Below are 72,089 nucleotides of genomic sequence, written 5' to 3'. Positions count from 1 at the left end.
CCTTTTCTTGTGACTGGAATTACTTATCAATTCATAAACAAAAGAATATATATGTCACATCCCTTAAAAAGAGCATTTCCGAGTTTACTCATCAATATTGTCCAGGATATCAGTGTTGAGACAACCTAACTCATTTCAATGCAGCATTTTAAATTTCAGTTTACTTGTAGATTCATTTACATGAAATGTAAATATCAGAAAAAAATAAAAATAATTATCATCGAAGTAACAATTTTAGTTATGACTAATTCATTTACCTGAAATAATAGTCTGTAGCCAACTTTCCCTTGGGGTAACACTTTGAATTTGAGATTACATATATAATTAACAACACAATTGTTAACAATGCCATACTCGTTTTAAATTAATATTTCCAATTTGGAACCTTCAGCTGCCAAACAGCGTCTTGAAATATCCTGAGATAACATGGCAATAATCCTCTCGATAAAGGTACCCAACAGTACTGCTTACAATATTAACTCTTAATTTATGTGTAACATTTAGCAAGATGCAATATTATCATGGTAAAGTCTGTACAAATTCATGAGATTGTTTAATCACTTGATAGCTGAAGGTAGGTTTTCGTTTATCAATAAAACTGAAATTCAACTGACGAATCAAATTCTGAAATATCTGAAAACAAAAAGTAAACGTATACGTAACTACTTGAGGTTATATGTCTTTCTGTATTAACAAAACTTTTACTTGACGTAAGTTTTGAAATAAAAGTACCAACGTTTACGTCATGTTACACTGACTCAAGGCCTATAGAACCTATCAAAAAATCTAATTTTAAATTACCTCTGATATAAATCGTTAACTGATACAAACTATGGATTTTAGGGTTGAATTGAAGTGTACGATTAGATTAAACTTCGAGGCAAAGTCGTATTGCAAATGTTAAACAATATCTACAAAAACTCAGAGAGAGAAACTGTCTGGTATCACTTCTATTTTAGTTCACTTTACGGTGAGTATACAAGACTTAATTTCAAGGCACTACCGTATTGGGAAAGTGAATTTAATAATATCTATAAGGCTTATAGAGGAAAACTACCAGTTATCAATGTAACTTTAGCCAAAACTAACATAGATTCTCAGGAGGTAATAACCCCCCCTCAAGTCCTATTCCACAAAAATATTCCTGGTTAAAGGACAGTAGCTACTCCTTCCTAGGCCTACCTAAATTCTAAGTTCCTCTTTTTCATGTGATTAGTGTGGTATTCCGCTCACTCCTTTCTTGCACCAATATTCTTCTTGGTATCTAGGCATTTTCTTCATTAGCAGCAGTAATTTTTCAAGTCTTCTGTCAGTGATTTTTCTAGGGTTGTAGGCCTAGTACTTCTCTTTTCTGAGAAATGCCATGAGTAGGAACTCGTCTTCTGCCTGCTTTGTACACCATCCTTAATACCTCGAAAGCTTATATTTTCTTAATCTCAGAAATTGCTGTAATACTACAAACCTGCAAAGGTAAAACCTCTATAAAGTAAGAGAACCTTACTTAGATAATAGGAGTATAGCCTATACTTTCTCTAAATGACGTGACCAAGAGATAGCTCCAAGACCTGACCTTGTACAGTGCAGTATGAAATATGATATCAATACCTAGCCTATTGAAAGAGGCATAGATAAAACATAAATAATAATGATAATATACGCGTTTCTTACCATTCAGCAATAATTGGTTGCAACGTGATTTTGTCGTCTTAACATACAGGAGCCGTCTTGAGACACAGGAGTCGTCTTGACATACATGGGATCATCTTGACATACAGAGGGGTCGTCTTGACATACAGGGGGGTCGTCTTGACACACATGTGGGTCGTCTTGACATACAGGGGGTCGTCTTGACACACAGGGGGTTCGTCTTGACATACAAGGGGGTCGTCTTGACATACAGGAGTCGTTTCGATACATCTTTTAAGTCTATTTGATAAGCCTAAAAGTCGTCCTAACAATTAATAATTTCTTACAAGTAGAATGAAATTTACTTAGTTCGGGTATCTTGTACATTCTATACCTATCTTGGTAATAATGTTAGTTTTTTACTTATTTTAAATTCAACACAACTTATTTATTTTACGATTCTAAATTACTTATACTTTAAGTAACTTGACCCCTTTATTTTTAAGCTTTCATTACAGAAATATGTAATATCAGGCTTGCTTTAATTGCTAATAAACACTTTGATGAAAAAAAATTTTGCCACTGATTATCTCAAGACAATACATTTGCAAAAGCCGACCGCATTTTTACTTCGTTGAGAGGCGTATTGGAGAGAGAGAGAGAGAGAGAGAGAGAGAGAGGAGAGAGAGAGAGCTCACACCAGGTAGTGTCAATACTAAAACCCATCAAGTATTTCTCCTGATTCAGTGAGAGCAACTCATGACTATGCCTATCTATAGATTTCTCCTGATTTAGTGAAATATAGCAACTCATGACTATACTCTGTTTTTTTTTTTTATCTGTCCATCCGCCTGTGGTGTTTTTGTATGGTAACACTGCGTCCCGGGCTTTAGATAGTTACATTCAACGATTATAATAATATCCTGTTTCGAATATTACAGTGTAATTCGCATACAGTAAATTATCAAAACACTTTTCAGCTGCAAATGTACACCCAGATATCCTTTTATTTACCTAAAACTTATATATAGCGTAACTATCTAAAGCCCGGGACGCAGTGTTACCATACAAAAACACCACAGGCGGATGGACAGATAAAAAAAAAACAGAGTATAGGCCTATCTATAGATTCCTGCTGTTTAGTGAGATATAGCAACTCATGACTAGGCCTACATGTCTATAGATTTCTCCTGATTTAATGATATAGCAACTCATGACTAGGCCTACCTATAGATTTCTCCCGATTTAGTAATTTATAGCAACTCATGACTAGGCCTATCTATAGATACCTCCTGTTTAGTGAGATATAGCAACTCATGACTAGGCCTACATATCTATAGATTCCTCCTGATTTAATGATATAGCAGCTCGTGACTAGGCCTACCTATAGATTTCTCCCGATTTAGTGAGATATAGCAACTTGTGACTAGGCCTATCTATAGATTTTCCTGATCCAGTGCGATATAGCAACTCATGACTAGGCCTATCTATAGAAAACCTACTGTCTTTAAGGATGTATTGAAACGACTGTTTAACGTGAAACGACCTCCGTAGGTCTTGAAGTGAAGCCTTGTCTGTAAACGAGAAATAAAACATTAATTACGTACTTGCATAAAATATTCTATATAAAGGTTATATATAGTACTGTAAAGTTCCGTAGGTTATGTAGCTACTGTGAAATTATGACAATCACCCATTCTTGTTTGTTAAACTACGATAAGAGCAGAGTTATTATTCAGTTTTCTATTAAAAAAAAACAGACACACAAATGCTATGTCTCCCATTCACAAACACATTAACCTCAGCACTATAGGGCTAATTTTCTCATGAAAATGGTTTTGAACAAGTTATATATATCCCATACAACCAGCCATAATAATCCTTGTTACCAATTGCAAATTTTAAACAATCTTGACTTCGTCCAGCAGTTCAGGATTATAGCAGGCTTACCATTAACCAAATTCTCGTGCAATGGTGGTCAGCACATTAATTCCTAAACAAAAATACTTTTGAAGGGCATTTTTTAACATCCAGTGTCAAGATTTAACCAACCTTTTTTCAGCTATTTAATGTAATGAAATGAAATATAGTGTATTTCATATTCAAATACTTATACCTATATTTTGCTGAGGCATTCAGTAAGAAAATCAAATGTTTTTCTCTGGATTGTGTTATGATAAGCAACCGTCTTTTCCTTCTGGTAATCCTTAGAACGAGTTTATATAATCTATTACTACTGCATGTCTTCGTGCAATGTGTAATTCGTCATATTTGCTTATTTCATAACCTACCAGAGAGAGTATATAAAAGTTTAAATAACACTTGTCATGCATTATGATGACATGTACAGGGAAGTTTGCCTGTTGGGTCGGCTAAGTACTGTTTGCTAATTTGACTCTCGCTGCATTTGTTAATGAAGCCGGAATTTTGAATACGGAGTTGGGAGCTCGTCAGCAAGAAAATGGGTGCTCTGCTTTGAGGAGTAGTGGGGCAGTGTAAGGACGTGGTCCGGTAGGACTTGCGTAAACTGGAAGAATCCCCAAGGAGTGGACAGCATATACCGTAATACGTCTTGGTAGTGATCACCCTTTGTTACGTGTGCTTTATCTCTCCATGGGTTTTCTTGAAGGTGTTGACCGCAAGTCACGCACCGACTATTTTGTCCTGGTCTTTTTAATTGCTTTATACGTCGCTGTGTGTTAATTTATTAGTTACGATTGTTTATTAGTTTGGATTTAATTGTTAGTTACTTTTTTTAGTAGCTATTATTTTGGTAAATGTTCAGTCTGTTTTTTTTTTTTAATAAATATATTTTTTAAAAGAAAATTGTTTCCTTTCTGCATTGTTAACCATTGTCTTGTGTATGAACCTTTTATGAAGGGAACCGTCTCCTTTACCCTAGTGAATTAAGCCATAACAAGCTTTAACTATAATATTCACGTGACAATTTGGCGCCCGAACAGGGACCGTTCATTCATTAACAAGGCTGTATGGTGTATTACAGATAAGGTCTGTAAAGCATTTTGATATGAGTACTTTAAAGAATAATTAGTTTTTTGGGGTGGAGAAATGGGTATGAGTAATGATTTGAGGGATTTTTTCGAAAAGGAAAGACTTTTTCAAGAAAGGGCAAAGGAAATGGAGAGAGAAGAAAGGGCAGTAGAAAGGGAAGTGGAAAGCAGCAATTAGAAGTCGAACGATTAAAGTTACAGATGCAGGGAAATGAAAAGAAAAGTAATACTGGTTTGTGAAAACCCTCATTACCTAAACTGCCTATTTTTAATGATGTTACTGATAGTATTGATGCCTATATTTTAAGATTTGAACGCTTAGCCGTTAGTGCTGGCTGGAGCAAAGACGTGTGGGCTGTTAGTTTAGCGTCATTATTACAAGGGAAAGCTCTGGAAACTTATCAGCACCTTTCACCTGTCGAGGCTAAGGATTTTGATTGTGTTGAAGAGGCATTATTGCGTTGTTTTCAGTGCACTTCGGAAGGATATAGGTTGCGATTTCGTAACTGTAAATTCTTTAAGAACGAGACCGCTCAGCAATTTGGGAATAGATTGAAAAATAACCTTAAGAGGTGAGTGGAATTAGCTGATTGTGAAGAAACATTCGATGACTTGACTTAATTTTAATAGAACAATTTTTAAATGCTTGTGACAGAAATATGGTTGTATTTTTGAAGGAGCATGAAGTGAAAACTTTTGATAAAGTTGTAAAGTATGCCGAGATGTATATGGAGGCCCATTTAAATTATGGCAAGAAGGGTTTCAGTGAGAGTCATGAAAAGCAGGGTGCCTCTGCGAGTAAAGTTATGATTGGGGATAGTAAAGGGCAAACGGGTGTCGATAGTGATAGGAAAGTTACGACACGAAATTGTTACGTATGTGGTCGTGGTAATCACCTTACTAAGGATTGTTTCGAAAGGTTTGGGGGTCCAAAACGTAAGGCGTGAGTAAGGGTGCGACCGAGAAAGCAGCTGTTGTTGGTCATAGGGGTAGGTTAATGGTGGATAAAGGTACCGTGGAACGGGTGGAGGATAATGCATTTCGTGATCCCAATTGTACTACGGTGTTAGTTAAAGGGACTTTAGTCCCGAAACGTAAGTTTACTGGTAAGCATGTTGACCTTAAAATGGCTAATAACCAAGTTTTTAGATATCCTGAGGCAACTGTTGATATTGTCTCGCCATATTTTACAGGCGAAACACTAGCTGTCTGCATGCTTGATCCTATTTATGATTTAGTGATTGGAACAATTGATGGTTCGACTGACGGGTTGAGTACTGAGGTTAGTGCTGTTACCACCCGACTGCAGAGTGAAATGCAAGAGAAAAAGTTAAAGGGATCATCAAAGCTTAAGGTCAAGAAAGTTATAAATTTAATGCAGAAAGAGAATATAGGTAAATCACAGGAAGAAGGTGGGACGTTAAAAAAGGTTTTTGAGCATGCGAAGTCAAATAGGGTCTTTGTGAAGAATGAAAATAAATCTCATTGTTTTGTTATTAAGAAAGGTATTTATTATAGTGTAGAGTGCAAAATGAAGGTAATGTAAACGATCAGTTAGTTGTTCCTGATAAATTTCGTCATGCAGTAATAGAATTGGCTCATGATTCTTTAATGAGTGGACATTTGGGAATACAGTAAACCACAGCATGTATACAAAGTAATTTTTATTGGCCAGGTATGTCGGCGCAGATAACGAGATTTTGCAGGTCATGTGATGCTTGTCAACGTACGGTTGATAAGGGAAGAGTTCCCCTGATTCAAGAACCATTCCAGCGCGTTGCAGTGGACATAGTAGGTCCGACTGAACCCCGTGCCAGTGACGGATCAAGAAATATTCTCACCATTGTTGACTATGCTACGCGTTACCCTGAGGCAGTGGCGTTGAAGAATATAGTTTCGGTTACTGTGGCTGAGGCTTTGCTCTGTCTTCAGTCGAGTGGGAATTCCAAAGGAGGTATTATCTGACACGGGAACACAGTTCACCTCTGAGGTAATGCGTGAATTTAATCGCTTATTGTCTATTAAGAGTATTACTACTACCCCATATCATGCTATGTGCAATGGTTTAGTAGAAAAGTTTAATGGAGTGTTACAGAAAATACTCAGACGTATGTGTACAGAGCAACCCAAGATGTGGCCAAGGTACATTGGTCCTTTATTATTTGCATATCGTGAAGTTCCGCAGTCTAGTACAAAATTCTCTCCATTTGAGTTAGTATATGGTCATACTGTAAGGGGACCACTTAGTTTATTGAGTGAGCTGTGGGAAAATGAAGATACTGCAATTGAGAAAAGTACGGAACCACGTATGAGTATGTAGTCGACATGAGAGAAAGGTTGCAGGATACATGTAGGCTGGCTCAAGAAGAGTTAGAGAGGGCTAGAGATAAGTATCAATATTACTATGATAAAAATGCTTGTAAGAGGGAAATAAATGAAGGGGATAAGGTCTTGTTACTGTTGCCCACAAGTAATAATAAGCTACTAGTGCTGTGGCAAGGTCCATTCGATGTGGTTAAGAAAGTTAATAGGTATGATTTTATTCTTGATATTAATGGAGTTGAGCGCAAATACCACATTAACATGCTTGCGTTGTACCATGACAGGATAAGCAAAGGCAATAACTTGAAGGGTAAGTCTCAGGTTACTGAGGCAGAGGGTAGTAAGGATTCAAATCTGATTCTGTACTTTTCACAGATGATCAGGAGAGAGATGATCTTGCAAGTGTAGCAGTGATTAGTGAGGATAGTGATGAATGTGAGGTACCAGTTGTGGCCAAGGGATATTCAGAGTGAAGATGTGTCTAATGTTAAAATTAATCGGGAATTATCTGATGATCAAAAGGAGGAGGTGGCTAGGATTCTACGAGAATACAAGAATGTGTTTACTGATGTACCAGGGAGAACTGATGTAATAGAACATGTGATAAACCTGTCCAGTAAGGGTCCTATAAGGTCTAGACGCTATTCTGTACCTTATGCTCTGCAGCAAGATATGGATAGGATAAGGAGATTGAAAGGATGCTCGAATTAGGAGTGATCGAGTGCTCAAATTCTCCATATGCAACACCTTTGATAGCGGTGAAGAAAAAAGATGGCAGTAATCGGATGTGCTTAGATTTTCGGAAGATCAATAAGCTTACGGTATTAGATTCAGAACCCATGCCAGATCAGAACTTAATTATGACAAGCATAGGTAAGAGCAGGTATTTTACAAAAATTGACCTTTCTAAAGGATATTGGCAAATACCTTTAGAAAAACAGAGCAGAGAAGTAACCGCTTTTCAAACTAACAGAGGACTCTTACAGTTTGTTACTATGCCATTTGGTTTGGTAAACGCTGGTGCGACTTTTAACCGCATGATGAGGAAATTTTTTTAATGATGTGAAAAAGGTAGCTCTGTTTGTTGATGACATTTTGATTCATTCACAGTGTTGGGAACAGCACAAGGAAACTCTGCAGTTGGTATTGGATATTTTAAGAAAGGCGTCGCTCACAGCTAAGCCTTCCAAAACTGAAATTGCTTATTTTTCAGTTGATCGGTAATGGAATAGCTCGGACAACTGAAGACAAAGTAAGTAAGATATTAAATGTGGAGGCACCGACGACGAAAAAGGAGGTAAAATCTTTTCTTGGTTTGACTGGATCCTATCGCCATTATATTCCTGATTATGCTACTATTGCTGCACCATTAACGGATCTTGTAAAGAAATCTCAAACCAATGTAGTAAACTGGAGCCTGTGTCACCAAGAATCTTTTGATAAGTTAAAGAACCTTTTAAGCACACATCCAATAGTTAGGTTGCCTGATTTAACCAAAGATTTTGTGTTGCAGGTAGATGCATCTAATGTGGGTTTAGGGGCAATCCTTATGCAAATGTGTTAATGGAGAACGTTGGCCAGTGCAATATGCTAGCAGAAAACTCAAAGGTGCAGAGCAGAATTACTCTATAATCGAGAAGGAATGCCTCGCTGTAGTGTGGGCTGTAAAGAAGTTCTGCCAGTATCTGTTCGGGAGGGCATTTGTCATAGAATCCGACCACCAACCTTTGGAGTACTCGAACTCTGCTTGTTACATTAACAGTAGACTAATGCGCTGGGTCATGTATTTACAGCAGTTTGAATATGCCATACATAATATTCCTGGGAAAGAAAATGTTGGTCCAGAACTGCATGAGTAGGTTGTAACGACTTTTGTTTCCTTTCGAAAAATTATGAAATTGTGTAACTTTTGCTGTTTGGGTCATGTTTTTAATGATTTGGAATGTATTTACCTTCTATATATGTTATAATGCTTAAGTAATTTCTGTATGATGAAGTTACTCTACAGATATGATTGTATTAGTGATATTTTCTTTTTTGTTAATATGTATTGGGTTGTAAGAAATGTTGCAATTTCTTAAATCATCAGGGAGATATTGTCATGCATTATGATGACATGTATATATAGGGAAGTTTGCCTGTTGGGTCGGCAAAGTACTGTTTGCCAATTTGACTCTCGCTGCATTTGTTAATGAAGCGACAACGTAGCCGGAATTTTGAATACGGAGTTGGGAGCTCGTCAGCAAGCAAAGAGGTGCTCTGCTTTGAGGAGTAGTGGGGCAGTGTAAGGACGTGGTCCGGTAGCCCTTGCGTAAACTGGAAGAATCCCCGAGGAGTGGACAGCATATACCGTAATACGTCTTGGTAGTGATCACCCTTTGTTACGTGTGCTGTATCTCTCCATGGGTTTTCTTTTAGGTGTTGACCGCAAGTCACGCACCGACTATTTTGTCCTGGTCTTTTTAATTGCTTTATACGTTGCTGTGTGTTAATGTATTAGATACGAATGTTTATTAGTTTGCATTTAATTGTCAGTTAGCTATTATATTGGTAAATGTTCAGTCTGTTTTTTGTAATAAATATTTTTTAAAAGAAAATAGTTTCCTTTCTGCAATATTTACCATTGTCTTGTGTATGAACCTTTTATGAAGGGAACCGTCTCCTTTACCCTAGTGAATTAAGCCATACCAAGCTTTAATTATAAAATTCACGTGACAAACACATACACAGATACATATTTCCAGAACTAACTATACGCCTGCACCTAATCACGAAACCAACAGTTCACATTTTACCAATTGAATTTAAACGCCAGGTAACATTACAAGGTTAAATTTCCTTCACAACATATTAAGTATTCATCGAGTTAAGAAGTAATACCTGTCACTATTAGCACAGGTAACCATAATGATTATTTATCACACAGGAACCTAATTAGCACCAGTGGTTACTCCCGTGTTTGAACGTAACACTACAAATAACACTATTGCAAAGGCTCCCAGGGCAAAATGTAATATGCGATAAACAGCAGATACCTTTGGTGTCCATAAGCACTGATGATGATGTGAATAATGCCATATTTGACAGATTTATTTCTAGCAATATTCAGAGGATTTCGATCGCAAACACTCATATACTTTCTAGCAGTCTGGTGTCTTGCTGTTTACTGACTTGATTTGTCTTCTTCCTGCTTACTGTTTACCTGCTAAGTCATTACGGAACTACGATGGTTAAACTGCTGGTAGCAGAGTTTACGTTCATTAACTTCAAGAGGACTTTTGCTATAATATATAAAGAGCAGAATAGAATAACATAAGAATTCATACAATGGCAAATATCGTTTATTGAAGAAACGTTTAATATGTTAACATTTTAAATCTTAAAACATTAAAAGCTCCACTCAAGAGTGAAGAGAAAATGGATAAAATTAGAATCTCGTGAGAGAGAGAGAGAGAGAGAGACATTAGACTATACAATGAAATGATTGGTGGGAGTGGATGCATTTGAACTTTCAAATCGTCTTAAATGTTTTTTATTCGTGAACTTTAGTACGCGCGTGTGTGAGTAGGCCTACATTATGCATATTGATGAATCGTGGAGCCTGTGTAATGGGAAAAATATTCCTTTAATTATTAGTGATTTATTTAGGAATTGATTCATCATCATCCTCTAATATCTTTGCACAACTGTTGTAAGTGATTGGAACTGTGAGATGTTTTCATTTTTGTTGTGGACACGAGTGTGGCAGTGTAGCCAGTCCCTAGTTTTGTTTTTCTCTCACTCTGAGTATGGGAATGCTGCCCTGAATCTTTCGTCTGTATTTTGGTAACACTAGCAACACATGTGAGAATCACGAATGCTCTCGAGTGTGAGGACGTCAAATGGTCCACCCTTTCATTTGTTGGCTATTTTAAAGTTATTAATACAAATGATTATCTATCCCTTGCCAGGGATCTAGTCCAGGGATCTAGTCCAGAAATCTAGTTCAGGAGTTCTGAAGACTAGGTAAATTAATCAAGTCCAGGAGACTAGGCCTGGGAGAAATTTGGCATGATGTAATGAGTAATAAAGAAACAAGCTGAGTACCAGGAATTTTCTTTAATACCCCTAAAATGGAAATCAGCACTTCAACTGCCTCCCAGTGGGAAGACATCACCTGGCCTCATCAGTAGTAAGACCCATACACACAAGGAATATCATGTAATAGCAGGTAGGACAGGCCTACCCTATTTTCCAGGCAGCGTAAAGGTCATTAGTCTTCATACCCACCGTGTCAAGTATGACACAGTACCATTCTCCGACCCCTGTCTCCAGGCAAGAAGACTGACAACAGTGCATATGTACAATAGTATTATTACCTTTGTATATGTATGCTAATGTTATTCTTATTCTCGTATCTTAATGTCATGGTGAGGGAAAATCCGCCCGTGACACCTGACTCGTATTTTCCCGTAGATATATTTGCAATATTACTTGAAACTCCTAAAAATAACTAATATTTTATATAAATACACATAGATTCACTTTTACTCTCTCGTGCGAGAAAAAGGTAACTTTTCGCATATCATTGTTCAGCCTACAAAAATATTTGGAACAGATCTATTTCCATGCAGTAGCTAACCAACTAATAAATATCTCCCCTAGAGAGGAAAGTGAAAATACGAGGGAACTTGCGTCAAAATATGCTATCATAGAGAATATACATATCTTTTGTACCTAGATAGAAAATTGAAAATATGAGAGAATTTGCGTAAAAAATATGTTATCATAGATTATATACATCTTTTAATCTAGATTCATATAGAGATCAAATTAAGAATATGAAGGAATTTACCTAAGAATACCTTACTTACTTACTTTACTTTATCTTCCCGCCACTGGCCAGTGGCATAAGGCTGATACAGTTCCTCTCCATCTGTCTCTATCCCGAGCCGTTTCCCTCGCTTCCTCTAGGTTATGGATTTCATCCTTCAAGATCCCTGACAATTATGTCTATCCACCTCGTTCTTGGTCTACCCAGCGGTCTTCTTCCTATTTGTGCTGCTCTCAGTGCTCTCCTGGGGTCTCTATTCCCATCCATCCTCTCAACATGTCCAAACCATTTCAGCCTTCCCCTCTTCAGCCTGATACTGACTGGCCTTTGCCTCAATCCCATCCTGATGTCTTCATTTCTAACATAATCATCCCATTTAATGCCAAGTATCCTTCTCAGCAGCTTCATCTCAAATGCATCCAACCTTCTCTCCTCTGTTCTGGACAGTGCCCAGGTGGACGAGCCATACATCAGGACTGGTTGTACTACTGCATTGAATATTCTCATCTTAGCTTTCAAGCTGATCTCACGCCTTGACCAAACGTTTTTTCTCAGAACCTCAAAAGCTCTTGCTGCTCCTAGTTTTCTTCTTTGTATATCTTCAATTTGCCTCCCGTCTGCTGTTACCACACCTCCCAAGTATACAAACTTCTCAACTTGCTTGAGTTCCTGTCCTCTGATTGTCATATCCTCCATGTGCACCCAATCGTCATCCTTACTCAAAACCATGATCTCGCTCCTCTTTGTGCTGATGTTCAAGCCAAAATTCTGTGCCTCTGTTTCCATCCTCATTACCATACCTACCAACACCAGCCACGTACCAGCAACCAATGCAACATCATCAGCAAAGTCCAAATCCATAAAAACTTCTCCACCAATACTAGCCCCTCTGTTTTCATTCTCCATCACTCTTCTCATTATATGGTCAATATATACATTAAACAAGGTGGGTGACATTACACATCCCTGTCTTAGCCCACTTCCAACTGGGAACCAGTCACTTTGCTGTCCATCCAGCTGTACACAGCTGCACACACCTTGATACCAGTTCTTTAGGATCCTTATCACTTTCAGTGGTATACCATAGTGTTCTGCCGCTCTCCACATTCCATCTCTCCATACTGAATCATACGCTTTCTCCAAGTCTATAAAAGCACAGAATATTGGCTTTGCATACTCCCATTTCTTCTCAATTATCAGTCTTAAGGTGAAAATTTGATCCATTGTTGACCTTCCACTTCTAAAACCACACTGCTGTTCTCTAAGTTTCTCTTCTACTATAGGTCTTATTCTGTTAAGTATTACTCTCATGAATATCTTCCCTGGGACTAACAGTAAACTTATGCCCCGATAGTTACCACACTCCCTTTTGCTTCCCTTATTTTTATATATTGGTATCATAATTGCCTTTTTCCAATCACTCGGTATCACCTCTGTTTTCCAAACTATGCTAAAAACAACTCTTAATGCCTCTATCATTCTTCGTCCTCCTGCTTTTAGCATCTCTGCAGTTATCCCACACACACCAGCAGTTTTTCCATTTTTAACAGATTTTAAGGCATCTTTCACCTCTTCTGCACTAATATCTTGTTCTTGTACCTCCAGTGCCTCGTATAAATCTGCAATGCACTCATCCCTACCGGTAGTCTCAACATTTAGGAGTCTTTCAAAATACCGCGCAAACAGATTCCTTTTCTCCATTTCGTCTGTGACCAAGTTCATCCAACATGCCGTCACTCCCTCCAAACTTTTTCTGGCTTGCGTTCCTCAAGAAGCTGCAAACATAGCCCTGCTCTCGCCAATTTCCATAGCTACTTCAACTTCAGTAGCTCTTTATTTCCAAAACATGTTTTGATCATGCTTCATCCTATCTCTTAGTTCTCTCAGCTTTCTATTTCTTCGTCTTTTTAGTTGTTGTTTCTTCTCTAGGTCCTGTTCATCGTCCAATTGACCTCTCAACCTTTGTTGCTCTTCACTTAAAACTTTTGCTTCATCACTGAACCAAGGTTTGCTGTTACTTCTCTTATAACCTAACACCTTTGTTGCTACGTCCTTAGTATCTGAACTTAATATTGCCCAGAATTCCTCTGAATCCATATCCATATTTTCCATGCCAATTAATGCCGCAAATTTGCCTCCTACCTTCACCTCATACTGTTGTTTAACTCTTTCATTTCTCAACTTATCTACATCAAAATTTATAGTAAATATAAAAAATTAACTTGAACATGCACAATTAAAATAAATTTTAAAAAGAGCGGGGAGCCGTTGCATCACTGTAAGTCTCCAATTACTACTACAATTTTATTTGTGTCCTATGTATCAAAGCTTTCCCCGTTTCTTATGGCTTCTTTATCTTACTAATTGAGTGAGTAATATAATTGCATGTTATTTAGAATTAATTTTGTTGATATTTAATCGCATTGTGATTGATAGAAGTGATTAAAATAAACTGATTGTCTCTCAGTGTGAGTCCGAGTTAGTGATGCAGGCTCTGGCTCTGAGTCTCTCTAGTAAGCTAGATATTCTAATTAAATAACTTCGTATGAGTAAGTTACTTTTGTAAACAGTTAAATAATTATAATTATCGATTTTAAATGCATTTTTTATAGGGTTAGTAGATTTGGGAAACTATCCGACCCCAAAAACGGGCCAAAGCTAATCTTTCTTTGTGTCGTGTCCTGACTAACCAGACCATACCTTCCTAATCGGACTTTGGGCGCTGTGCCCTGTCCTGGCTGGGAGTAGGGGAGGGGCCGGCTTTCACCCCACCTGGACCCTCCCAAGTAACATGCCAGAAACAGATCAGTGATAGGGTAAACAATCGCATGGACTGGCCCAACACACCGACGGTCACGGATGGCCACCCTCCAAAAAAGTACTTAGCCTATAACGCGTCCTGACACCGGAGATGTTCATCAGTCGTGACTTGCTGTTGGTGAGAGACGCAGCTAAAGTTAGAAATCAAGGCCAAATTTAAAGCTTTAAACAGAGGGTAGTGAAAAGGATGGCCAATGCAGTGCTAATTTCACCAAAACGCTTTCAAAATTTTTTACTTACGCTTAAATAACTTAGAAGATTGACGCCATTTCCATGTTTGCGGAGTCGCTTGTGTCAACAAACTTCCCATTTCCTGTGATAAATCCGCACACCACTTGTACCCATAGACCCTGGGGCACTTTCATCACAACAATCGGAACACGGTCCCTGGCCACGACGTTATTAAGGAAACTACTGTTTTAGTAGAAGAAGATGATGAAGCATGCACTAAATAATTATTTAAATAAATAGTAAAAATCAATATTTTACATATTTACCTGGGGCCTTTCACACACAATCGAACACGGTCCCTGGCCACGAACGTTTTTAAAAAGGAAACTACTGTTTGAGTAGAGAAGACGATGAAGCATGCACTAAATAATTATTTAAATAAATAGTAAAAATCAATATTTTACATATTTATGATGATTAATTTGAAAATATTCATTATTGAAAAAGTAACTTGATTCTGACTCAAATTTAAGTAATTATTTTTCGGAATTAGAACATTCTTTTAAGTCTTGTATTATGACGTCACGACATCTTGACTTTCGTACCTATTGTAAATGAATTGCTATACTCAACTTTCTTGCAGAACAGTTTACCAGTTATTCATGCAGGTTGTTATCAGCTATTCATGTAATTGTTATAATCGTAATGCACATATTTATCTTTATTATTTACTTTTTGGATATATGAAGATGTTTTACTGCCGGATTACCGCCGTAGTGTGACGCAATCACTTTCGCTCCCTGGGCCTCTGTCTGTTATCGCACCATAAGAAATTAATGTGGCCGAATTTGCAATGACCAGAAAGTCGTTAAAAAGAGGAAAGTTAGCATTGAGGAGCATATTATTTTGATTGAGAAAAATACAAATTTATACAATAGCTAGCTTGTAAAAAATACTTGATTACAAAAAACTTGATTGACAACTAAGCAGCATATCTACTATGGGTTTCAGACAGTGCAAGCACGTTTTTTGGCAATATTTCTGTAACGAACACTCGTATCAGAACGAGATTTTGCTATAGTGTATTACACCCAGTGCCATAATTTATAAGGGTATCATGGATCACTAATCGTAAAGAATAACGACACTTGTCCTTGTACCAAGAGACAAAAACTCCATTATCCAGAAATGTATACGAACACGCATAAAAAAACTCCACCTACCCTCTTCCCCCCCCCCCACCTCCACCGCCACCCCTGTCCTTCTTCCTTCCTTCACCTTCCTTTCTCTCTCTGTTGCCAATTGGTATGTGTTCACCTTCCAAACTGGGTATAAGACTTACACAAAATGTGGAAATTGGTGAAATTAGCCTATGTATTGAAAGTATATATACATAAATATTAAAGCAATTTTAACATTATAGCATTACTATGACAACTAGAATTCATGAAAACAGTTTATGATAATGCATCAGCAGCGTATGTGTGAAGCTCCACTAATGTGGCAACGATGATTTTGCCATTCTTAGCATGCAAACATTAAAGGTTACATTTATTTCTGGCATACAGTTATTAAAAAAATCAAAATACTAATATAGACTTAAATCAATGGAAAGTGCTAGAAAAAAAAATATATACTATATATATATATAATCCACTAATCGTCGTCTGCTTCGCGATGGTTTTTGGCAGCCAGATGTACGACAAGGTTAGAAACATTGGATTGTATCTACTTTAGAAATATCTGTAATTTTTTGGGGTAATTTGGTTGCAAAAAAGGGATAATAGACATGAATTAAATAAACATTTTGAAATAACAAAGTAAAGTTAAACTAAATAATGAGTAAAGTAAACAATTAAGGGAATAAAGCTTTGCACATCATAAACAGTGTCGTGGTCTGCTGCTCGTAACTGTGTTTATGGAGTGAGTGCTTAGGAACCAGGAACAGCAACGTGGTTCAAGTGCAATGTGGAGTGAATTAAGACCAAAATGTGTATAATTACAATCAAATAAGCACTGTGGAGTTTCAGTTGTGATGGCAGTAAGGATAAAACCACCGATTACAAGGTAAAAATTAATTCAGTTCAAACCATGACCCCGGGAATAACAAGTTTCATACTTTCACTAATATAGGCAACAAAATGTTGTTTTATTGTGCTGATTACTACTGCAATCTTGAGTAAGATCAATAAACGTTACATATATACGCTAACATTGTTCAAATGAGTGCTGGGAAGGCTGGGAAAGATGGTGGACAGTTCGTGATTAGACTGGCCAGCCACACGATAGCTGCCAAATTGGATTTCAAAACTGCCTTGAAAACATATTTTACGAAGAGCATCACATGCTTATTTTAGTTTGTATGGGGCTTTCATATATCACATTATGTTGACAAAACTTCAATCTTTTGAATGGTATGCTTAGAGTTGTAATTGTATTCATGTTTCACCAATTAAATATAGAGTGAATAAGACCCGGCCAGCGTGATGATGGTGGATCGTCCGTGATTGTTCACCCTAGTAAATTCCCAATCAGACATGTGTCGAGAATCTTGCCCTAACCTAACCAGAACTTTCCTTCCTGATGGGTTCTTTGCCCTGACTTGGGCTGAGGGAGCTTTGCCCCACCTGGACTCCCCCGCTCGCCCCCCCAGCCACAACATAACACCTTATTAAGCACATGGATCAGATTACCAATGCCTAATCTTTTCTACCTACTCTATTCTACCCGGCTAGGCTAGGCTTTTTCGTTCCACAGAAATACACACTTTCTGTGACAGCCTTAACTAAACCAGCTTTTGAAATATCATAAAGATTTATATGTTCTCTTCCTTTTCAAAGTGATACTTAGTCCGTCTTTCTAGAAGTGAGAATACACTGACTGGTCCTTTTCTAACTTACATTGCACCATTAGAACTTACACAATGACTGTAGCACATATTGCATTAGGAACACCTCTAAAACTAACCTTGAACTAGTGCACCATGCCCTTACCTGGCAAGGGAGCTTTGCCCTCACCAGAGGCCCCCTCCCCACCACCCACCCCCACCCCACCCCCACCCCCACCCCACCCCCCACCCACCCAAAAAAAAAATGTTATAGTGTGCAAAGAAGAAGTTCCTGTATTCAAATTATTTTGGTTCCGAGATACCCAATATATTAAATTTCCTTTAATTCACATGAATTACCCCTTGAAATACCTCTTTGTTGATAAATTGCTGAGTGGGGCCTGCCAGATGGGCATTGAATAAATTTAATTTTGATGGCATTACAAATACAGTACAATGATCACTTTAACCTTTCTATAAAATATGTACTTCAATTGTTTATATTTGTAGGTTGTTTCTTATATAAATAAAGTATGCAATTTACATTAAAAATACTTCAAGTTGTCCTTCTGAATAGTTAGAATAGATAGAAACAAATGCTTTATGTTGGAACCTAAGAAGAGTATTTTATTGTTTTTCTTTTGTTTCTTTAAAATGACAGATCCCGTGGCAACCACAGTAAGTGCTGTGGAAATTTGTCTACATTTGTCAGCACAGTACTGAAGAGCTGATGCAAAGATGGACCCAATTAAGGACAAATTCCATTTCATAGAACTAGAAGAGGGGGACAATGGGGAGTGCATTTTAATTCTTAAAAATGACGGCAATAAAGAACTTCAGTATATGGATTCGTGTTACAATGATGACTATGCAGAAGAGATCATCAACATCACCAATGACAAAACGTGTCAGGAGTGCCAGACTGACAGCTGGGATTGCAGTATTAGTACTGTCCTGTTTGTGAACATACCTGTCCTCTTTTGCTCACAGCCAGCTCCATGTGTTGCCTCTACACAATGTAACATTCCCTACAAAGTTGATGCATGTGTCGGAACTAGTGGCAGTGATTCCTACTGTACTCCAAAGTTTCAAGAAGGAGACCAAAATTATGATAAAGATATTGCAAAAGCACTTGATGGTAAATGTGAAAAGGCCATTCTGAAGAAGGGTACACTTCTGCCGACTGACCGTACAAGAGATCCTGGTGAGTAATCAAAAGGGGTGAGATCTCTGCTTCCAAGAAGTAAAGTGTACTATATTCAGTTCTGTTTCTCCTAATTCATCTTACTTTTATAAATAATCTTACTTTTATAAATAATATTGATATAATAGTTGCAGTAATGTAACTAAAAAATTACGGTTTCTTTTTTATATTCTTCGTGCTTGATGTCAGGCAATGGTTTTTCATTTGTGGTTGCTTATTGCTATTAATAAAATATTTTACTTATATGATGTGATGACAATATGCTTACAGTGGGAAGTGAAAACAAGTTTTCCAGTTACATTTTTCCTTTTTGAATTTTTGCAGTAACTGAAGTATCCTATCTTGAAACTGAGCTTCAGCTTCATGCAAAGCCTACTTATAATATCGCAACAAAGAAGTTAACACTTAAAAAATTCATTTGACTTTTTAATTTTCTAGTTTTGAATTATTAACTATAAAAGGTTTTCTGTTTTTTCAGATACTGCAGTTCCAAGAAGGGGCAGACCAAGAAAACTCATTCAGAAAGGAGTGACTTTTAAATACAAGCGAAAGGTGAGAAGAATTCCTCCGAAAACCAGAAAGGATGTTGGTGTTGAATCTTCTATGATTTCAGAGAAGACTCCTTCAAAATTTAGAGAGGGAAGAAGAAGAATCAAGAAAAAGGATGCTGACTTTGAGTATGATTTTGGAGATAGTGAAGAGGAGCTGGAAATCAAACTGGAAGTGGATGATGATAATGACAAGGACTGGAAAGAAGGTAGTGAAGGTGAAGAGGAAGAAGCAGATGATAAAGACATGAAAGAACTAGGAAGTATGGAAACCAGAGTTGGAGAGGAATTTAGAGAGGAAGATGATGAAAATTTAGACCAGCTATGGAGGTCTAAAGATGATGGCAATCAGCTTGACTTTTTCAGTGGCCAGAAAGATTCAGGTCAGGATCCGGGCAGTGTTATCAAGAAAGGAGAACTAGACGAAGACATTGATTATAAAAGTTTTATTGATGCTGTTGTTTGGAAACCGGAGATGACAGGTGACACTGAGTTGTACAGCAATGCAGAAGAAGCTGGTTTACTTGATGGTAAACAGATTCAGACAGTTGGTGTTGATGAATTAGATTGTGAAAAGAGTGAAAAGTTATCAGAACGAATCAAGAAGTATGTGGAAAATTCTCGAAAAAAATATCATCAAGAGAGGGTAATAAATAGTGATGGGAAGAAAGTATTTAAGTGTTTGAAGTGTAACAAAGAATTTGCTAAACGTTTATTGTTAACAGAGCACAGGAAAGTACATTCAAGAAAATTTCGGATATATAATTGTAATCATTGTGGAAAAGTTTTTCACGAGGCACGAAAGTATTTTTCACATTTGTCATTCCATGAGCGTATGTTTGAATGTAGTTCATGTGGAAGAAAGTTTTCATTATTAGCTAATTTAAAAAAGCATATAGTAACACACCATGATGCAAAGGGAAAAGTATGTGAAGTCTGTGGCATGCAGTTTGCATCAGAAGATGAATTAAGAGGGCACCACCATTTCCAACATGGCGAAGATAATGTCAGCACCTACATTGCAAAATGCGAACACTGCAACAGAGAATATAGACGAGAAGAGGCATATGTGCAGCATATGAGCTGTGCACCTTATAATTGTCCAACTTGCAATAAGTCATGTGGTTGTGAATTTGAGCTCAAGAAGCATATTCGTTACGAGCATGGTCATTGTGTCTGTGAATTTTGTGGAAAGTCTTTCAAAAACAATTCGATATTAAACCACATAAAGGTCATGCATAAGGAAGCTCCAGTGCAGTGTTTACACTGTCCAAAGAAATTTGTTTACCGGTCAAGAATGTTGGCTCACATTGACTCTTGTCACAATGCAGAAAAGAAGTACAAATGTAATCAGTGTTCGTATTCGGCAAAAACAGCCAACTCGCTGAATCTTCACAGAAGAAGGTGTCACTTGGATCCCAAAAAACTAAAATGGTACGAGTGTGACATATGCAATAGGAAGTTTTATTTGCCCTCTAAACTTACTGTCCATTACAGAGCTCATACTGGGGAAAAACCATTTTCCTGTCAGACATGTGGTAAAACTTTTGCTTGCAAATACAATAAAAAAGAACACGAGAGGGCCGTTCACGGTGAAAGAATAGAGGTGAAAAACCCTGATGGGAGCACACTTGTACAAATGGTGAAACACCGAAGAGCACCAAGGGCTACAGGAAGGCGATGCGATTTATGCGCCATTGATTTTCCTTCGACCACAGCTGTCGTTGAGCACATGAAAAAAGTTCACACGCCGCAGTCAACTGAGTCTATCGAGGAGACTTCAGAAGTGAAAGTTAGTGTTAAGTATGAACCTCAGGAAGGAGCTGCAGACAAGTGCCTTGAATACGAAGTAATCGGAAATGCCGGAGATGTAATTCTGTCCGACTCCTCGAGCATGATGAACATTCGTGCTGATGAAATTCCAGAAAATGCAACTTTGGTTGAAATTGATGGCGTTGAGTATCAGGTTGTACGACAGTAGCATCTGTACTCGAGATTTTACCAAATTACTGCTATATGCTACTTGGTTCTTGAACTGGAGACTTACAGGCAGTAGTATAAGTATTTGTAAACAATAATAAATATTTTGTAAGATTTTTGGGTTTATAATCCTTTGTACACATTTCTGCTTTCAGGTCTGTTCAGCAGTTGCATTCTCTTTTATGACATGTCAATTAGCAATCTTCTATTAGTAGGGGTAAATCATCAGGCTGTTCATCCGCTTCTTCAATACATTCTAAATGAGGAGCGGCAGGCCTTATACCCTCTGATAGTAAGGGTGGAAGAGACAGAGATATAGAAGGGGTAGAAGGAGAGGTTGTAATTCTGGGTTTGTCAATTTGAAATTGCTTCTTCTGCCATTTCAATCATTTTCAAGGCATTTATCAATGATGGGTCATCTTGTATAACATCTATTTGGGTTATCTCCATCAAGTCACTTTCTGTTAACTGCTTACGTACTGTATTGGGCTGTTACCCATTAAATCTTGAGTTTCTTTGCAATATCCACAAGTTTTTTCATAATTCTTGATAGTCTTTGTGATAAATTTGGTGAAGTCCTTGACACATTCTGGCCAAAGATTTTTCCAGCACAAATTCATCGTCCCAGGCTTGATAGCATTCCAGACTCTAGATGATATTTGTGACATCAGTAAATGCATACAGTTTCCACATCTTTAATATGTTTTCCCTAGTGGGATATCACAACATGGCCTGAGTGATTGAATCTCTTTGAAGAGTTGACTGTAAAGGGTCTTACACGTCCTTATTATCCCCTGATCTAGAGGTTGGATTACAAAAGGTTATGTTAGGGACATGTAGACAACTTTTACAGTTAACTCAAGCCAATTATTTCTTAGAAAACTGGCAATGAAAATTCTTTAGCCCTAATACAACTGAATACCCTCTCATATCACACACAATACAAAAAACTAATAAGAATTTAAATGGATTAACAAAATGCAAAAAACAAATCAGGAGGAAAAGTTAACAATACAATAAAGTAAATGCAAAAATGTAAGAGAAAAAAATATGAGGAAATAGGATTAACAAAAAAAAAAATATATTACTAAAGCAATGATCACTAGATTGGTATTTTACCGTAAAAAAAAATAAAAGTGATTTGGGCAGATCGAGTGTAAGTGAACCGAACAAGCTTTTTTTTTTCTTTTTTCTTTTTTACCGTGTTGCATTTGTTTTCATGTTTTATCATTGTTAAATTTATTGTGAAATATAATTTTTTATGTAAATTGGTACTGCATTTACGTACATATTATAGTAAAGATTTTACTGTCTCTTCTTCTCTCCTCAACAATACCACGACGCACGATAACTTAAAATCATTCATTCATTATTCCTAAAAATTATAAACGCTACCTCCCTCTACATCAAGTTAGCTGTGAATCACCGCAATGACGAATGATTTTGTTAATCATTTGTGCTAAGTTTTATTGTGAAAAGCTTTGTTCTTTCATTTACTATTTTGTTAATATTGTAACTCAAGGTCCAAAGATGGTCTTGTCAGCGCTGACCCAAAATAAGCTTCTGCCAGGTAGAGCGTGTGACGTCACCTCAACTTCGCCTTAGGCTACCACGAGGAAGGTTCTTTATTAATCCAATGGACAACAGCAAATACTATACGTGTTTGCGGATGCTCAACATCTAGTTAAGCTTTTTAGAAATAATTCTTTTGACCATGGATTCATATTGCCGGATGGTACAGTTGCCTCAAAGTGTTCCTTTACCCCATCCCCTTCTGTTTCATGATAATGGTCTGGTAACACAGCAATGAAGCCTGCTTGCCTTGTATCGACGGATGTGAATGGTCGAGCTATTGGATGGCAATGTTCATATTTTCTAATCACTACAGTAGACAATATGTTAATGATATACGAATAATAGTTCACATTACCAGTGAACTGAGTCGTTGTTAAACAAACAGAAAAGTAGTATAGTAACAGAGCAATAAAAATAGCAATGGTAAAAATCATATTCAGTCCTCATTAACCATAATCGTCAACTTTGTTCCATTCAGGTGTGGCTGTGCAGGCGCTTGTTGGGATCCTACTTTTGTTCATGGTAGATCATTATTAGGTGTCAATTTCAGAACGTTATATGGATGGAAATACGCTTTGGATTTGCACAATCCATCTATTTGTAAAGTAATGAAATTATAAACTGCAAATACCAAGACCTATATATATAATTTCATAAAGGCAACTATGATAGGCATTTACAGGTTACGATATGAAAGGCTTTTGGGGGAAAATTATAGACCACCAGATGTATAAAGGAACTAATGTATCCAGTGAGTTGTCACTCATACTTGTTTTTTATTCGAGCCACTTCTCACCAGAGTAGCCTAGATGGAAATTTCTCTGGCCAGTATTTAACTCGAGTCATCCGAGTAACAACACATCTTAACCACCCTGATGGTCCTTATATACTAACCCAGGAGTGGATAAAAAGGAATAGTTTGCAGTCCATAGGAGTTTTCATTTCAGTCGTCTCGTGGGATTCGTGACTGGATTTCTTGTCGCTTCAGTCTCGAATTTGTCGACTATTTATAATCCCTTGGATTTGTCAGTTCAATGAATTCAAGATACATTTTGCTATTTTTGCGTCCTTGTCCATTAATTTTATTATTTTTAATAAAATTATAATTGAAACTGAATTTGATTAGTTTTTTTTTGTTTGTGAAAATGAGCACCAAACTAATCTTGAAGGGAACACGCAGTTCATTTGGCTACATCCACTATAATTGTTATTCATTCTGTTTCATGTTTAACAATCATTGTTCCTGATTCCAGTAATTGCAGCTTTGTATTATCCTGATCCTTCCCTGTCGTTAGGATCATATTAAATGAGAGTCCGTTCAACCAACGGCTCCCCCACCCCCATTACTGATTCTCCAGCCGCCACCCCAACCCCTCCCCCCCCCCTGTCCCTTACCGATCCTCCCTCCATCCTCAGGTAGCCCTGCAACCTCCCAGGTCACTCCTCACGAGATGTGGTGTGGAAAAATCAGTAATCCTAAAATTTCAAAGGTCACATGACCATTCTTTCCCCTCTTTTACAAAGCTCTCGAATGCAGTCTAATAAGTTCTGTTTGCCTTTGCCTTATGGTCAAACCTTCATATTCTAATATCCTTGGTTATCTTGTTCATGATTTTTTTGGTAGGGGTTTTTTGGTTGGTCTAGCACCTAACTCATTCATTCTCATGATTAGAAAGCAGCAGTACTTAATTCTAACAGAATTTATTGTTGCCCTTGATGTGGTAGCCAAAAGGTTTCTACAAATGATTGCTTATTTAATTTTTCTGATAAATTTGATTTGACTGGCTTTTCACCAAGCTTCATTTTCCTTTCGAAGCACGAAAATCCATTACAAACTATTATATGTTTATAAGGCGGGATGTAGATGGACTTACTTGAATTAATATTGAGGAGGGACAGAATTGAAGTCTCTTTTGACCTGGAGACTTCAATGCTGCCTCACTGGTTAGTTATCTGTGTTCCTGGACTTCAATGCTGCCCTCCATAGGTAGTTATCTGTGTTCCTGGAGACTCAATGCTGCTCCACTAGGTAGTTATCTGTGTTTCCTGGAGACTTCAATGCGCCTACCAAGTAAGTTAGGTTTCTGAACCTGTTAGACCCTCAATGCGGCCTCCAGTAAGTAGTTATCTGTGTTTCCTGGAGACTTCATGCTGCTACCAGTAAGTATTCTGTGACTGGAGACTTCAAATGCTGAACTCAGTAAGTATTTAATCTGTGTCCTGGAGACTTCACTGCCTCCCCCAGTAAGTTTAGTTATCTGTTACCTGGAGACTTCAATGCTGCCCTCCACTAGTAAGTTATCTGTGCCCTGGAGACTTCAATGCTGCCTGCCAGTAAGTAGTTATCTGTGTTTCCTGGAGACCTCAAATGCTGCCCCTCCAGTAAGTATTTATTCTGTGACTGGAGACTCCAATTGCCTGCCTGCATCCGTAGTCGTTATCTTGTGACTTGGAGCTTCAATGCTCCCCATAACTAAGTATTTATCTTTGTGTTCCATCTGTGTTCCTGGAGACTTTATCCAATGCTGCCTCCTTACTAAGTATTTATCTGTGTTCCTGGAACTTCATGCTGCCTCCATAAGTATTATCTGTGACCTGGAGACTTCAATGCTGCCTCCATGTAAGTAGTTATCCTGGTGTTCCTGGAGACTTCAATGCTGCCTCCAGGAAGAGTAATCCTGTGACCCTGGAGACTTCAATCCTGCCCCCCTAAGTAGGTTATCTGACCTGGAGACTTCAATGCGGCCTCCACTAGTAGTTTCCTCCTGGGACCTGGAGACTCCAATGCTGCCTCCTAAGTAGTTTTATCTGACCTGGAACTTCAATGCTGCCTCCACTAAGTAGTTATCTGTGACCTGGAGATTCATGCTTCCTCCGTAAATTAGTATCAATGTTCTGGAGAACCTTCAATTTCTCCCTATAAGTAGTAAAGTTTCTGTGTTCCTGGAGACTTTCAATGCTGCCTCCACTAAATAGTTATCTGTGCCCTGGAGACTTCCAATGCTCCCCTAGTATAGTTTTTATCTTTGTCCTGGAGACTTCATGCTGCCTCCAGTTAAGTAGTTATCTGACCTGAGACTTCAATGCTGCCTCCACTAAGTAGTTATCTGTGACCTGGAGACTTCAATGCTGCCTCCAGTAAGTAGTTATCTGTGACCTGGGAGACTTCAATGCTGCCTCCACTAAGTGTTATCTTGGACCCTGGAGACTTCAAATGCGGCCTAGAAGTAGTTTATCTGTTTCCCGAGACTTCAATGCTGGCCTCCAGTAAGTACTTATCTGTGCCTGGAACTTCAAATCTGCCTCCCACTAAGTATTATCTGTGTTCCTGGAGACTCCAGCTGCCCTTCACTAAGTAGTTATCTGGTGACTGAGACTCCAATTGCTGCCTCCACTAAGTAGTATTGTGGACCTGGAGATTCAATGCCTGCCATCCACTAAGTAGTTATTCGTGTTCTTGAGACTCCACTTGCCTCCCTATAGTAAGTAGTTATCTGTGTTCCTGGAGACTTCAATGCCTTGCCTCCAGTAAGTAGTTATCTGTGACCTAGAGACTTCAAATGCTGCCTCCAGTAAGTAGTTATCTGTGACCAAGGAGACTTCCAATGCCTGCCTCCTAGTTAGTTATTTCTGTGTTCTTGGAGAACCTCCAATGCTGCCTCCAGTAAGTAGTTATACTGTTGACCTAAGAGACTTCAATGCTGCTCCAGTTCAAGGTAGTATTCTGTGTCCATCTGTGTTCCTGGGAACTTCAATGCTGCTCCAGTAGTCGTTATCCTGTGTTCCTGAGGACTCAAGCTGCCTCCAACTTAAGTAGTTAATCTGTTGTCCCTTGGAGACTCCAATGCTGCCTCCAGTAAGTTAGTATTCTGTGTTCCTAAGAGACTTCATGCTTGCAATCCATTTAAGTAGTTAATCCTGTTCCTGGAGATTCAATGCCTGCTCCAGTTAAGTAGTTAATCTGTTGACCTTAAGAGACTTCAATTGATGCCTCCAGTAAGTTTTTTTTTTAGTTACTGTGACCGGGAGACTTCAATGCTGCCTCCACTAAGTAGTTATCTGTGTTCCTGTAGACTTCAATGCTGCCTCCAGTAAGTAGTTATCTGTGTTCCTGGAGACTTCAATGCTGCCTCCACTAAGTAGTTATCTGTGACCTGGAGACTTCAATGCTGCCTCTAGTAAGTAGTTATCTCTGTTCCTGGAGACTTCAATGCTGTCTCCAGTAAGCAATTATCTCTGTTCCTGGAGACTCCAATGCTGCCTCCAGTAAGTAGTTAACTGTGACCTGGAGACTTCAATGCTGCCTCCACTAAGTAGTTATCTGTGACCTTGGAGAATGCTGCCTCTAGTAAGTAGTTATCTGTGTTCCTGGAGACTTCAATGCTGCCTCCAGTAAGTAGTTATCTGTGTTCCTGGAGACTTCAATGCTGCCTCTAGTAAGTAGTTATCTGTGACCTGGAGACTTCAATGCTGCCTCCACTAAGTAGTTATCTGTGTTCCTGGAGACTTCAATGCTGCCTCCAGTAAGTAGTTATCTGTGACCTGGAGACTTCAATGCTGCCTCCACTAAGTAGTTATCTGTGTTCCTGGAGACTTCAATGCTGCCTCCAGTAAGTAGTTATCTGTGACCTGGAGACTTCAATGCTGCCTCCACTAAGTAGTTATCTGTGTTCCTAGAGACTTCAATGCTGCCTCCAGTAAGTAGTTATCTGTGTTCCTGGAGACTTCAATGCTGCATCCATTAAGTAGTTATCTCTGTTCCTGGAGACTTCAATGCTGCATCCATTAAGTAGTTATCTCTGTTCCTGGAGACTTCAATGCTGCCTCCAGTAAGTAGTTATCTGTGTTCCTGTAGACTTCAATGCTGCCTCCAGTAAGTAGTTATCTGTGTTCCTGGAGATTTCAATGCTGCCTCCAGTAAGTAGTTATCTGTGTTCCTGGAGACTTCAATGCTGCCTCCAGTAAGTAGTTCTGTTGACCTGGTAGACTTCAATGCTGCCTCCAGTAAGTAGTTATCTGTGTTCCTGGAGACTTCAATGCTGCCTCCAGTAAAGTAGTAGTTAAGCTGTACGACTGGAGACTTCAATGCTGCCTCTAGTAAGTAGTTATCTCTGTTCCTGGAGACTTCAATGCTGTCTCCAGTAAGCAATTATCTCTGTTCCTGGAGACTCCAATGCTGCCTCCAGTAAGTAGTTATCTGTGACCTCGAGACTTCAATGCTGCCTCCAGTAAGTAGTTATCTGTGACCTGGAGACTCCAATGCTGCCTCTAGTAAGTAGTTATCTGTGACCTGGAGACTCCAATGCTGCCTCCACTAAGTTGTTATCTCTGTTCCTGGAGACTTCAATGGTGGCTCTAGTAAGTAGTTATCTGTGACCTGGAGACTTCAATGCTGCCTCCACTAAGTAGTTATCTGTGACCTGGAGACTTCATTGCTGCCTCCACTAAGTAGTTATCTGTGTTCCTGGAGACTTCAATGCTGCCTCTAGTAAGTAGTTATCTCTGTTCCTAGATACTTCAATGCTGCCTCCAGTAAGTAGTGATCTATATTGCTGGAGACTTCAATGCTGCCTCCAGTAAGTAGTTATCTGTGTTCCTGGAGACTTTGATGCTGCCTCTTAGTAAGTAGTTATCTCTGTTCCTGGATACTTCAATGCTGCCTCCAGTAAGTAGGTGATCTACTAATCCCAATGGAGACTTTTCAACGGCTGCCTCCAGTAAGTTAGTTATCTGGTTGTTAATGGGAGGACTTTCAACACTGGCTCCAGTAAGTAGTTTATCCATATCCCTAAGACTTCAATGCTGCCTTTCAGTAAAGTAGTGGATCTTATAGTTCCTGGAGACTTCCAATGCTGCCTCCAGTTAAGAGTAGTGATCTACATTGATGGAGGTTTTCAATCGCCTCCAGTAAGTAGCTATCCGTATTTCTGTAGACTTCAATGGTGCCTCCAGTAAGTAGTTATTTACATTCGTGTAGGCTTTAATTTTTCTCTCTAGTAAGGTGTTATCCATATTCCTTGAGAATGGGCCACAATTAAAGCCTGAAAGTACTTAAGTTTTAGTAAAATACTATATTAATATTCACAAGTAAACAATTTATACTCAGTAATCTTGTGGGTTTCTTTTTTCAATGTAAGGAATTTTACAAGAATGGAAATTTGAAAAAAAAGGACATATAGCTTCAATCTGTCTGTATTTCTTGAGTCCTATAACAAAGGCTAATATGAAATTATGGTTGTGAAAAAACTGAACATGACAATTGTGCATTACTACATAGTTTTTAGATAGGTGCTATAAATTCTTTTATGAAACCAGCCGATTTTAATAAAGAAAACTCATAAATATATAATTACAAAAAGCTTGGGTGTTTTACTTTTTAGCAATGATTATGACCAAGGACTAGCTCAAATGAGGGGAGAAATTTAGCCATTCAAGTTAAATGTAAAGAAATAAAATCAAAACCTGACGAATACTGAAAGGAAAAGCAATTCAATCCAGCTCTTATTTCTATGTATCTACCCATTTAAGGTGCATCTGGTTGCAAGGTCAAATTGCTAACTTATATTCAGTATTAAAAGTGAAATACCTTACAAAGCACTTAATTACATTTCACACGATAATTCCATTGTAATTCCATTGTCAAGTGGGTCTTTAACAACCGATGAATTCTCGAACTACCACCATAGTTATCATGAACTCATATGAACCTCACTATTATGCGAATGATCATCATGGAGTTTACTTTCATAAAAATGAAAATACAATTGATGTTTTCTTCTTGATGTTTTGTTAGGTCACATGTGGAGGGAAATTTTGAATATTGAATGAGATATTTGTAACAGTTAGTTTGACTTCAATAACTTGTTTCACACCCTCACTAATATCGCTGTGTCGCCGTCCACAAAGAGACAGTAATATTGTGAGGGTATGAAATTGACACTAAATAATGATCTCCCAGGAACAAAAGTATGATCCCGGCAAACGCCTACAGCAGCCACACCTGAATGGAACAAAGGTTGACGATTATGGTTAGTAAGGACTGAATATGATTTTCACCATTGCTATTTTTATTATTCTGTTATTATACGATTTTTCTATATATTTAACAACTTAATTCACTAGTAATGTAAACTATTATTCTTATATCATTAATATCATTAACACATTACCTACTGTAGTGATTAGAAAATATGAGCCTTGGCATCCAATAGCTCGACCATTCACATCCATCGTTACAAGACAAACAGGCTTCATTGGTGTGTTACCAGACCATTTTCATGAAACATAAGAGGATGGGGTAAAGGAACACTTTAAGGCAACTGTATGTAGTATATATGCTCATAATGGTCCAGTTAGAGAGTTAATAAAGAGGAATGAAGTGATCTTTGGACAGCTTATATAAACTTTCTGAAAAACATATCAATGTTATTATAGATATGCAACGAATGAAAGTTAAACTGCTGTCTAAAAGTAGCTACTTGTAAATCTTTTGATCACTTCGACAACCAAGGATATTTGAAGAGAAGGGCTGGAAAATTACTAGCCATTTCATTCGGCTTGCTGATAGATAGTTTTATTTGTTTTATTCTCGACTGCCAACAGATAGAAAATCATAAAGAAATGCTTGCGTGACTAAACCTGTAAATGCAAGACAAAATCTTTCAAGACATGAATAGAACCGCTAGAGAAATGAAAGTGAAGAAAAGTACAATACTCTATCCTTTGTCTAACTTGCTGAAAATGGCAAAATAAAAACTTGGCATGACGTATACTCTAAATTACAGACTAAATCAGGTTGGGTTGGGGCACTTTTTTGGTTGCAAAAGTCAAATGGGAGCGTACAATCAGCACCCATCTCTCAGTTGCATTTAAACATCGTCTCAGAGGCCACCTTTTAGAAAAAGACAACTCACTTGTAAGCTCAAAGAGCAACGTTTAAAGCTGCAACAGTGAACATGTAACATCCGCCTCATTTTCCCACGGCTCTGACAAGCAAGACGCATCATTCGAAGACGAAAGAAATTCCCTTCAGGAAGAACCCAGTATATCAGCAATTTTATTTTGCTTACCAGTATTTAATAGGGATGATCAAAGTGATGACTTCAAAGACCAGGAAGTTGAAGAACAAACATAGGAAGATGCCATATGTTGGCGGGTTCGTTGCTCGCAAGTTTCCACAACTGGAACATTTAGGAGCAAAAATAACAAAGGAAGATGACACAAAGATTGGTGCCATAAGCTTTAGTGAAGGGAAACTAATGAAAGCTGGTGTTTCTTGATCATTTGAAATGTATGGATAGGATGTTTGATTCTCACCATGGGAGGAAAATGTTTTAACAGCCTTAAAAGGAGCGATAATTAAATTAGTGGATATAATTAGCAGTTACATCCAAATAACTTCAGAAGTCGAAATATTTTGTTCCATGCCATACAGTTTTTAGAATTCGAAATTTGAACAGACACATTAGTAGTTCCAGAAAAGCGGTGCATATATTGAAAAATTTAGCGACATAGCTATATTTGTGCAAAATGTGATTTTATGGAGATCTGTTAAATGTGTAATTTAGACATATATTTATATTATTGTTTAGAATGTTCTTTAGAACTCGCTCATGATTATTTAAAATATTAAGATATAGTTTTCATTCTGATGATTATTTTCCTCCTAATAACGGAAAAAAGAAGAAAGCAAAGGTAGGTTTTCTATAATTTCAATGATATTTGGCAAAAATGTTCTAATGATCTCTTATTATGATTATTCTTCTTAACATAGTAGTATTTAGAAAAATAAAAAAAGAAAGTAAAGGCAGGATTGCTATAGGTTAAGGGGCCTGACTGCGGTTATTGTGACGTCACGCACCTAGCCGTTTAATCCTGTGCCCCAGTTAAAGCTGCACATGACAAGACCTTATATTCTCTAGACCTTTGCATCAACTAGACCCACTCGGCACACCAAGCACTGGCTCAATTAAGACTTTTATTTTTTTTTTCCTTTTTTCTGTATTGTATTTGATTGTTTTCATATTTTATCATTACGTTCAATTTATTGTGAAATAAAATTCTATTTTTTATGTGAATTGGTACTGCTTTTACGTTCATATTATAGTAAAGATTTTACTGCCTCTTCTTCTCTCCTCAACAATACCACAATGCACGATAACTTAAAATCATTCACTCATTATTCCTAAAAAATATAAATGCTACCTCCCTCTACCTCAAGTTAGCTGTGTATCACCGCAATGACGAATGATTTTGTTAATCATTTGTGCTAAATTTTACTGTGAAAAGCTTTGTTCTTTCTTTTACTATTTTGTTAATATTGTTCAACTAGACCGTCTCACTCGGCGTTAAATTTATTGAGAAATTTCCTTTTTATTTGAATTGTTATTGCTTTTAATACATACAGTAATATTTTAACACTCTCTCCTCTCCTCAACATATCAACGCTCCCTCGTTCAGTCTCAAGTCAGCTGGGCGTGACGTCACCGCGGTTACGTACGATTTTATACATCTTTTATGCTAAATGTTATATTGAAAGCTAAATTTTATATTAAATGCTTTATACTTTAATGTATTTTGTCGAATATTGTTATCATTAAACTATATATTGTAAATGAAAAAATAAATTAATACAGTTTAACTTGTAAGACCCAGTAGGCCGTCGAATACAAGTATAAACTAGATAATCAATCTGTTCGAAGTACGAGCATTTGTTCGCAAACGATACAAAATTTTCTCGAAAATTTTGTTCGAAAAACGGAAAGTTCGACAAACGAGGTACCACTGTACTCGCCATAATCTCTATCCAGTATATGCTATAAGTTACCAGTAATTCCCCTTTTGCTTTTAGTTTGATGTTATTTGTCATCAACGTCTAAGCTATTAGGTCCAAAGAACATAACCCTGTGCTGTCACTATGTCCATCATTGCTTTCCTACAGAGTACTGAATTCCTCTTCAGAAGACATAATTTAACACATTCTCCAACTTAGCAGCTGCACCACACTTTTGCGCAATACCCTAGGCAGACATTTTTTAAATATTTACAACAGCATACTTGAATGATTTTAATACAGTTACAGGTAGTGCATAGTTACAAGTATACGTATTTCAAAATCAGATCTTAAATGTTCAGTACTTACTTGACAACTCATAACATATTTAGTTCTAGTCTGAACTCTTTAGGAAATGGCTTAGTGATCTGGTAACTGAAGGAGGTGGCTTAATGTTCTCGTCACTGAGTTGAGTATCTCCATACCATGCTTATTGCACAATGTACTGTTACCTCTTATGTTTTACACGGAATGTCAGAAGCTACAGTAGAAATTTTAAATCATGCTGAAACAATTTTATGTATACCTGTATTACTTTACATGAATCTCTACTATATAGTATATGCATTTTTCAGCCTAAAGAATTAGTTGCAGTAACTAGTGAGTGGGGATACAACATGAACTCACAAAATGTATTACCTACTTGGCAGTTGCTTTGCAGAAGCCATTAGAGGTTTTTGTCAGACTTATCCAAATCTGAACCAGGTGTAAAGTGCAGTAATTTACTGAAAGTAGATTAGTCATTTACTAAAAAAATTATTTACAATCATGTGAAGTGCTAATACAAAAACACTTTACCACAATATTTTAATTTCATTTTACTTATCAACAATCTTTTAAGAAACGGCTGCAAAGGGAAAATTACCCATCGGCAGAATGACCCAACCATGAGAGTATACTGTACTAATGTTAATGAAACCACATCTTTAGTTCACAAATGTTATCTGTAGTAAAGTATAGTAAAAATAGTACTAAACATTTTTCAAATCCTTAAAAATTTATTTCAGGTTAACTTTAACATTCAATAGAGTATATTTGTTCTTAAACATCTTCACAGGAGCAAAGACATTCATTAACACCTCTGTGCATCTACAGGCACCTTGCAAATGCTGTGATCTTCATAATGCAATTAAAACTGCTTTCTTTACAAACCTAAGCATCAACAATTAATTCTTAATACTCAGCTATAGTCTAGTTTCAAAATATCTTATTTAAAAAGCTATGCCAAGTCTTAGTTTGCAATTCTTCAACGTGATATCACAATAACCGCACATTTGTCCTCATATGTATCGAGTTGACCCCTTTAATTTATTATTCTCATATTCTTAACAATATTGTTTATCCACAGAAAGAAACAGAAAAATGAATGGTGACTTTAACAGGTAATAACTATAAACAAAATATTCTAATTCCTAATTCTTTGTTTACTACCACTCACACATCATCAATAATCACTGCAATGCAAATAAAATCTAAATATTTCCTAAAATTTTAAAACAGTAACCAACTTCTCTGTTGCTAAAAATATTTCTTCCACCAAGTAACAGACTTTAATACTAGTACATACTGGTCTAAATGCTGTAGCATCTGAACTTGAATTTTTATCAAATAATGACTAAAAATACAAAATGTCTGGTATACTTTTAAGAATAACACCAAGAGAAATAAAATAAAAATGTACTCTGCTTCACACATAAAATATTTATAAGTTCTAAACATAAAAATCCTTTAGTTTACTGAAGCCTACTGTAATTTGTCTTACATTAACAATGGTAAGGGCACTCTTCTTTACAGATTTGCCTTGGGAGACTGTACATCACAATCTTACAAATTCCAGAACAGAATACATACTGCCTTAGCAGGAACGGCTTATTTCCAAACTGCTAGCCCAGTTTTCCTTTTTAAAATTACATCTACATTTATAGATACCATCATTACCATATTTAAAATAAGTAAAAGATGGTAATTCTTACAGTTACAATTTTGTACTGCAGCTTCTCAGTATCACAGGAAAATTATATTAAGGATATGTGTTACCAAACACATCTGGGGCTGATTTCTTGGTGTCCATGAACCAAGGTTTTGCACTGCTGGGGTATGGTGTTAGAGGTACATCATAAGGCAAGGAGAACCCCAATTCTTTCCATGGGGACTTCAGCTCAAACTCTTCAGTATCTGTCTGTGAGACGAAAAAAAAAATTAATTAATCACAGTGCTAACTAATAGCAGCTCACTATTGGGAAAATTCTTCATACCAAATACCTATGGTTACATTGTTTTAATACGAGACTTTTTGATAGTATAGCATTATTTTTTAAAAATCACTTGAAGAATAAAAACCAACTTAAATACACATGCAACTTACATTGGCCAGCAACAAAAATTAAAATGACGTAAGAAACAGAAATCAATATAAAAAGTGGCAAATCACGTGAAAATAATAAACAGCAATCACTTTTACAGTATGAAATTATCTAAAAGCTTAAAACTGCATTGCCTTATAAAAACAAAACATGATAAAAAGCACAATAACATAAAAGAAGGAATTATACAATACTTACAACAAACTTTGGAAGTGCAAGAACTCCAGCTTCATAAGAGCGTATAAATAGCTGGGAGTTTTGTTTCTGCAATGTTCCCCAAGCTGCTTTGGATAAGTTTGCAGATGTAAGAAGTAGAAACTGAGCTGTAGTATTATCTTTATTTAATCTTGTGTACGTTTTAATGTGTGGCATACAACGGGTTCGCCTTCTTTTCTCACTTCGCCATAAGCTGAAATGATTGAATCAACCAATTTATTCGTATAACAGCATCACTTGATCGAGTGAACCACATTTGATTCTGATTAACACAATTTAACCTTAAATACAAAAAACAAAGATGAAGATAAATTCCTCAAAATGTAAAATAGAAAATATCTCTTTACTTTAATAAGGGTGCTAATTACTGCACATACTGTCGGTGAATAAATTGATCCATAAGTGTTCTGAAGTGTTAAAACTATACACATATCAAACATGCAAAAAACAAAAATTTGTTTCATCAGTAACCAAGTCCAGTACTTTAAAATAAGCCTGTTTTGTGCACCGTAAAAATGAGGACAACAAAATCCCCTGCAGTATTTACAGTAAAAGTGACAGCATAAGACATACTTGTTTATAGCTTAGTACAGGTAACCCCAACTGAGGCAATGAAGATTTTGTTTCATATCTATCAGCATATTGTAATATAGTTCAGCACACAATCATAATTTTTAAAGACCATCTGACACACCTTAACTGATAAACAGAGCCACTGCAACAACCCCATACCATGACAGATTTATTTTAAGCTGTGGAGGCTTAGCCATGTTTCTTTACATATAAGCCATCCAAAATTCAATGACGCCTAAGAAAAGTACATGTACACTTACTGAAAATGTTGCTGCATCCATACTTGTTTTGCATGAGTTGCTGAGTTATAAGGAAGGCAGGAGCCCCCCGTCCATCCCTGACTGCTGTTTTGTATGTCTGACTCACTTGGATATACAACTTTCATCTGCAAATGTACCTTTAGCTATAAGACCATAAACTAAATATACATGTTAAATGTATATTTAAACTGCATAAAGTGTTATATGTTCAAAATTTAATTATTAAATATAAAATTTAATCAATATATCTATTGCAGCACAAAATAAATAGCTAACTGCCTGGCACCTCATTATCATATACCACATGTACCTTTAATAGTGGCATACATGTTGGTCTGACAATTAAGTTGACCTCAAGATCCCTTATATTATACTGTGGGTTAGCCCCATACCTGAGTTAACATAGAACTACTCAGATGGCACATATCTAAATCCCTGACTTGGTGCTTGGATTCAGCAGCTATGTAACCATACTCGGTGCATCCATAGTTAAAAACACCACAGCTTTGTTATAATAAATACTAAATTTCTACATTATTTCTATAACCTATGGATTGCATATGTTAAAGGAGCTCACAGAACACATTTTAAATGGAAATGTTGGTAGAAACCCAATGGGGCTCTGTTCATTACATAACAATTATTGACAGCACGTCTACACTTGTTTGCCACTCTGTAGCACAGGTTAATATTTCACTCCTATATATGTTGATCAATAGTTTTAGAGCTATATTTCTAAGTTTAATATTTGAAATTTTAATTACAACATAAAAATTCTCTTATTTGACAGTACCACTTGCTTTCTCTATACCAGAAAAACAGAAGATTCAAGATGAATTTCTAAAATTGTGCCAACATGCACTATTCTGGCCAAGACTAACTAGAAGAGAATTCTTTGAGATTGGGTGGTCTGTCTTATGGTGAATAAACTTGTCATCTTACCATTGGTGGGTTAGTACACACGCCAGGTGCACCTGTTAGGCTCATACCAAGTTCACTACTCAACCATGACTTCACATCTTTGCCTAAACTGCCTGTTGAAAAGAAAAGGGATAACCAGTACAATAAAATCTTAATGTTTACACGAACAATACTATAACATTTACACTTGATTAGTATGGAAACAGTAAGGAGTTCCAAAAGGTTCATGACTTGCTAAGAGGGAACTTTAAAAGTAAAAATGAGAAAATACTGCAAAATTCTATAAATCTTATAGCCCCTTATCCTCTTTGAAGATATCCTACAAATTGTGCTACAGTGGACAACCCCGTATATGTGTTCTCCAGATTCGCGGATTTCTCTCTGGAACATTTCCCCCCATTATTTGCAAAAAACTCATCTATTCGCAATATTTTTCTATGAAAATATTCACAAATTCCTGTTCTTTTTTATCAATTTCATCATAAAATGTACTTTTTGTGATAAAACTATTAAAAAATCAGGTATAAAAGTTTTTAGTGGGTTTTTCTTGAGTTTTAACTAACAAAATAAGAGGTTTTAAGAATTGTTACAGGGGTTCCAACAATTTGTGGGTTCTAATTATTCAAAGGAGGGGTCTGGTACGCATCCCCTGCATATACGGGGGGACCACTGTAGTATTCTACTGTTAAGCAACAAGAAACTGGTGACATTTCAATGCCAAGAAAGTGAATATTAAAACATAGTATGAATCAAAATGAGAAAAACACAGGTGCAAAAATAATGACGACTGCTTACCAATTGATGAACACTGAGCAATAATAGGTAAAGAACTTTTCCAGGAAGCTGCATGTTGGCGTATCATTCTTCTGACTTTCATGTGTCCCCACTTATCCTTTTGTTCGCCCATGTGATACCCTGGTGTGCTACCTACAAATACCATGCTGGAAAACAAAAGAGTATGACAATGTTAGTGTAACACAAAAAAAGTTTAATTTCCATGGCAAGGAAATATACAACACTGATATAGTTTTCATACAGAAGAAAGAGAACAAATACCTGAAATTATAGAACAACAAGATATGACATCTAATCTCAATTTGCAGGAATTAAATATCAATTTAATGTAAACACTAACAGCCTTCTCAGAACAAAAGACAATAACCTATTGCAAAACCTAACGTAGGCAATTGTCCTCATTCTGCACTATTAACAAAATCATGTACTTACTTACAGCTACTGAAGTCATATTTTTTCAGGATATGAGACCACCGGGTGAGATCGGGAGCTTTATAGGATAATATATATTCTACTAGGTCTCGTTTAAAACGAGTTGGTGATTCACCATCTAGAAGGCTGGACTTGTCATCACCTACAAAAAGAAACATTATTTTGGCACTGTCTACAAATTCATAAGACAAAACAAGAAAGTACCATCAACATCATAAATGCTTTTTTTTCTTAATGGGGCTAGATATGAAATGAGTTTTCACCTCTACTCTCGGTTGGGTGCACTTACTGTCTGAATTTCTACAAGGACTGTCTTCATGTGAACATTCCTATGTCTTTGTCTTGCTGTGTCCGTATCTACAGCCTTTCTGATCCAGTATCCTTCTTGTCTTGTCCTTGTAATTCCATCCAGTATCCTTCTTGTCTTGTCCTTGTAATTCCATCCAGTATCCTTCTTGTCTTGTCCTTGTAATTCCAAGTCATCTCAAGTCTTTGAGATCTCAGTCTCCTCTCCAGCCTCCAGATACCACATCTCCACCAATCCCTCAGTCATAACACAGTCTTCCCATCATACTCCAGCCATGAATCTCAAACATTCTACAGCAAACTTTTCAAACTTACTTCATCTTCCTTGCCAGTGTCCCCATTTCTGCAGCATAATTTAGCACAGGCCTCAAGTTCCAATAAGATCTAGGTCTCTCAACCAATACGATAGTTCAATTAACAGTATCTAGCTCTTACTCTACATTTAATCCATAGTGCAGTTACTCTTTTTCTTACTGCTCTCTCAAATTCTTTAGTCCAGTGTGTCCCCAGGGTAAGAGAAATGTTCTACCTTTAGTAAGACCTGTCCATCTATATCAGCAAAATCACCTCTCTCTTTCCAAATTTACTTACCTAACTCTGGAAATAGAGGTGATACCCAAAATCCTTGAGTTTTCTCCTCCCAGTCATCAGGAACTAGGTTGGCAGTGTGAATAACTACCCTAAGTCCATTGGTATACTGAAGCAGCATCATTTTCGTATGGTGTGTCCCATATTGAAAGGGCAAATTAACCTTTCAAAGAAAATAAAGTTAAAAATCAATAAATCATTATGATGAATGTAAACACAGTAGCCACACAATTATAATAAAAAATATCAAGATTTTCATTTAAAAAGACATGCTCATAAACCTCTCATTAAGATGTGACTGCCAAGCCTAAAATTATGTTTCATTACAACTTTTAATAAATACAGGATGTAAATGAGTAACAATATTTCCTGAGTAGTAAACAATTCTCATAATTACAGTATTTTGATTAACATTTTAGAATAAAAAAAAAATGCAATACAAATGGAGCAGTCCCAACCTCATTATTGACAGACACCTTCCAAGACAAGAGCCTCAGCAAATTATACATATATGTATACAAATTGTAGATAAACAGTTATGCTAATTTTCTTAAAAAACAGGCTTTTCAAATTTCAATCCTAAAACTGTAGTTCAAATTCCTCTTTCTGAATCAAAACAATTACATACATGCACAGGGCTACGTATATCTAAAGCATCAAAAGGCAAATGTTCCTGAAATCAGAAATGAAGGGTAAATATGACAATTTGTCCAAAATTGCATTTTTCCTAACTATACAAACCTGAGGTCCTTTTACACATAGTCCCACCTCATGCCACCCCTCACTCTGCAGTTTTTGCTTGGGCCAAAAGCAAAAGTGATTTGTTTACCTCCCAGTCGCGCGCGCGCGCCTGTCGGACAAGCAGTTAACTACCGAACCCCTTGTTCGAAAGCTTACGACCTATCCAGCTGCCGCTAGTACCTTCCTATTGTAAAAGGACCTCAGGTTTGTATAGTTAGGAAAAATGCAATTTTGGACAAATTGTCATTTGTTCCGACACGGCATACAAACCTTCGGTCCTTTTACAATAGGAAGACTCACTTCTTGGTGGGAGGAATCTGAGTCTTTTGTGAACAGACTGGTGTTCGCCCAACCTTGGAATGCCTCCCTGGTCGTAAGAGCGAGGGATCCAAGCCTCCTGTCCGATTGATCGGGGTGTGCACCGCAGGATCAATGGTCAGACCTCTGGACCGAGTACTAAGAGAGAGGCAAGCGTATCTCTTCGTACCAGCAAACAAGAACAAGTTCCTATTTGCAAGAGGCAACATAAAGTTATGGTTTGTCTCTTGTTGGCATCCACTTCCCCCCCCTTGTAGGAGGAAGTGGTGGATATTCGCTCCCATCCCTAGTGAAAGGGATAGGATGGGGCTCTGTCGAGTAGCTCACCGGCATCTCATCCTTATCCAGCAAGGTGATGACCGTATCCCTCTACCCACAGGTAGAGGGGGAGAAAAAGATATGAAGAGAAGCCAGTCACTCTCTCATTCACATTATTCTATTCTTACAGTCACACCAGGACTCGATGCTGTTCAGCCTGCTAGGGTCTGGGTTAGCTACACAACGTGTTGAGCAGCCACCACGGGTCCCAAGGAAAACGATCCAAGGACCTGTGGGCAATATCCAAAAGGTAGAAGGAGGTGCCAGTGGTCTGGTTGTACCAGACCCCTGCCTTCAGTACCTGCGCCACGGAGAAGTTCTTGTGTAACTCGAGGGAGTGTACTTCTAGGTCATCTTGGTGCTGACGAAGAGTCTTCAACACTCAGCCTGGGATGTCGAGTTTCTTCAGAAAGCGCGGTCGCGCTTTCACAGGACAAAGCAGCATCTCCTTCGCATCGAAGGCGGTGAAGTCCATTAGGGAGGGGATTGTGAAGGACTCTAACCGATCGTCAGGAACCGAAGGGTTCAGAGTCTTCGCTACGAATTCGGTACGAAATCGAGCGTCACGAATCCCCATCCCCTGGATGCTTGACTTCGCAGGAAAAGTCATGCCAATTACCTCAGAGGAAAAGAAGGGAATGGTCGTATGACCTATCCCTCTTCTCGACTTCGGTGGATGTCCTGTACCCATACTGGTCTATCCGTCTGCAGCGAAGTTGTTCTTCTCGGTAGTGGATAGGACACCGACACTCAATGGTGGGTGTCGATGGTATGGGTACTGTGACAAGCCGTTAGGACGAAGAAAAGACTGTTATGGAACAACCGAACTAAGTCCACAGCGAAGTTCGTAACAGACTTGGGCGCTCTGACAGCTGCCGACTGACTGCGGTCGGTAGGAGGCAAGTTGTCCAAGCACCCGAGCAAGTCACGTGACCTTCGCCTTAAAAGGGTTATGCCAAGAGATTAAACAAATAATTTGTTTGTCACCGATGCCAGAAGGCAAGGTGATGACTCTCTTAAGGCATGTGCCCAACAGGCGAAAGTCAATTGCCTTCTAGAGACCGAGGTCCCTGATGGCAAGATATCTCATAGTATAGTTGATTCTCGGCTAAGGAGAAACAACACTATGTGTCGTTGAAGACGAAGGTGTACAGAAAATGCAACCTACGTCTTCACAGCTGAACCGAGAGAAGGATTCTCAAGATTCTGAACCTGTGCTACAAAGACTGAGAACGCTAACCGCTATTCATTGCTGTCCGGTGAGGATCGTAGTTGCAATAAAAGCGGAGCGCTTTTCAGTAATGAAGACAGGGAAATACTGCCTGAAGAACTGCTTCTCATGGGCTGAACATTTGGAAGTAGAGCTGTCAGGTCGGAGAGTAGGCGATGTCTTCTGACATATCTGTTAATTTGGGGCGAGCAATGAATAATTGCACACCTACGAATACGAGATATTTTGAAGACAAACTCAGATGTCTGCAAAAATCATTCGCATTATCGCGGTGCGATGCAGCGGGAGACTAGTACAGACTTCTGTTACCGTGCGGTAAACAGAAAGATGAAAGAGTCCAAGAGATATCTCTGTTGAAAATTCTCGCAATGTCGAAGGCGATGAAATCGAGCGTCACAGCAGTAGATGGTCCTTCATTATTGCGAGAATCCCCGTTAATCAGAGACCTAAGTCCATGATTGTTGGGCAGAGATACGGTTCGGTAGTCAATCAAACCAGGGGAGAGAGAGACGTAACCGACCGTGCATCTCCGAGACCTATCTGATACTGAGCCGCTATCAGGCAGTTCAATACGCAGTAGCTCTCGGTGACTCGTCATCCTGAGTTGCCAGGTAATCCATTATTCCACGAAGGAATGCGTTCGGCTAGAACCATCGAGCATAAAGAATACGCTCGAGCAATTATATTTAAACGAAACGGATTTCGGTAAATACAAAAGCTGATTTGGTGTTGTCATGACAATACCAAGTATCTAAAATCGAAACTGATAACTGCTGGGAGGTTGCAGGCAACCCCGAGTTGCAGTTCAATTAAGATACAATTCGTCTCGGTCACAAACCGTAGAGTTAACTACGGTATGCGCCTACCCCCCGGACAATTCAACTGTTAAAAGAATCATGTCGCGAGGGTAATATACGTAGTATATTTGTAGGTTCTGTACCACGACCTCCATCCTAAATTCTTTTCCTCTCGAGGAATGAGAATAAGGATTGGAGAGTCGACCGCCTTCGTTCTCTAGTCAAGAGAGTGAAGGAGAAGTCTTTCCCAAAGGAAAAGCTTCAATGGTGAACAGAATACCGAAGACGATAGTTCAAGCCAAACTGGAAGTTCCCGTCCGTTCTTCTCTATTCCAGGTTAATCGCCTACTGTGAGATACTCTTCTTTCAGCAGCAGTCTTCTTCCAAATGCTAGAAATTACAGGAATTCGAGCTTAAGCGAGGTTCCCGATTATCGTGTAACAATTATCGGGGATTCTCGCTCACTTTGGACCGTGGTCTCGCCTAAGTGTTTGGAGATCGTAAAAAACTCGAACACTCTGAGTGCGCTAGAAATTCCGTAGAATTCTAAGCACTCTGCGAAACCCCCCACCGAATTCGTCAAACGATATCGGCTGGTGGTCCTCCCGATTCCCGTAGAAATTGAGAAAGGGGCAGGATCCCTCCTCAACGACCGGGGCTTACGTCAGGTAGGACCCGAAGGTCCCCCCGGTAGCGCAGCCCCTAACGTGGGATCTTAAAGAGAAATATCTGTAGGATCCCTCCCCTTTCCCTCGTAGCCGTAAGGAGAGAGGGAATGGGGGAGGAATTGAATACTGGCTCGCCTTCCCAGCGGAACTAGCAGTTGGAGAAGAAAAGGAGCAGCCATCGCCTTACGGCGATGGCCTCTCAGAGCCTGGGAAAACGTATCGTCAGGAGAAACGTTTTCCCCGAGGAGGGTTACGAACTCATACTGTAGGTAAGGGTCTGCCGCCACTGTGAACGTCGTCTGGGTGGGGCTGATCGACACCTGACAGGAGAGAGCCGATACCGTCCTCCGACTCATTCCAGTCCTCGTCGAGGTCGAAACCTCAGGAGGACCTAAGGGGTATTCAAATACGGTGTCCGAAGACACGTAGAAACGCCTCTGTCGCAGTAGAGGAGGTGAAGTAGCTTGTTCGACCGGCCAGAACTGAGAGCGCCTTCCTGGTTCAACACAGTCGGCAAGCTCCGATCGCGGCAGACCCACCGTCGATTTGGGTTCCCTCTCGGGCCCCAAAACGACTCGAGCCGAGACGTGGCTCTGCTGGTGGGAGCGGCGATCCTTCCCCGAGGTCGTTGTGCTGACGAATCAGCGCCATAACCTCGGCAAAGTTCCTCTGGATCTCGGAAGTCACAGCATCTTGCAGAGTAGGACCGTTAAGCCCTTCGAACTAAGAGCAATATTCCGAGAACCTTCCTCCTAAGAAGGGGAACAGCGACAGCCCTCTCGGTCTTCTCCATCCACTTGCGCATACGTCCTGGCCGGTCCAAGAAACCGTGCCCTGGCACGTAGGGCGTCGTGGTGGGATCATGAGGGGCGCACCCCTCACGATCACTCCTCAATACCTCGCTCCTCCCGGTGTAACCCGAGGAGGTTGAAGGTAGGGGAGAGGCAGACCTGACGCTCCCTCCTCGCTCGCTGGCAGAACCAGCAGGCTTGGAGGGCTGCAGGCGATCGTCAACCGCGGTGGCGATCGAGCTGCAGGCCTGGTCGAACCGTCTCGCTGTGGAGAACGGCTGGACTGAGCACAGCGGCCCCGATCTCGAGTGTCAGAAGAGCTGGTGCTGGTTGCCGTACCCGATCGCTCTCTGTGAGAGCGACGGTCAGGCGACCTGCAGGCTCCACTGTCACAGTGAGACCGGTGCTTGTCCTCACGGCACGTCACGTCGCTGGTTCCAGCCGTGGCTGGCACCGGCGAACAGGAGGACCTCTTCCCAGCCTCAGCCCGTGGCCGGTCGTGGACCGTCACGTCCCCGGGTAGCCAGCTGGTCGCCGCGAGAGCGAGAGCTGGTCTGGTGAGAGTCGCGTGAGCGGCTGTCACCAGTCTTCCGCCCCGTGCCGTGAACCTGACGCTGAGCGGACTCAGAGGTCTGGTTCCTGGCTGCACGGTCGCTGGTAGGCGACCGTACACTCGGTACCTCCCGCGAACGAGAGGCCGAGACGGACCCTGATGCAGTGGCAGAAACCACTGACACCAGGCGAGGAAGTAGCCGGTGTTAGCCGGTACCCCTCTGGTCCCCGTAGTCCTCTTTCTTCCTGTGCGAAGAAGAGACGGGCCCCCGCTCCCGAAGAGCAGGAGGACCAGCGGAAGGAACCTCCCAGTCCCCACCGAGGTGAGGACGGGTTCCGGTCCCAGAAGCTCCCGAGGGAGGGAGTTCTTAGGAGGGAGGAGGCAACCTTCTTCTTCCTCGGCTGTGAAGCCTTAGAAGTCGAAGGGGAAGAGGCGGCAGCCGACGACGATGAAGAAGATGAAGACGACGACGACGACACCTTCCTCCTCTTCTTCGTCAGCTTCCTCAGGACAGACGTAAGATCTGCTATCCAGGGCGGAGCCGGGGCTGCTGTAGCCGAAGCCACAGGGCCCGGACGCACCTGTACAGACAGACCAAAGTCTGGGGTAGTACCACCACGAACAGGGACGACGTCAGCAGGTATGGGCATCTCAGGAACAGCAGGTCACGAGCCAGCACAGCATCGGTAGGGACAGCCAGCGCAGCAACGGCAGGGACAGCCAGCGCAGCAGCAGGCAGGACAGCCACGCAGCAACTGCTATGGACAAGTCAGCCCAGAATCGGCAGGTACGGCAGGCAGCACCGGAAACACAGGAAGTGGAGCAGCAGCCAGCAACATCCTGGTACCGGCGGCAGGTCCAGGGGCGAGCTCTAGGGCAGCGGAAGTGTGGTCGCGGCAGCGCGGCAACCACGAGCGGCGGCGGCACGCCCCCCTCTCGGTACGGCGAACGGCACTTCACAACGGCTGTAGGCAAGACTGTTACCACGTGAGGCGAGTACCACCAGGTGAGGAGGGACGTCGTCACCTGGAGCGTGGTCACCACTCCATGGGTGACCGCAGTAGGCCCAGACATAGAACCGCAGCCCCTGGACACTAGTACGCCCTGCAAATGGAAGGACGCCCATACCTCACCAAGGTCCACCCTCGTGGCAGTAGCACCTGCGGAAATAACAGTAGTAGCATTAGTGGGGGGGGAAGTCCCCTCTGCGCGGGGGGGTGAGCCCCTCTCCGAAAGAGTGGAAGACCCCGAATACAATTGTACATCGGGCACCGAGCGCCCTCCCCCGCGCTCGACGGATCGGGCGAGGAGAAGAACGCAGATAACCTCCCCCCCCCCAAGGGGAAGGGCCATCTGTGGGAGCAGAGCGGGGGTGGGGGGGGGTGGGGGGGTTCTCGTTCCCCACCCCCAGCACAGCACCCATGTACCCAACAAGAATAATAAGAGCCGGAGAGCAATCGTGCCCTCGGCCCGAATGCAAGGGCATAAGGATCAATTCCCTGACTGAGCGGAACTTGAACCAAATAAATATTGATGCAATCAATAATAAAAGGAATAAAATGAAAAAGAATCTTGCATTACGATTCACTTCACAATGAATAAGGGCTCGGAGAGAGCGCATTTGCGCCCTCGGTACCGAGCACAAGGGTAAAAGGATCCATTCCCGATTATGAATGGAAACCTTGATCCATAATGAATTGATGCAATCAAAATATATATGAAAATGAAAAGAATACTGCGCTTGCGATTTCACTTCATACAAATAAATGGGGAAGGATCAATTCCCTGGGAAATAGCGGAAACATTGATCCAAGTAAACAATGCAATCTCAATAAAATATGAAAATGAAAAAGAACTGCACTTGCGATTTCACTTCATTCAAATAAAAAGGGTAAGGAAGGATCAATTTCCGGGTAACAGCTCGGAAACTGATCCAAAAATGGAGTATTATGCCTACAATCAAAACATTAATATATATGAAAAAATTTGGGAAAAACGAATACTGTACTTGCGATTCCACTTCCATACAGAATAAGTTTTCGTGCCGAGCGCATTCGCTCGGCAACGAGCATACAGGTCAAAAAAATATATAAATGAAAAGAGCACTTACTTACGATTTTCATCTACACATTTCCAACCAAAATATACGCTCGGAGCGAGCGCTCTCCCGCCCTCGGCACCGAGCATACACAATACGAGGATCATTTCTGGGAAAATGAATTCCCGCACTTACGCCCTTCAGTCCCGGCACTCGGGTAATCGGAGGGCGTGGTGAAACCAAGATCCTTTAATTCACAATTGAATTCAATGGAAATAAATATGAAATGATTGTACTTGCAATTCAGTTTCACTAGATAAATAGAAAAAGAAAAACACAACCATGCGAAAGCAACGACGATGAAGCGGGCAGAGCGCGATGATACACGTCCACACGCCAGCAGGCCGAAAGCAAAAGAGATTTGTTTACCTCCCAGTCGCGCGCGCGCGCCTGTCGGACAAGCAGTTAACTACCGAACCCCTTGTTCGAAAGCTTACGACCTATCCAGCTGCCGCTAGTACCTTCCTATTGTAAAAGGACCGAAGGTTTGTATGCCGTGTCGGAACAACTTACCTTTGTGCATGTTACTCTTTCGTATTCTTTTGGATCTCCCTCCATCTGCCCATACATGACCAGCAGTGGCTTTTTATCCACTTTGCAAGACCGATAATTCTTCATCAGAAAGTTCAGGTCAACCATGAAGTTCAGCTGGAAATTTAAGTACTAAATATTTTGGTCCACAAAGCAGTGCAATATCTATATAAATACATACGTATACAGCACCTTATTTTGAATATAAACAATGCATGCTTATAAATAATGGAATAGAGTACAAAATTTAGGCCATAGGCCAGGCACTGGGACCTATAAGGACATTTAGCACTGAAAGGGAAATTGAGAGTAAAAAAGGTTTTAAAGGTGTAACAGGAGGAAAACCTCAAAGCAGTTCCACTATGAAACAAGTGTTAAGAGAGAGTGGAGAGTAAGATGGAAGATAATATGAATGATGGTACAGTAAAAGGAATGGAAAAGCTTGCAGCTAAGGACTGAAGGGATGCTGCAAAGAACCTCAAGTTATGCCTACAGTGTACTAATGGCATTAGCCTCCTATGGGGACTAGTAAATAACAGGTACTATACTTGCAGTATATAACTATTATTTTATTAATAATGGTGGCTTACAGTTTCATAACTTTCTCTACTGGTGCGTTCTTATTCATTCCACTGGCAAAATATATGAAGGCACACACACTATCAAAAAAGATGACAATTTGTCCAAAATTGCATTTTTTTCCTAACTATACAAACCTGAGGTCCTTTTACAATAGGAAGGTACTAGCGGCAGCTGGATAGGTCGTAAGCTTTCGAACAAGGGGTTCGGTAGTTAACTGCTTGTCCGACAGGCGCGCGCGCGCGACTGGTAGGTAAACAAATCACTTTTGCTTTTGGCCCAAGCAAAAACTGCAGAGTGAGGGGTGGCATGAGGTGGGGCTATGTGTAAAAGGACCTCAGGTTTGTATAGTTAGGAAAAATGCAATTTTGGACAAATTGTCATTTGTTCCGACACGGCATACAAAACCTTCGGTCCTTTTACAATCGGGGGGGGAGGAACCCCACTCACTTGGTGGGTGGAATCTGAGTCTTTTGTGAACAGACTGGTGTTCGCCCAACCTTGGAAGCCTCCCTGGTCGTAAGAGCGAGGGAGGGATCCAAGCCATCTGTCCGATTGATCGGGGTGTGCACCGCAGGATCAATGGTCAGACCTCTGGACCGAGTACTAAGAGAGAGGCAAGCGTATCTCTTCGTACCAGCAAACAAGAACAAGTTCCTATTTGCAAGAGGCAACAATGTTATGGTTTGTCTCTTGTTGGCTTCCACTTCCCCCCCCTTGTAGGAGGAAGTGGTGGATATTCGCTCCCATCCCTAGTGAAAGGGATAGGATGGGGCTCTGTCGAGTAGCTCACCGGCATCTCGTCCTTATCCAGCAAGGTGATGACCGTATCCCTTCTACCCACAGGTAGAGGGGTTGGTAGAAAAAGATAGGAAGAGAAGCCAGTCACTCTCTCATTCACTTATCTATTCTTACAGTCACACCAGGACTCGATGCTGTTCAGCCTGCTAGGGTCTGGGTTAGCTAGACAACGTGTTGAGCAGCCACCACGGGTCCTAAGGAAAACGATCCAAGGACCTGTGGGCAATATCCAAAAGGTAGAAGGAGGTGCCAGTGGTCTGGTTGTACCATACCCAGGGCCCCTGCCTTCAGCCTGCGCCAGGGAGAAGTTCTGTGTAACTCGAGGGAGTGTACTTCTAGGTCATCTTGGTGCTGACGAAGAGTCTTCAACACTCCGCCTGGGATGTCGAGTTTCTTCAGAAAGCGCGGTCGCGCTTTCACAGGACAAAGCAGCATCTCCTTCGCATCGAAGGCGTTGAAGCCCATTAGGGAGGGGATTGTGAAGGACTCTAACCGATCGTCAGGAACCGAAGGGTTCAGAGTCTTCGCTACGAATTCGGTACGAAATCGAGCGTCACGAATCCCCATCCCCTGGATGCTTGACTTCGCAGGCAAAGTCATGCAATTACCTCAGAGGAAAAGAAGGGAATTGTCGTATGACCTATCCCTCTTCTCGACTTCGGTGATGTCCTGTACCCATACTGGTCTATCCGTCTGCAGCGAAGTTGTTCTCGGTAGTGGATAGGCCACCGACACTCAATGGTGGGTGTCGATGGTATGGGTACTGTGACAAGCCGTTAGGACGAAGAAAAGATTGTTATGGAACAACCGAACTAAGTCCACAGCGAAGTTTCGTAACAGACTTGGGCGCTTAGACAGCTGCCTACTGGGACCTGCGTTCGTAGGGAGGCAAGTTGTCCAAGCACCCGAGCAAGTCACGTGACCTTCGCCTTAACAGGGTTATGCCAAGAGACTAAACAAATAATTTGTTCGTCACCGATGCCAGAAGGCAAGGTGAATGACTCTCTTAAGGCATGTGCCCAACAGGCGAAAGTCAATTGCCTTCTAGAGACCGAGGTCCTTGATGGCAAGATATCTCATAGTATAGTTGATTCTCGGGTAAGGAGAAACAACACTATGTGACGTTGAAGACGAAGGTGTACAGAAAATGCAACCTACTTCTTCACAGCTGAACCGAGAGAAGGATTTCTCAAGATTCTGAACCTGTGCTACAAAGACTGAGAAGCTAACCGCTATTGATTGCTGTCGGTGAGGAATCGTAGTTTGCAATAAAGCGGAGCGCTTCCAGTAATGAAGACAGGGAACTACTGCCTGAAGAACTGCTTCATGGGCTGAACATTTGGAAGTAGAGCTGTAGGTCGGAGAGTAGGCGATGTCTTCTGACATATCTGTTAATTCGGGGCGAGCAATGAAATTGCACACCTACGAATACGAGATATTTTGAAGACAAACTCAGATGTCTGCAAAAATCATTCGCATTATCGCAGTGCGATGCAGCGGTGACTAGTACAGACTTCTGTTACCGTGCGGTAAACAGAAGATGACAGAGTCCAAGAGATATCTCTGTTGAAAATTCTCGCAATGTCGAAGGCGATGAAATCGAGCGTCACAGCAGTAGATGGTCCTTCATTATTGCGAGAATCCCCGTTAATCAGAGACCTAAGTCCATGATTGTTGGGCAGAGATACGGTTCGGTAGTCAATCCAACCAGGGGAGAGAGAGACGTAACCGACCGTGCATCTCCGAGACCTAGCTGATACTGAGCCGCTATCAGGCAGTTCAATACGCAGTAGCTCTCGGTGACTCGTCATCCTGAGTTGCCAGGTAATCCATTATTCCACGAAGGAATACGTTCGGCTAGAACCATCGAGCATAAAGAATAGCTCGAGCAATTATAATTAACCGAAACGGTTTCTCGGTAAATACAAAAGCTGATTTGGTGTTGTCATGACAATACCAAGTATCTAAAATCGAAAATGATAACTGCTGGGAGGTTGCAGGCAACCCCGAGTTGCAGTTCAATTAAGATACAATTCGTCTCGGTCACAAACCGTAGAGTTAACTACGGTATGCGCCTACCCCACGGACAATTCAACTGTTAAAGAATCATGTCGCGAGGGTAATATACGTAGTATATTTGTAGGTTCTGTACCACGACCTCCATCCTAAATTCTTTTCCCTCGAGGAATGAGAATAAGGATTGGAGATCGACCGCCTTCGTTCTCTTATTCAAGAGAGTGAAGGAGAAGTCTTTCCCAAAGGAAAGCTTCAATGGTGAACAGAATACCGAAGACGATAGTTCAAGCCAAATGGAAGGTCCCGTCCGTTCTTCTCTATTCCAGGTTAAGCGCCTACTGTGAGTACTCTTCTTTCAGCAGCGGTCTTCCTTCCAAATGCTAGAAATTATTCACAGGAATTCGCGCATTAAGCGCGGTTCCCGATTATCGTGGTAACAATTATCGGGTGTTCTTTCGCTCACTTTGGACCGTGGTCTCGCCTGAGTGTTTGGAGATCGTAAAAAACTCGAACACTCTGAGTGCGCTAGAAATTCCGTAGAATTCTAAGCACTCTGCGAAACCCCCACCGAATTCGTCAGACGATATCGGCTGGTGGTCCTCTCGATTCCCGTAGAAATCGAGAAAGGGGAAACAGGATCCCTCCTCAATGAACGGGGCTTACGTCAGGTAGGACCCGAAGGTCCCCCCCCGGTAGAGCGCAGCCCGTAACGTGGGATCTTACAGAGAAATCTCTGTAGGATCCCTCCCCTTTCCCTCGTAGAACGTAAGGAGAGAGGGAATGGGGGAGGAATTGGATTACTGGGCTCGCCTTCCCAGCGGATCTAGCAGTTGGAGAAGGGAAAAGGAGCAGCCATGCCTTACGGCGGATGGCCTCTCAGAGCCTGGGAAAACGTATCGTCAGGAGAAAACGTTTTCCCGAGAGGGTTACGAAACTCATACTGTAGTAAGTGTCTGCCGCCACTGTGAACGTCGTCTGGGTGGGGCTGATCGACACCTGACAGTAGAGAGCCGATACCGCTCAGATCATTCCAGTCCTCGTCGAGGTCGAAACCTCAGGGAGGACCGAAGGGGTATTTAAATACGGTGTCCGAAGACACGTATAAACGCCTCTGTCGCAGTAGAGGAGGTGAAGTAGCTTGTTCGACCGTCCAGAACTGAGAGAGCCTTCTTGTCCGGAGACGAGAGACTACCTGGTTCAACACAGTCGGCAAGCTCCGATCGCGGCCGACCCACCGTCGATCTGGGTTCCCTCTCGGGCCCCAAAACGACTCGAGCCGAGACGTGGCTCTGCTGGTGGGAGCGGCGATCCTTCGAGTCACAGCATCTTGCAGAGTGGGACCGTTAAGCCTTCGAAACAAGAGCATATTCCGAGAACCTTCCTCTAAGAAGGCCTGAAGGGGGAACAGCGACAGCCCTCTCGGTCTTCCCCATCCACTTGCGCATACGTCCTGGCCGGTCCAAGAACCGTGCCTGGCACGTAGGGCGTCGTGGTGGGATCATGAGGGGCGCACCCCTCACGATCACTCCTCAATACCTCGCTCCATCCCGGGTGTAACCCGAGGAGGTTGAAGGTACGGGGAGAGGCAGACTGACGCTCCCTCGTCGCTCGCTGGCAGAACCAGCAGGCTTGGAGGGCTGCAGGCGATGGTCAACCCGCGGTGACGATCGAGCTGCAGGCCTGGTCGAACCGTCTCGCTTTGGTGGAGAAACGGATGGACTGAGGCACAGCTCCCCGCGATCTCGAGTGTCAGAAGAGCTGGTGCTGTTTTGCCGTTCCCAATCGCTCTCTGTGAGAGCGACGGTCAGGCGACCTGCAGGCTCCACTGCCGCAGTGAGACCGGTGCTTGTCCTCACGGCACGTCACGTCGCTGGTTCAGCCGTGGCTGGCACCGGACGAACGGGAGGACCTCTTCCCAGCCTCAGCCCGTGGTCGGTCGTGGACCGTCACGGTCCCCGGGTAGCCAGCTGTTCACCGCGAGAGTGAGAGCTGGTCTGGTGAGATCGCATGAGCGGCTGTCACCAGTCTTCCGCCGCCCCGTGCCGTGAACCTGACGCTGAGCGGACTCAGAGGTCTGGTTCCTGGCTGCACGGTCGTGGTAGGCGACCGTACACTCGGTACCTCCCCGCGAACGAGAGGCCGAGACGGACCCTGATGCAGTGGCAGAACCACTGACACCATGGCGAGGAAGTACCGGTGTTAGCCGGTACCCCTCTGGTCCCCGTAGTCTTCTTCCTTGCGGAAGAAGAGACGGGCCCCGCTCCCGAAGGTAGCAGGAGGACCAGCGGAAGGAACCCTCCCGTCCCACCGAGGTGAGACGGGTCCCGAGAAGCTCCCGAGGGAGACTTCTTAGGAGGGGAGGAGGCGACACTTCTTCTCGGCTGTAAAGCCTTAGAAGTCGAAGGGGAAGAGGCGGCGGCCGACGACGATGAAGAAGATGAAGACGACGACCACGACACCTTCCTCCTCTTCTTCGTCAGCTTCCTCAGGACAGACGTAAGATCTGCTATCCAGGGCGGAGCCGGGGCTGCTGTAGCCGAAGCCACAGGGCCCGGTACGCACCTGTACAGACAGACCAAAGTCTGGGGTAGTACCACCACGACAGGGACGACATCAGCAGGTATGGCATCCAGGAACAGCAGGCACGGCCAGCACATCATCGGTAGGGACAGCCAGCGCAGCAACGGCAGGAACAGCCAGCGCAGCAACGGCAGGGCCAGCCAGCGCAGCAACTGCATGGACAGTCAGCCCAGAATCGGCAGGTACGGCAGGCAGCACCGGAAACACAGGAAGTGGAGCAGCAGCCAGCAACATCCTGGTACCGGCGGCAGGTCCAGGGGCGAGTTCTAGGGCAGCGGAAGTGTGGTCGCTGCAGCGCGGCAACCACGAGCGGCGGCGGCACGCCCCCCACTCTCGGCACGCGAACGGCACTTCACAGCGGCTGTAGGCAAGACTGTTACCACGTGAGGCGAGTACACCAGTGAGAGGGACGTCGTCACCTGGTTGCGTGGTCACCACTCCATGGGTGACCGCAGTAGGCCCCAGACATAGAACCGCAGCCCCTGGACACCAGCACGCTCTGCAATTGGAAGGACGCCCATACCTCACCAAGGTCCACCCTCGTGGCAGTAGCACCTGCGGAAATAATAGTAGTAGCGATTAATGGGGGGGAAATCCCCTCGTGCGGGGGTTTGATCCCTCCCGAACGAGTGGAAGACCCTAATACAATTGTACATCGGGCACCCGAGCGCCCTCCCCCGCGCTCGACGGATCGGGCGAGGAGAAGAACGCGATAACCTCCCCCCCCCAAGGGGAAGAGTCATCTGTGGGAACTGAGCGGGGGGGGTCTCGTTCCCCACCCCCGCACAGTCCCCATGTACCCAACAACAATAAGAGCCCTAGAGCAATCGTGCCATCGGCACGAATACAAGGCATAAGGATCAATTCCCTGACTGAGCGGCGAACCTTGAACCAAATAAAATTGATGCAATCAATAATAAGGAACAAAATGAAAATGCATCTTGCAAAACGATTCACTTCACAATGAATAAGGGCTCGGATCGAGCGCATTTGCGCCCTCAGGTACCGAGCGCAAGGGTGAAAGGTTTCATTCCTTACCTTTATGGATCAAGGTTCTGGAAACCTTGATCCATAATGAAATGATGCAATCAACAAATATATGAAAATGAAAAGACTACTGCGCTTGCGATTTCACTTCATACAAATAAAAAAGGGGAAGGATCAATTCCCGTGAATAGCGGAACATGATCCAGTCAAACAATGCAATCTCAATAAAAAAATGAAAATGAAAAAGAACTGCACTTGCGATTTCACTTCATTCAAATTAAAAAGGGGGAAGGATCAATCTCCGGGCAAGCTCGGAAACTGATCCAAAATGAGTATTGCTACAATAAAAAATAATATATAAAGAAAATGAAAAAGAATACTGTACTTGCGATTCCACTTTCATACTGAATAAGTTTCCGTGCCGAGCGCATTCGTTCGGCAACGGGCATACAGGTCAAAAAATATAAATGAAAAAGAGCACTTACTTACGATTTTCATCACACATTTCCAACCCAATATACGCTCGGAGCGAGCGCTCCCGCCCTCGGCACCGAGCATACACAATACGAGGATCATTCTGGGAAACGATTCCGCAATTACGCCCTTCAGTACCCGGTCACTCGGGTAATCAGAGGCGTGTGAACCAAGATCCTTTAATTCACAATTGAATTCAATGAAATGATTGTACTTACAATTCAGTTTCACTAGATACATAGAAAAAGAAAAAAACAATCATGCGAAAGCAAACGACGATGAAGCGGGCAGAGAGCGATGATACACGTCCACACGCCAGCAGGCCGAAAGCAAAAGTGGTTTGTTTACCTACAGTCGCGCGCGCGCTGTCGGACAAGCAGTTAACTACCGAAACCCCCTTGTTCGAAAGCTTACGACCTATCCAGCTGCCGCTAGTACCTTCCTATTGTAAAAGGACCGAAGGTTTGTATGCCGTGTCGGAACAATGGGGTTTTTAATAAATGCTAGTATCCTTAATTATTTATATATGCTAGACTGGCCATAACAGTGTCGTATAAACTGAAAACTGAATCCCCCGAGTCTTCCTCTCTAGTGAATAAACCTCACTGAATGGATTTCCCTCACTAACAAATTTCACAGCTACTCTGAAAGCAAGAACAAATGAGTTTGCATTCTGGGAACAATACAGTAGTACCTCAAGATACGAAATTAATCCGTTCCGAGGCGCCCTTCGTATCATGAGTTTTTTGTATCCTGGCCCACATTTTACATATAAAATGGCTAATCCGTTCCAGGCCCTCCAAAAACACCCCAGTAAATTTCATAATAAAGCTAAATTGACCTATAAACAATGAAATACTACAACAATTTGGACCATTCAATACGTAACTTAATAATAAAAATGCAAAACCTGTAAATATGAAATTTTCATTATTAAAATGAAGTTTTATTGTATACTTACCGAACAATTATAGAGCCGTGATTTCCACGAGCGGCAGGATACTAAATTCAAATTTAGCGCGTCGGCGTCGCCAACACTGGTGGTGATGACGTCATCTCCCATCCACTCCGCGGGAGAACCAGGTACAACTGCCCAGTGAATCCAATTCTTTCTGGCCCTTGTCCGTCCACCTAAGGGGAGGAGGTGGGTATAATCATAATTGTTCGGTAAGTATACAATAAAACTTCATTTTAATAATGAAAATTTCATTTTTATTGTAGTGTCTTACCGAACAATTATAGAGCTGATTACACATTCATGGGAAGGTGGGATTCAGTGGACCACTAGTATTTTTAAATGGTTACATTTTATTGCAATACCAGTAAACACTCAAGGTGTCTGTTGTACCTTACCTTGTAAGCGAGCTACAGCAGACTGTTACTGCCTCTGGTCGGTGCTCTTCTTACTATTGTAGAGGAATTGGGAATTTGACCAAAGTTAGCCTCTACAGGAGTGGAATCCTTCGTAGTTCAAGCGAGTCAAGGCTGACTGACGGAGGATAGTAACAACAAAGATTGCCCTTGCCCTGGGCTAAGACCAGAAATTCAATCATACAAAACATTTGTCACCAACACCAGATTTAAAAACATATATACCCAACCATTGTAAAATCTGACCTAACAGACTGGTGAGTATCCCAGGTACTCAGTACCCCCAGCTTCCCTTGAACTCGACAACCTATTCAAGGTGAAAAGTTAGCATAGAGGTGACGACCCCTGTGCCGTTTCTCCCAACACCATGCCAGAAACCGCCACCCGGACCTAACGTTTTACAATTCTCGAAACCGTTTCTATCTCTTTGAGATAATGACTCGCAAAAACCGAATTCGATCTCCAGAAACGTGCTCTGAAGAATCGAAGCTAAAGATAAATTCTTTCTGAATGCTAAAGAAGTTGCCACTGCTCTAACCTCGTGAGCTTGACTCTCAGAACGGAAAGATTGTCGTTCTCGGACTGCGAGAGCTTCCCTGATAAGCTCTCTAATAAAGAACGATATAGCATTCTTAGAAAGAGGACGAGAGGGATTTTGAACCGAGGTCCAGAGCTTAGAAGATTGTCCTCTAATACCCTTAGTGGCAAACGATACTGCTTAATAGCCCTGACTGGACATAGAGCCTTTCTTCTCCTCATGTCCCACCAAATCAGATAAGTTCCTTACCACAAAACTCCTTCGGCCAAGGATTATAAGGATCTCATTTTTGGTAGAAATGGTCAAAAGATACCGAAGATACAGCATTGCCTTGAGAGAAACCGACTCTTTTGTCTATAGCGTGCAATTCGCTGACACGCTTAGCAGAAGCTAGTGCAATAAGAAAAAGTGCCTTCTTAGTCAAGTTCCTGAGTGAAGCCGACTTCAAAGGCTCAAACGGTGGCCCCATGAGGAACTTAAGCACCACATCTAAGTTCCAAGTCACTGTATCTTGCGGGAGCTTAGTGGTTTCGAAAGACCTAATGAGGTCCGACAGATCTGAATTGGAGGAAATATCCAAACCTCGATGTCGAAAAACCGAAGAGAGCATGGCTCTATATCCTCTGATCGTCGAAGGAGCCAGTTTTCTTAGAAGTTTCCTAAGAATAAAGAAGGAAAATCTGCTATTTCTGTTAAAGAGGTCGCAGAAGTAGAGACTTTAGCACTTCTACACCACTCTCTGAAGATTCTCCACTTCCCTTGATAGAGTTTGTTAAGACTCTCTCCTACCACGAGCGATAGCTTCTGCAGCTCTTCTTGAAAATCCTTTCGCTCTGACAAGATTCTGGACAGTCTGAACCCTGTCAGAGCTAGAGCGGACAAGTTTTGGTGGAACTCTTGAAGTGCGGTTGTTTGAGAAGCCACTTCTCTGGAGGAAGAAGCCTGGGGAAGTCTACTAACAACTGGAGAAGGTCCGGGAACCACTCTTTCCTGGGCCAAAAGGGAGCGATTAACGTTAAGTGTTACATTGCTGTGCGACAATGAACTTGTTCAGCACCTCTCTTAGTTAGACCGAACGGAGGGAATGCATAAGCTTCCAGACCCGACCAATCCAACAGCATTGCGTCCACCGACCAAGCTAGAGGATCTGGGACTGGAGAACAAAAGAGAGGAAGACGGTTGTTGTTCCTTGATGTCGCGAACAGGTCTATTGACGGTCGTCCCCAAAGGCGCCCAAGTTTCTGACAAATCGTTGTTGTCCAAAGTCCACTCCAGAGGGTAACACTTGCTGTTGACGACTTAACTCGTCCGCCAGAACGTTCATCTTTCCCGGAACAAATCTCGGGACTAGCTGAACCTTCGCTTCGTTTGACCACAGGAGGAGATCCTTGGTCTACTTCGTACAGAGAGAAAGACTGAGTCCCCCCCACCCCCCCCCTTGTTTCCGCACGTACGAGAGAGCCGTGGAGTTGTCGGAATGCACTGCCACTACTCGACCTTCTACTAAACTCCGAAACTGTCTGAGCCCCAAGAAAATTGCTAAACAGTTCCTTTACATTTATGTGGAACTTCTTCTCCTTCTCCGACAAGCTCCTGAAGTCCGTTGATTTCCCAGTAGGGCTCCCAACCTGTGTCCGATGCGTCGGAAAAGAACTGTAGGTTCGGGAGGATGGTCGTAAATCTAACCCTTCTTCCAACCTTGCTCGAGAGAGCCACCACCTTAGGTCCTCTTTTATTTGATCTGTGACAGGAAAGGTAATCGAGTCTGGTTGTGTCTTCCGCACCAAGAGGCTCTCAGGAAAAACTGCAGAGGTCTCATGTGCAGTCTTCCAACGTCACAAATTTCTCCACTGACGTCATTTGCCCAGGAGCCTCATCCACTGATTGCAGAACTTACCTTTTTGTCCAAGAACTCTGAACTGTCTCCAGACAGCCTTGAACCCTCTTCGGGGACAGAAAAGCTCGAAAAAACTTGAGCATTCAGAATCAATCCCCAAATAAAAGGGGATGCTCTGAGATGGAACCAACTGGGACTTCTGTTTGTTTGACCAGAATTCCTAACTTTCTGGCAAGATCCAGAGTTGTTCCAAGGTCCTTCATGCACCGACTCTCTGATTCCGACCGGAGAAGCCAATCGTCCAGATAGAGGGAGATTCTTACTCCTAATGTGCAGCCAGCTTCCTATCGGGGATAGAACCCTGGTGAAAACTTGAGGAGCGGTCGCTAGTCCGAAGCAAAGCGCCCGAAACTGAAACACCTTGCCTTCGAACATGAACCTCAGGTACTTCCGAGATTCGCGATGTATCGGAATGTGAAAATAAGCGTCTTGCATGTCCAGAGAGACCATCCAATTTTCCCCCTGTCTGATGGACTCCAGAAACCGACCGAGTGGTCTCCATATGAAATTTTGTTTTCTGGACATGCAAGTTCAGGGCGCTCACATCCAAAACCGGCCTCCAGCCCCCTGATGACTTGGGAACTACGAAAAGGCGATTGTAAAAGCCTGGAGGAAAATCCCTTCTATCTGTTCTATCGCTTCTTTGAGAACAAGCGCTTCCACTTCTGCGGCTAGCGCCAGAAATTTGTCTGAGCCCGGAGAGTATGCCTGGAATGGAATTGGCACAGGTGAGAGCGAGGGAGGTGAAACGAGAGGAATACGATAGCCGAACTTGAGTACTTGCACTACCCAGGCTTCTGCTCCTCTGTTTTCCCATTCCTCCCAAACATAGCCAGCTTGGCTCCCACCGGTGCATGAAGAACCGAGCTTTCATTTGGAAGGTTTGTTAACCTTGGCCGAGGCCTTAGACTGAGGTCGCCAATTCGACTTCGGCCGAAAGAAGCGCTTGGGTTTTCTCCCTCGAAAAGGCACTTGGGCCAGAGGAGAAACCGAAGGAACAGTCTCCACAGGAGCTTTAGGTCTCTTAGTATACTGTGCCAGTTAAATCCGAAGGTAGATTTCTTATCTAGCGCAGACGAAATTGACAACACTACATCGTCTGGAAAGAGGTTATCTTTCACAAACGGAGCAAACAATAGAGCAGACCTTTGCTGGGAAGTAACCCTTTTAGAAGCAAAGGAGCACCAAAGTTGCCTTTTCTTAAGGGTACCAAAGGCGATGAGCGAAGCTAACTCATCACATCCATCCCTAATGGATTTGTCCGCACAGGACAGAACACCAATCCAATCCTCCGCTAACTCCTGAGAAAGAGAAGGACAATCTTCGATCTTGGCCGCTAAAGCGCCAATAGTCCAATCAAGGAAGCTAAAGACTTCCAAAAGTTTAAATTGATTCCTTACAACGTGGTCCAACTCAGGCGCTGTAAAGAAAACTTTCGCTGCGGCGAAAGCAGATCTTCTAGAGGAGTCGATTAAACTGGAGAAGTCTCCCTGGGAGGAGGCAGAAACTCCCAGAGAAGGAGCTTCCCAGTTACATAAAACCTATACCTCTTACGAAGCAACTTAGAGGGAGGGTAAGCAAAAAGAGCCTTCCCTAAGACTCTTTTCATAGACCATCCATTTCTCACGTCTCTTTCAACGAATGTCTAACCGCTTTAGATAGAACAAGTTTTTGGGAGGAGAGGGTCTGAAGTTTTCCTCCTCATCAAAAAGTCGAAGTTGGGGAGCGAGGAGCCGCTTTCTCAAAATAATCTGGATAAGATACCAGAAGAAATCTAAGGAGACGTGAATAACACGAGAGGTGATGAGAATCCTCCTCCTCTACTTCTTCTTCATTCTCCGATACCGCCGAAGAAGTAGACGGAACTACAACCGGATCTGAAGGTTTCGAACCACCCTTGGACTCATTCATCCAGTTGGTTAACATCTCTAACTGCTTGCGCAAAGGCGCCAGAGACGAATCAAAAACAGTTAACGTAGGCTTGGAAGAGCCTAAATGTTCAGCAGGAGGCGGAAAAACTACTTGCGCCTCGCTCTGAGCCGCCGAAATTCGAGGCGAAACAGGCGTCATTCAGGCGTAACAGACGAAAAAAGCGCCTAAAGAAACACCCTTAGCTGCTAGCTACAGCGCTAAAACCACAATCTCTACTAGTAGATGGACGACAAAAAGGCACAGATTGAGGCGACGAACGAGCCGCTAACGGCGGCGCGCAACCCTACTCTCAGGCCTCCTTATACCGCTTGACTGGAGGAGGCGAAGAATCGGCGCCTGAACGCCTCTTTAAGGGACGCGAACGGGCGAATCTCGCCAAGAGCGCCGCGCGACCGGAGACGAATCGCTTGAATCATTCGAAAGGCGTCTGACCGCAACACCTTTCCAACGCTTAACCGAGCCCTGTTGAAGCGCAACAGGCTCAACAAGAGAGGCGCCTGTCTGTGGGCAAATCCCGATCGACTCCCTTGGACTTCCGGTATGTCTTCTCCCCGGTGCGGCGGAGCTGGACAGTGACCTTTGTCTAGGAGAACGTGTCAGGACAGACAGACGCACCCTCAAACTACACTCTTACTGAACCGCTTTCTCCAAAAACGTCTCAACTGAATTACCAAGTTGCAAAACCGTATTCGCTAGTACCGAAAATTTCTGATCTAACCTCGATTCCAGACTGGCAATGGTGTCGGAAGAAACTACACGGGAAGCCGGAGAAGTGGGATTAGTAGGAGGAATAGGAGGTGTAGTTAAAGGAGACATAACAATTTGAGGAGAAACAGAAGGAACAGAAGCATCGCAAGACGAAGCAGAGCTAAGTCTACTTTCCCTAAGCGCTGCTTTTCTAATTCTGTCTTTAGCTAATTTCTCCGAGTATGAACTAAAAAACTTCCATTGAGAATCAGTCCAATCACTACACTCGTTACATGTTCGATCTGCTGAACAAACCTGTCCCCTACACTTAACACATTTAGTGTGAGAATCATATTCTAACTTGGATAATCTAGTTTTACATCCTGAGATGCAAAACCTAACTCCCGACGGACTAGAATCCGACATGGCAACGCCTAAATAAAAGGCAAATAACAACAACCGCCAAAAAAGAGTACTTCACCAATTCCGAAGATCAATTCCACAAGAAAAAAAGCGAAGCAAAGTCATCCAACCGCACCGACCACCGATGTTCACCGGACGCCGGCAGGAAAAGAATTGGATTCACCTGGGCAGTTGTACCTGGTTCTCCCGCGAGTGGAGGGAGATGACGTCATCACCACCAGTGTTGGCGACGCAACGCGCTAAATTTGAATTTAGTATCCTGCCGCTCGTGGAAATCACGGCTCTATAATTGTTCGGTAAGACACTACAATAAAAAAAGTGTATATTAGTGTACAAGAAATATTATTACTGTAACGTAAAATGTGGAAGCTACCTTTCGAGTGAGGCTATCTCCGAAAGTGGCGGCAGAGGAGGAGGAGGACAAACGGCAGATACGTACACTAAACTTTACGAAACACATAAAAAAAATGTCAGAAAAACAAACTAAACTTTACAAAACACATTAACAAAACTGAAACACTTAACTTTACAAAAAACTTAAAATAAAATTTATTTTGTCTTTTTTTGATTTTTACATTTCTTTTTACTTTTTTATACTTTACGTAATTTCAATTTCTTCACCACTGAATGGATGCCAGTCCGTTTACGGAATTTTTCGAACCACACCATGAGAAGCCTTGAACTCTGGGGTTGCCGTTGATTTGGTACCCCTCTTCCGCCGACTCGTCTTCGGTTTGGGCAATCAAATCGCCGAAAATAGTGCTGGCCTTCTGGCAGATTGCCGTCTCGTTATCGTGTATCGCCATCGATTTCTTTGCCTCGATCCATACAAGAAGCAGCCTTTCCATTTCATTATGCACATGGCTCCTCTTGTTGGACAAAATAGTCACGCCCTTGGAAGGTGTAGCTGCTTTGATGGCTTCCTTCTGCTTAAGGATGGTGCCTATCGTTCACGGATTTCAGCCGTATTCCTTAGCGATCACACTCAACCGCAAGCCAGCTTCATACTTTTTTATTATCTCCATTTTTGTCTCCATAGAAAGCATTCTCTTCTTTCTGTGAACTTCAGCAACTTTCTTGGGACCCATGACTAATATGTACTGTACGTAATTAAGTTACGTATGTAGTACGTTTACTAATTAGGTTCTCACAACACGATAAAGTAGCACAACGAAATCACTAACAAATTTACGATATTAAACGAAATCATTGGACCGAACGAATGCCGCATGCGTAGGATAAAGCTTCGGGTGCGAAGTGGCCGAGCGAAGGTACGCCACCACGTAAGATGCATGCTGGGAGGGATGCTGTCCAATAGGAGAGGATCTCATGGCTTGGCTAGCATCAGGAACCAATGGGAGAGCAGGAGGATGGTGGCGAGTCTACTAGAACTAAGATGGCGGCGCGCGGCGAGTTTTGTTTTCAAAATTGTTATAAGGGCGAATCTCGGACTTTCAGAAACCTTTCGTATCTTGAAAACTTTTCGTATGTAGAGCAGTAAAATTTTTCGCGTCAGTTTTCGTATCTCGAGTTTTTCGTAAGTTGAGCCTTTCGTATCTCGAGGTACCACTGTACTCTAAATGTACTATTTATCAATATAATGTACAACCTCTTGCTGTGCTTATTTGGTCATTCAATGGATGGAAGGTGATACAAATCTAGATTGACAAAGCTGCCATTATAAGAAACTTCAAGACTTCATAAAAAATGTGATGTGTTACTAAAGAACAAATACGTATCCATCACTTGAACAAACATAAGATGGTTACCAAATGAACAGATGGGATCCTTGTTACATCCCACTTTTTCATTATCATCACATTTGACAGCTGACAATGATGTAGCAAATAAAAAGAGCAGGAAATAGAAAGAAAGTTATCCTGTTATATAACATTAAAAATGCTAAATACAGAAAAAATGCCAATTTTTTTCATCAATTTGTACTTTTTCTATGCATACAAACCTATGCTTTCATAAACTGCCACTGCTAAAATTTGTTGACTAAAAAAGGCTGAAAAATTTCTGAAATATTACTGAAGGAATTGGAAGGCTGCATTAACAGCACTTAATCCCAGATAGAAATGATGAACAACCAATCTCCAGGAGCAATAAAGTAGTGGAGATTCCCTTCACACTGAACAAGAACTGAAAATAGAGTTTACAGTAGCTGATGGAGGCATATCCCAAAAACAATAATTATTAAATTCTCGAATCATTATAATAGGCCATCAGAATGGAATATAGGTAATACAAATATAAATGAATGAATGAAAATGAGGGACAAATAACACAATCTAGAAATGATGCAATGTTATAGGAGCAGCTCAAAATATGTCTGCAAACAACAGTCACATGGAAGAATTATTCCATGTAGGACAATGAAGCATGATCTCGGTATACTGTACAAAGTGGAATCTTGGTCTTTCAAGATTTATCAGGTTAGTGCAGCTGATAAGCAGCTGAATATGTTATTGTTATAATACAATTAAGTTTGTTCATACTTACCTGGCAGATATATATATAGCTGACTTCGGAGAATACAGCTATATATATATCTGTCAGGTAAGTTTCATGAACAAAACGGCTATTTACTATTATAGGGTTGGTAATGAACAGAACTCTAAAAAAGATTTTTAGTACCTGAGCAGATTCTACAATTTTCCCCAACTCTGGATTGAGAAGGTCAGGAAAAACTAATGCCAGCGGATCATCATGTGTGCTTTTAACAGAATACGTCTTGTTTAAAAATAGATTGAACGGTGCGCTGGCCGAAAGACGAACTGGAAAAGGTCTGAAAAGACAAAATCTGTTATGTGGCAGAAGAGATGAAGTCTGTTATTAATCTGATCTATTTTTACTTGAGGCTTTGCAACTGCCTGTGATATGGATTCACTTCTCATATGATTACTAAAATTAACAATTCAAATTTCTGATGTATACACAACCATAATTCATAGTAAATTGGTGGCCAGTCAACTGTCCAGGCAGGGGAGGACCGAGCTAAAAGAAAAATTTCACTTTTGCTATCATATAATTTTGCTAAAAAAAGAAAAAAAAAACTAACACCACTTGTGCTTATATTTATAGGGGGTACAAGGAACTAGAAAATATTAATATTGTATTGTATAGCAAAGCCCCACAAGCACTGCCGACAAAGCAAACATCTAAGTAAGTACATACCTTACCGAGATGATAACAAAATGGACAGGATTATATGCCACTACTCTTGTATAGCTATTAGGAAAGACTTACCTGTCACACACAAAATCTAGGTGCATAAAGCTTGAACACAATATAAAACTTCATACCTTTTCTTGATATTAGCATCCTGTCCTGCCACTTCATTCGAGGATGTCTTTTGTCGTTTGGCAGGAGACTGAAAGTCGCTCGATCCTCCGAAATCTTCGTGAAAAAGACAAAATCACTAATCAATGAATACCAGTAACATATCTTTTTTATAAAAAAAATTAAAAATAATAATGATTACCCTAAGTAAGCTTCAAATTAAGGTACTGAGAATAAAAGATCATGTAAGGTAATGAATTTAAAGCTTATTCATAATCTCCCCAATTCTGGCTGCAATTAGTGCCAAATTTAGTAACAAAATGGACAAGGGTAATTCCTCATCCTACACATTTAAAATAAGATGATACAAAATGTACGAAATGCTTGAAACTTTTACAGTTCCATATACTATGTGTGGTATGCAGAAATTACTTTTTACACGAGCAGCCGAATTTCACATAGGCCCTTTGCACCACATGCCACTGGGGATGATAATAATAATGATGATCTGATTACACACTTAAGGCCAATAATAAGTTTTTATACTTCAAACAACAACACCGATAACACTGTACAAATATTACCTGAATTTGTGTTAGCCGGATTATCTTCTAAATGAGGATGATAAAATTCTTCTAAATGCCACGGGTTCTTGCGATAGCATGCTGCACCAAACTTGCATACTGGTTTCTTCTTAGCAGAATTTTGATTCTTTGAAGTGTTCTCTACAAAAAATGAGAACTTACTAAATACATCACACTCATTAACCTCTTCCAAAATCAAAGAAAAAACTTGAATACACAATCAACTAACTGATGAAATCAAATGGGTTAGTATAAAATTTTGCTTCAAGAGCAAATCAACTTGCGATCTCTGTCACCCCAGTAAAATTTCATGATAATCTAATGGAATTAAAATAAAAAAGTATAAAATAACAACATGGATACAAATGAAAACAAACCTCACAAAGAACAGTAATTACATGAGCACACAAAGTTTACTTACCTGTATCAGTTGTAGACGAGCTCGACTGGGAAGCTTCTATTTTCTTATCCCCGCCAATTCCACCATCATCGCTGCTACCACTAGACAAGGGGGGACCTTTGCAAAAACAAAAATCAATACTTTTTACATGTCTTATTAATATCTACCCTAAAAGTTCCTGTTTTGAATATATATGCAAAAAGTTTTAGAAACAAAGATTATCACTTCAGAATAATTTGCATTTTTTCTCAACATATATACCTAGTCTTTCACATAGATATACTAATTTCAGCAAAACAGGGTCTGCTCATTGAAGCTTGCTAACAAGAACATCTTATTGCCCCTTCTGGTATTTTAAAGAAATTTTGGAACTAGTTGAATGGCTCCATAGGTAGTTTCCTAACCATAAGGAAATTTCATCCTATTCCTGGATGACTCAAGCCTAAATATAATCAGTGATTTGGGGAACTGCCATAAAATTTAGGAAGTGTCACAAAATAATTTTTCAACAATACCTCATAAAAAAACATTTCCTAGTCACAGAAAAAGTTAGTTCACTCCTTATATACATGACACAATGTAAGAGCAATACAAGGTTTTAACAAAATTGTCATGATCTGTGTTCATAGAGGAAGTGTAAATGGAATGATGAAATGCCCTCAGCAAGATTTTACAAAGAGCCACTTACCAACTTGTGGTTTAGAGTTTCTAACTGGGGTATCCTCTTTTTCCTTGCCATCTGCTTCATTTGCTTCATCTTCATCAGATGAAGAAAACTGATGAACTGTGAGTGAAGAAAATAAGCAAGTCACCATAACAAACCCAGCTTCATTAAGATCATTATACAGTACTACTGCACTTTAATGAGACCACTGAATCACACAGCTACACTCTCAAAGATCTTGGCAAAAGGATCTAATTTTATGTGAGAACTGAAAGTGGAACGTGGTAAGGCTGGAGAAGGTGACTCATGAAGTGAGAAGAGACTAGTATAGGAAACTGATGAAAAGTAGAAGCCAGAAAGCACAGCGCACAGCAGCTGGGGCTAAAGGACATTACAAAGAACCTTGATGCCTTTTGGATTAGATTCCATTACACCAACTCCAGCCGTTAACATGAGAATCAAAGATGGAAAAAATCTTTTTGCCGTTAAGCAGTAACTGAACATGTATCGCAGTACCTTTATGTAATTCTGCTACATCTTCAGATTTATCCACTCGCATCTCAGTGTTATGCAATCTGCTTCCATCATTGTCAATAACGACACAATCTTCATCGGTCACTTCATCTTCACTTTCTGACAGTTCATGAGACTGAGAGGCCAACTGCTGAGCAAAAGCAGCGTCTTGTTTCTCTTGTATGTTAACTTTTCTGTCTTCTTCATCAAACTGGAAATTAAAGGATAAAATGTACAAAACAAGTAATGTAGCTAAATGTGCTGCTCATTTGATTTAGGCGTATAAACATTAGCAAGTGAATTCCAAACCACATCAAGAGTGAACTTCTATCAGAAATACACATCTCTCACACCTGAATGGAATGCCTAAGAATCGAACTCGCAGCCACTGAGGTGGTACGCCAACACCATACCAACCACACCACTGAGGCACTCACAAAGTGAATGGTACTAAAGTTTCCCGAGTCTGTATGCTTCTTTCTTTTCTTGACTACCCTATCTAACTGATGCTACGGGCAAAATAAAAAATGATGTTATTATGATATAACAAAGTTTCATGTATACTTACCTGGCAGGTATATATATAGCTATATTCTCTGTTCGCACTGGCAGAATTTTCAAAACTCGCGGCAACCGCTAGATCACTGGTAGTTCAGGTGATCGCCACCCCGCTCCCGTGGCGCTGGTGCTCGGAATCATTCCCATTTTCGTCAGATTTTTCTCTCTGAACCCTGTCTCTGAGGGAGGTGGGTGGGAATTTAATTATCTATACCTGCCAGTAAGTATACATGAAACTTTGTTATATCATAATAACATCATTTTCATGTATGACACTTACCTGGCAGGTATATATATAGCTGATTGACACATTTGGAGGTGGGTCAAAGACAGCAACATTGTAAGAGTTTTAAAAAAATTTAAAATACTCTTAGATTCCTTACCTGCTAAGGTAGCTGACTTCAGCATTCCTGCCTCTTAGCCTGCTAAGCCTTAGTAGCTTCCAACTAGGACGTGACCTATTAGTTGATGAAGCTAAATACAAGGGTCTGACAACTGGACGGGGACCAATTTGTTGACAGGAAACCCTAGCCCTCTCTTACCACGGGCATTCATGCTAGGATAAGTTAGACCACCTGAACCACACACAACACTAACCTAACACACTACACTTCACAGACTGAAGAGGAAATCACCCTCTCAGACAACCGTAAAAACAACACCACTTCATTAAAATACCTAGCATGTTAGTAAGTTATGGGGTGGAAAATCCTTTGCCCAATACTGCTCCTGAGGATACATATGGACCCAACGTTTGACAATTGTCAAACGTTGTTTTGACGTTTCTAAGGTAATGACTTGCAAACACTGAATTAGTCCTCCAAAACGTCGTTTCAATGATATCTTTGAGGGCCATATTCTTTTTAAAAGCCAACGAAGTAGCTACTGCTCTCACTTCGTGTGCCTTAACCTTAAGGATGCCGAAATTTTCTTCTTGGCATAACATATGAGATTCTTTAATTAGTTCCCTAAGGAAAAAGGCCATAGCATTTTTGGTTCCATTGCTTGCTAGGGTCCTTCACAGAGCACCACAGTGATTCTGAAGTTCCTCTAATCTTACTGGTTTTTATCCAAATAATAGCGCAATGCCCTTTACTGGACAAAGAGCTATACTCCTTGTTCCTGTCCTACTAGATCTGAAAGACCCATCATTTCAAACGACCTTGGCCATGGATGAGCTGGATTCTCGTTCTTGGCCAAGAACCCCTCTTGAAAAGAGCAAACCGCTTTGTCATGTTTCCAACCAATATGTTTGCTAATTGCTTGCAGCTCACTCACCCTTTTAGCTGTGGCCAATGCCACTAAAAAGATGGTCTTTTTTGTGATATCTCTCAACGAAGCTTGATCCATCGGTTCAAACTTACTAGTTCCTAAAAATTCAGGACCACATCGAGATTCCAGGAAGGCGCTCTGTATTGGGGCTCCTTCCTTGTAGCAAAGGACCTTATGAGGTCTCTCAGATCTAGATTATTTGTAATATCTAGACCTCTATGTCTAAATACAGAAGCCAACATACTCCGATACCCTTTAATAGTCTGAGTTGACAATTTTATTTCCTTCTTTCTTTAAGTATAAAAGGAAGTCGGCAATTTGGGTCACAGAGGTACTGGATGAAGAAATCTTCCGACTCTTGCACCACTTGCGAAAGATTCCCCACTTCGCCTGGTACAACTTAATAGTAGAGGCTCTTCTAGCTCCGGCCACCGCTCTGGCCGCCTCTCTAGAAAAGTCTCGCTCTGATAAGTCTTTCGATAGTCTGAAAAACGCAGTCAGACCCAGAGCGAGGGTGTTCTTGTGGTACCTGTTGAAGTGAGGCTGTTTGAGTAGATCTACTCTTGCTGGAAGTGTCCTTGGTACATCTATTGTCCATTCCAGTACTCTGTGAACCAATCTCGGGCCGGCCAGTATGGAGCTATGAGAGTCATTCTTGTCCCTTGACTCTCCCTGAATTTCTTCAAAACCTTCCCTAATATTGAACGGGGGAAAGGCGTAGACGTCTAGCCCCATCCAATCTAGAAGAAAGGCGTCTACTGCGACTGCTTGACGGTCTGGGGACTGGAGAGCAATACGTCGTCAATCTCTTCGTCATTGCTGTCGCAAACAAGTCTACCAACTGGGCGACCCCATAATTTCCACAGACTCTGGCATACTTCTAAATGAAGCGTCCATTCTGTTGATAGAAGTTGACCATTCCCTGCTCAACAGGTCCGCTCTCACATTCTTCTCCCCTTGAATGAATTCTGGTTGAGAAGGGTTACGTTTTCCTTCTCTGCCCAAAGAAGGATCTCCTCCGCCAACTTGCAAAGAGAGTTGATGTGTCCCTCCTTGTTTGCGGATGTACGCCAGAGCTGTGGTATTGTCCGCGTTGACTTGTACCACCTTGTTGCGAATCACCGCGTTGAACTCCTTCAAGGCCAAGAAAATCGCCATCAGTTCCTTCCTGTTTATATGCCAAGCCGTTTCCTCCTTGCTCCAACGACCTGAAACTTCTTGAAGTCCGAGAGTCGCTCCCCAGCCTGCGTCCGAGGCGTCTGAGAACAATACATGGTCTGGGTTCTTTTGCTGGAGAGACGCTCCCTTTGCTAACTTCCCCGGAGTTAGCCACCACTTTAACTCCTCTTTGATCTTGCGAGGAATTCGAAACAGGAAGGAATCTGGTTGCGATTTTCTTGGCCAGACTTGGTTCAAAAAATATTTGTAGGGGTCTCATGTGAAGCCTTCCTAGAGAAACGAACCGTTCCAGGGACGAGAGTGTCCCCAGTAAGCTCATCCACTCTCGTGCTGAACATTGTTCTTTCTCTAGAAAGGCTTGCACTTTCCGGATGCACAGATCTTGTCTGTTGGGAGACGGAAAAGCCCGAAAAGTCACTGAGGAGATCAGAATCCCAAATAAACTAGCTCCTGACTGGGGTTCATATTCGACTTTTCTAAGTTCACCATCAACCCTAACTCTTTCGTTAATGTTAACGTCATTTCTAAGTCCTCCAGACATTGCTTTCTTGATTGGGCTCTTATGAGCCAATCGTCCAGGTATAGAGACACTCTTATTCCTAGAAGTGTAGCCACTTCGCCACGCTCGCCATCACTCTTGTAAACTTGTGGGGCTGTGCACAGTCCAAAAACAGAGGGCTTGAACTGAAAAAACCCTGTTCTGGATCACAAATCTCAGGTACTTCCTGGATCTTGCATGAATTGGGATATGAAAATATCGTCTTGAAGGTCCAGGGTGACCATCCAGTCCACTGGACGTACCGCTGCAGTACTGAATCGGTCGTCTCCATCGTAAATTTTGTTTTCTCCACAAATAAATTGAGTTGACTTACGTCCAGTACTGGTCTCCATCCCCCCGAGGATTTTGCTACTAAAAACAGCCGGTTGTAAAATCCCGGAGATAAGTGATCCAGAACAGGTTCTATTGCTCCTTTCTGAGCATAGAAAGAACTTGTTCTTGTAGGGCTCTTGTTTCCCTGGATCGCTTTGTCGTGAGCTCCCAGCTCTCTTGGCGATGTCGCAAGAGTGGTCTCTTTAGAAAAGGGATATTGTAACCTTCTTTGGCCACCTTGACTACCCAAGGATCTGCTCCCTTTTCTTGCCAAATCTCCCAAAATTCTGGAGTCTGGCACTACTGATGTCTGAAGGACTTGCTGTTCATTGTTTTAGTACTGGGTTTCGAACCCCTCTTGGACGGAGCTCTTCTTGCTCTGAAGGCCGGACGAGAAAAGGACTTGCCTCGAAAGGGCTGACTAGCTTGCCTTGATTCCTTAGTGGTCTTCTTAACTTACCTTGTTGGGTAAAAATTTCCTTACCGAGGAAGTTAACAGATCCTGCGTCGCCTTCTGAGTTAGGGGAAAGCGAAATATCCTTGATAATATCCGCAGGAAACAATTGCTCCGAAAGTGGGGAAAAAAGCAACTCGGAGGATTTCTGGGCGTTAGAAACGCCCTTAGCAGCAAAAGAGCATAGGAGTGACCTTTTCTTTAAAACTCCTGCGGTGAAAAGAGATGCTAATTCATTCGCATCCATCCCTTAAGGCTTTTGTCCATGCAGGACATTAATATGCTTGGGAGTTGAGAAGCCGTTGCTTCATTATCTTCCACTGTTCAGTCCCAGAGCTCCCAAGGACCAATCCAGAAAATTAAAAACCTCGAAGGTCCGGAAAATCCCTTTCAAGAGATGATCTAATTCTGATGGAGACCACCACACTTTGGCCGAATTCAAGGCATGTCTGCGGAACTGTCCACAATGTTGGAAAAATCCCCCTGGGAGGAGGCAGGCACTCCCAGGCCGAGATTTTCCCCTGTCGCATACCAAATTCCGGACTTCGATGCCAATTTGGCAGGAGGGAAAGAGAACACAGTCTTGCCCGCTTCCCTCTTTTCCTTCAACACGTATCAATTCTTTGAAGAGCCTTCTTAGCCGTAATCGAAAACTTCATCTTCAAAAACGAGGACTTCTTCGGAGTTTTATTCTTGGAGAATTGAGAAAGGGGTGATGTCGGAGCTGCAGGCTGAAAATCCCCTCCAAAAAGTGAAAGAAGGCAATTCGTCAATTTCTTATAATCTGAAGAAGGT

The 72,089-nt window shown here is 41.4% G+C and overlaps 2 protein-coding genes across 3 annotated transcripts; one reads left to right on the top strand and one right to left on the bottom strand.

Moving 5' to 3' along the window:
• The first annotated feature begins 14,020 nt into the window (after positions 1-14,020).
• On the top strand, positions 14,021-21,437 carry LOC135197237 (zinc finger protein 852-like). 2 transcript variants are annotated; one of them, XM_064224326.1, is made up of 3 exons: positions 14,021-14,140; positions 18,252-18,794; positions 19,273-21,437. In XM_064224326.1, exons 2-3 carry the CDS (start codon positions 18,329-18,331, stop codon positions 21,321-21,323), a joined length of 2,517 nt encoding a protein of 838 aa, XP_064080396.1. In that variant the 5' UTR covers positions 14,021-14,140; positions 18,252-18,328; the 3' UTR covers positions 21,324-21,437. The 2 variants fall into 2 exon arrangements, with proteins under 2 accessions (XP_064080396.1, XP_064080397.1); XM_064224327.1 differs by lacking the exon at positions 14,021-14,140 and adding an exon at positions 14,234-14,321.
• An 11,513-nt stretch (positions 21,438-32,950) lies between these two features.
• LOC135197236 (probable tyrosyl-DNA phosphodiesterase) lies at positions 32,951-67,171 on the bottom strand (the record flags this gene model as incomplete). The annotated part of the gene is given in 14 exon segments (XM_064224324.1): positions 32,951-34,908; positions 35,291-35,501; positions 36,142-36,266; positions 37,084-37,175; positions 37,858-38,003; positions 38,290-38,431; positions 39,187-39,346; positions 47,212-47,346; positions 64,155-64,305; positions 64,823-64,916; positions 65,384-65,524; positions 65,805-65,900; positions 66,472-66,567; positions 66,964-67,171. Coding segments are annotated over 14 exon segments (1,956 nt in total), but the record flags the coding sequence as incomplete, so codon positions are not given.
• Between the last annotated feature and the right edge of the window lie 4,918 nt (positions 67,172-72,089).

This window comes from Macrobrachium nipponense, chromosome 18 (genome assembly GCF_015104395.2).
Source record: "Macrobrachium nipponense isolate FS-2020 chromosome 18, ASM1510439v2, whole genome shotgun sequence".
NCBI classification, from domain to species: domain Eukaryota; kingdom Metazoa; phylum Arthropoda; class Malacostraca; order Decapoda; family Palaemonidae; genus Macrobrachium; species Macrobrachium nipponense.
The sequence above is the reverse complement of the archived record's forward strand: the minus strand, read 5'-3'. Positions and strand labels throughout refer to the sequence as shown.

Bases quoted from the DNA above. Each gene is read 5' to 3' on its own strand.
- LOC135197237 (XM_064224326.1), top strand. From the start codon at position 18,329: ATGGACCCAATTAAGGACAAATTCCATTTCATAGAACTAGAAGAGGGG. The intron at 18,795-19,272 runs GTGAGTAATCAA...CTGTTTTTTCAG, and splicing joins TGACCGTACAAGAGATCCTG to ATACTGCAGTTCCAAGAAGG.